The 72089-nt window shown below is 39.4% G+C and overlaps 2 protein-coding genes across 2 annotated transcripts; both read left to right on the top strand.

The window, feature by feature from the left end:
* Window positions 1–11284: 11284 nt before the first annotated feature.
* On the top strand, window positions 11285–42779 carry LOC139730960 (monocarboxylate transporter 2-like). Its single transcript, XM_071641841.1, has 6 exons — window positions 11285–11321; window positions 19217–19357; window positions 23332–24204; window positions 25264–25325; window positions 41875–41976; window positions 42711–42779. Exons 1-6 carry the CDS (start codon window positions 11285–11287, stop codon window positions 42777–42779), a joined length of 1284 nt encoding a protein of 427 aa, XP_071497942.1.
* Window positions 42780–55777: 12998 nt separating this feature from the next.
* On the top strand, window positions 55778–58265 carry LOC139730961 (monocarboxylate transporter 12-like). The gene is made up of 4 exons (XM_071641842.1): window positions 55778–55811; window positions 56322–56462; window positions 56735–57613; window positions 58108–58265. The coding sequence occupies exons 1-4, from the start codon at window positions 55778–55780 to the stop codon at window positions 58263–58265; spliced, it is 1212 nt and encodes a 403-aa protein (XP_071497943.1).
* Window positions 58266–72089: the final 13824 nt, after the last annotated feature.

The following is a 72089-nucleotide window of genomic DNA, read 5'->3' on the forward strand; positions in this document are numbered from 1 at the left end:
ATTCCAGATCGGATCGTTCCCTTTGCATGATTTGTGGGATTCGAAACTTTATTTGTAAGCGAAATTTGCTAAAAATACAAAGTGAATCTTAAGGTTATATTTCATTTCAGCAAAAAGCATATTTCAACCTACCACACAGAAATAATTTCTACCAATTAGCAAGGGATGACAACATCTTTACCTCTTGAAAAACCCCAATATCTTTAGGGGGGACAGATGTCTTTTCCTGAACAGAAATTAGATCAAAACAATAAATTTAATTCAGAGTTAGGAGTCCATTACAACATGTAAATTTGCGGTAACGTATCTGATTGGTGATCAAAAATCATATATGATGCTCTATTTCAATTCATTTTTACTCAATGAATGGCCATCATTTAGAATGTTCCACTTTTTGTTTCGTATTTGACCGGTTTTGAAGTTTCCGAAAACACATCTTTGTATGTATTACTTTGTGGTTGATTTTTTGGTTTTACTCACATGGAATTGAACACTTAATCTGAGAATGGCCCTTATGATAGTTTGCATCCTGCGAAGTGCTAGATCCGCGAGTCTCTTTTTAATCTTCTCGTACTCAACTGGTCTTGGGTTTGATATCTATTTTCTCCGTTTTACTATAGGCTTTATATCTATCATACTCTTACGCGCAAAGATATCCAGGCAGTTGGCCCACTGATTCTTCATAATGACTCTTGTATGTATACAAAGAAAGACTCATTTGCGCCCTGAATAAATGCTTTGATACTCTGCATTCTGGAAAAAGATAGTAGAAATAAGATAAAACATGACCTTGAGAATAAAGTACGTTTATCGACTGGTTAAAGTCAATTGAAACTGAAGTTATAATAATTACAATAATTTTCATCCCACACACATACACAGTCGCACACACACACACACACACAAAATGAACACAAAATCATTACCACAATATAAGGAGAAAAACTTTATAAATATGGGCGAACTTCCTTATGTCATTGTATAATAAGATTGATGAATCACGGAAAGAAAACACCAAACATAAAAACAAAAGAGGGGTCATGGGAAATAAAATTGAAATGGAAAAACGTGAATTTCTGTTGGTTTGTTTTGAATCATATAGTACAGACTGAAAATCTCGTCCTTTTGATAAAATCATGCATGTGGTGTAGGCATGAATAATTTCCCTAACGCAACGGAATCCTCTATACAGATGCATCTTGTCATTGAATGACAGAGTCTACAAAAATCGATTGAATTAAATTGCTAAACCATATCCATTCAAAGGATTTGCTATCCTATCATTCAATACACTGATATAGTTTGTGACAATTGTGGAGAAGAGCCATGTGCAATCCCTTTTCAAACTTTACAATAAATTACTGTCTCTTCTTTTTCCATTTCGATAATTTTCAGGCGCAATTGATGCATGAATTTGTACAATATTGACAGACTATGACAATAATGTAATGCAGTAATTTCGTCGGTGGTTTCACGAACCGACGTTTCGTTTTTGAGCGAAAATGCAATTCTGAGAAAATCGCGTTTAAAGATCTCACAAGTTTTAGACAACGTTTTCAATGACTTTTCCTGTCTTGTGTGTGAAAATTTTGACAGGGTGATGAGAGTGGAAGTTGTTCTTCCTATCCATAGTGTAATTTTAGTGTGAATTTAAAAAAATTACGATATTTCTGTCTTCAAACTCACTGCGTCGGTTCGTAAATCCATCGTTTCTTGCGCGCACCATAGGTTATGTACTTAAGCGCGGGTCTCACGAACCGACGTAAGTTGTATTACGCCGGTTCGCCGGAGACCCGCGCTGTAGGGCCTGTGCAATAGGTAACGTGCAATACGCGTGTATTTACGAACCGTCGCTATTTCATTTTCGTATGTGTTTACATGCAAATACTGTTAGGGCTATACCTGCTTATCAACAATAACCTTATTAATTGAAATTAATTGTCATGCAATGATTGTTGTGATGATTATAATACATTCAGTGATAATTAAGATGATAATACAAGCCAGTTTCTCTTAATTGTTCTAAAAAGCGTGTTGTCATTGTTTTCATCTTCATTTAGTATTGTTATTAGAGCTGTCGTTGATTGTTCCAAAGATTTCTTTACCCCCTTTTTTTGTGGATATATTATTTAACACTTTTGCATGTGAACATCTATCATTTGGTAATATATGTACTCGGTATACTGTGTTTCATATTTTTTACTTTTTACTGTTTTTTAATAACTTTTTTAACTTACTTTTTTATTTTTTCACATTATTTTTAATTTAAATTCAGTTCACTTCTTTCATGATAATTATGAATGTTTGTTCTAAGATGAAGGATACCGCTAAATATTGGGAAAAAGACGTGCCAGTCAGTGATAATTACTTGCATTTACTCATCTTTCCTACTCATGCACTCTGTTATTTCTTTCTCTGAAATAATCTATTAATTTCTTTATTTCTTATTATTCCACATATTTGTGACTTTTACTTTGTCACAATTTTTATCGGTGTCATTATTGTCATTTGGCTCGCATGCGAATTCACTCATAATTCCTCATTTTCCATCTTTCTCATTCCTGCTCAACAGATTCTATGATAGCTGCACTTGATCATATAAAAACATAAAACTCATCCTGCATGCACTCTTCGAAACTGATAAACTCCTAAAAATACATGAATATCAACACTATCAGAATTTCAAGCTTCATTTTAAATATATAATAATGGTCATGTTTTATTATGCCTTTTGCAGCAATATATTGAGGAGGTACATTATGTAATCGAAGAAACATAGGTCCTCAATAAAATATCAAATTTGAATTATTCAAAGATGAGCAATGACAATGGGAAGGATAACATGCACTTGTGGAAGAGCTCCATAAATCAATAAATATCTAATGGCAAATGGAGATGGAATCAAGATTCAAGAATATGTGTAATTCAAGTTCATTATTATATCAGTTCTTGTGTGTTCACAAAAAGAGGAACACAGTTCGAACATGCACACCAAATCTTACAATGTACATTTACATCTATAGAGTGCGGATGGAACATATACAAGAGAAAGAATAACATTCTCAAATTGATATATCAAGCATAACTATGTATATGAACACACAAAGATGTTGCTGCATATGCATGAAGCTTGAGAGTGCTGCAACATCCATATGCTCAGATGGAAACTTGATGTATATCATACAAAAAAGAAGAGGTACTGCATGTACATGTAGTTACACTATTCACAGGACAGTATAGAAAAAGCAAGAGAGAGAGAAGGAAATGGGTGTCTAAAATAGGTCGATGTAAGGAGTGTCAAGCCAATTAAGTCTCTAATAGAAGTCATACATATATGAAAAGGAAACAAATTAATCACATGAATGATCGTGCTCATGTTAACCAATAATTAGCATCTAAAAATGTGTGTAGAAAGCCCATAATAATATCAGCCTTTCGCCTCGTAGGCTTGTTACATATGAGAAAAGAGAAATTTTGGCCGACCCCCCCCCCCCCCTGAATCCTTTAATCCATCAGTACTATAAATACATTCTGAGAATGTGTTTTAGTACATGTACTAGCAAATTCACAAGAGGGGTGGGGAAATTCGGCCAAAATTGTGTGTGGCTAAAATAATTAAAAAGAAAGGTCATCAGCAAAACTACGGGGTGGATGCAGACGAAGTTTCATGTGATGACTAAAAAAATGCAGCTAAAGGGGGAAAAAAAGGACAGTGGAGAGGGGCCAAGGCTAATTTGACTCCCCCCCCCCCCCCAAAAAAAAAAAAAAAAAAAAGAAGAACCGCCACTGTTTTACAGCACATTTAAAGTTAAAAGTTGTTTAAAACAAACATCTCGACGTAAAGAATTCCATATTGTAGGCGAAATGTAGAGCGATACAGTGTATAAAGTGTACATACCAAGCTATTAAAGAAAAAAAAAACAAATTATGAATATTAAAGTAAGAATTTCAGTGTGTTTAATCATCTTTAGTTGAGTTGCAAATGACATGTACATATCTAATAAGAGCAGTAAACTTTGAAGCGCCCCCAAGCCCTTTTATATTTAATTATTCATGTGTAAAGGTAGTGCTACGGCACTCCGGTGGTCTAGTGATTATGACGCTGGTCTAGTAATCCAGAGGTCGTGGGTTCGAATCCCGCTTGGGCTGCCTGTGATTTTTTTTTTTTCACAGCAGCCCACAAACTGCACACTGCAGTTGCATGTGTGACTACGGATGGAGACAAATGAATAATGTTGTCGCCCTTCATCCCAATTTCTCCCTTCTATCCTATCTGTAGATTGTCTTCTTTCCTAAGCCATTGTATTCACATTCCTTGATGATAAGCACGATGCTGTACTTTTTTTTCTTCTCTGAAACAGTCCAGCTCTTCGCTACTGCATGGCATCAGTCATCTGAAAGAAAAGACAGAAATTAAGAACTTTCGATTAAAATCAAACATCATGGTACAAGATACAACTTTCATTTTGAGAAAAAGAAATCAGCCAACTAAACTGTAGTTGAAATTATTTTGCTCTATTTATATTAAACATAAACAAAATGGTATACAGGATCACAGAATGTCAAAAAATACTGCGGTTCGTCTGTGATGCATATTCAAATTGTCTCGCCTTTTACATATTTTAATGATGCAAGATCTTATGTCTAGCACTTAGTAAGTCTCATGTAGAAATTGAACTATTATTCACATGAATAAATATACATGTCCTTGTAAACAAGGCATTGCTTTGAAAAAGCTAAATATTACTAACTGCATTTGGGAAACAGTCTACGACAATCAAACTTGTTTATTATCAGAGACTTTAACATCTTAATTAGACCTAGACTCTACATTACCATTGTATTCACATCCGTTGATGATGTACACGACCCTGTACTTTTCCTTTTCTTATCTGAGACAGTCCAGCTCTTCGCTACTACATCACAACTTACAACTTTAATTTTGAGAAGAAAAAAAAAATCAGCCAACAAAACTGAAGTTGAAATTATTTTGCTCTATTTATATTAAACATAAAACAAAATGGTAGGCCTATGCAGGATCAAAGAATGTCAAAATATACTGCTGTTCGTCTTTGATGCATATTCAAATTGTCTCGTCATTTACACATTTTAATGATGCAAGATATTATGTTTAGCACTTAGTAAGTCTCATGTAGAAATTGAATTATCATTCACATGAATATAAATCTACATGTACTTGTAAACAAGGCATTGCATTGAAATAGCTGAATATTACTACCTGTATTTGGGAAACAGTCTACGACAATCAAACCTGTTTCTTATCAGAGACTGTAACATCTTAATTAGACCTAGACTCTACATTATCATTCAGCTTTTAAATGTAAAACCATTCACCTATAAAACAGTGGCATTGTCATATGCATCATATTTCTTTGATACCGGTACTGCACATATTTTCATGAAGTCTGTGCAAGAATGCAAATGAAACACGTCTGCTGTTTGGTATTTCTGAAAAAAAAATCACTAACCCGGAAGTCCTTGGCCTTAGGAATAACACGTGGCGAGTTAGCAGGAATTGACGTTAAAATAGAATAAGAATAGATCTATTAAATAGGCCTTTGCCTCATGAATGTCTGGTCTAATTATAGACTAAGTGAAGTCTAGACCTTTGACTTTTAAGTTACACAGATTTTATATTACTTAGATCTAGACTGCATCTAGATCTAGACATCTAATACTATTAGATCTTGGCAACTTTTGTCTTTGTGACCCGAAATTAACACATCACGGATGATATTTCGGCGATGTCGAACAGGATGACAGTACCACTATTACTAAATCAGTAAGTTGACATAGATCTACTAACATCAACTTGTTAAAGTACTTTAGAGATGGCACCATATACAATAACCGGTGACACTGACACTGACAGATCTAACGACTACGTTTAGACTAACGTTAAAGAGTTAGACTCGCCATCTCAGTAAGTGGGTCAAAGACAAAGTCAATACAGGGCTAAGTCAGTGTTACTGTTGTTTATAGTCCTATCAAACGTTAACGGTTACTTGGTTAGGTTAGGTTTACCAGGACTCAAGAGTCCTGGTTAAATCAGTCGAGGGACATTTCTTAGGAAGTCCTTCGATTCCAAGAATAAAAAGGGTGAAAGAACAAAGGGAAAAAAGGAAAGAAGAAAGGACAAAAGATTATGTATGGCTGCTGTGGAAATCGACAGCGCCACTGTATCACTATCAATCACGCGTACATTATGTAAACGCCATTTGGTTGGGCCGCATTCACAAGTTTTAATTAGGGGAAAAAAAGCCCCACCGCTGTGCTTATACATTGTAGGTACTCCACTCGAACTAACGTTACACATATCTACACACAGTACGGTACTAGGGCTGAATTCACAAGTATACTATAACACTGCACTGTACAGGAAAGCCACCTAGTAGTAACCTGTAGAGTACTCGTAGTGTTTAGGTAGTATCACTAGACCACATACTGTCATAGATGACATCTACACCAACGCTGCACACTGGCACTGGTCCGACGGTCCCTGACCAGGAAAAATCACTTTTGGACACTGACCAGTAACTTTTTCAGGAATGGACCAGTAAAAATTGGGGGGAAAAATGGGTGGACTCTACCTACTATTACCACTAGTCTAGATGTAGATCTAGAGCTAGACTATAACAGTTAGACTCTGACTGTGTTAATTTGACTTGGTCTTAGACTTCAGCTGATCTTAGACTTAGTTTTAGTAACTGGTATTACAAGTAAATTCTTAACTTAGACTTAATAGTTAGACTTGAAAGTTAAAGTCTAACATGTCTAACTTTATTCTTTACTCTTCTTTTGAGTTTTACTTTAAGACTTTTTATTTTATTTTTTTTTTAGTTTAGTAGGCCTACTTTGTCAATCTCATGATTTCATTTTCAACTCAAATCAAGGCTTAGCCATGAGTGTCTTCGAGACTTTGACATCTTGCATGTCTTGCACACAGACGTTTCGACTACAGTACTCAATAGTCTCAGAAGTAACGACATAAGTTGAAAAAAAAAACTATGAATAACATGATTTGGGATGTAATTTGAAATTGGAAGGCGTTTACAGACTAGGCTTCATAAGCATCACGCGATTGGATACATGGGACTACACTCTACCGCAATTAATGGTTATGGTAATCCAACTGAAACTGTTATTTTGAGCGTGATTTTAATAGGATTATAGCTTACCATTCACTTCACTCGTGGACAGTGGGCTGGCTTAGGCCGTCATTCATCTTTCAGAAGGTTTGGTTCTCACTCTGAGATCTGGATTAGGGCCAAATCCTAATTCTAGGCCAGTAAGTTGAACAAAGCTCAAAATAATGCAACTGCGACGGTTCGTAAAACCCGCATTGCTCTTCACCCTAGCAATTCGGGTTCTACGAACCGGCGTATCTTTATTGCGTCGGGTCGTGAAACCCCTTTTTCTCAATTTCTCGATATTTCGGGTACCGTCGTTTTTTTCTTTCTTTGATAAAATTAAGAATAATTAATTTTGTGATCAAAAATTTTGGGATATGGTAGAGTTTTGAAAGCACTTTCATTTGGTACCAATATCTCGATTTTGAAAATTTTGACCAAAATCGAAATAGCGTCGGTTCGTGAAACCACCGACGATTTGTACCATTGTTGTAAATATTGTGAAAAAGATTGCGTCTACAAAATTAACCTAAGTTCATTTTTTCATGCTGCTATCTTTGGAGAGAAATACATTTGTGGTGCAAAGTCACTTTCTTCCATCAGAGAGTTTTCTTTGAAAGCTATACAGGAAATTAAGTGTTTCCGGACTATAACGACCTCCTTTCTCATAAACAGATATTAACGCTCTTTATTCTGTTGTTTAAGAAATTTCAAAGGTCGGAACCGACTTAGCAAAAAATTTGCAATTTGCTGATAACAATGTACTTATCAATTTCCCCTCGATTCAGAGATGTGTGTCGCAGGTAATTTCACTTTGTCCTGCATTGTTTCCTTCGTTTTATCTTGCATAAATGATCACTGCTGTTCCTTCGTACCTCATTACATTTAAGGTCTAAAACGAGACATTTTGTTTAATATCCAAGACCGACAGAAGGTACTCTTTAACGTGACATTTATTTTGTTGATAACCAAAACCGCATTGTTTAATTGAGTATGAAACAACAACTGCTTTACATGACGTTGTGAAGTAGAATGATACTGAGGATAAAAAACTACTAAATAAATATTCATCAATTAAAAACAAAATAAAGAGGAAACAAAAAAGATCCATTTTTATGAAAAGAATCATTACTTTTGTATATTGAACATATGCCACAAACTTGAAGGTAAATATTGTCATTGAATTCTGGAGGAGCTATATATATGTAAAAGGTTCAGTGTCATTGAGAGTTCATCTCCTTTGCATTATTGTAGAGGGAGAGAAAAGAGAGATAGAAAAAAATGTCGCATCATCTACAAAATTTTGCATCAGTTTTTGCTTTCGGTACAATTATGAAAGTCACAGTTTATTTCTATCGTATATTTCATTTATTACACGGTTCTTCCCGATAGGGCCTATGAATTTTGCATAAGTATGTAGGCCTATGTTTAGCTGGAATTGCATTTAGTTGGAAGGAAAATGCACGAAATGAAATGAATACAAAAAAGCGTAATAGAGCATTTATGAAATAACAAATTAAAACTGTGAACATTCATATGAACTAAAATAGTCCTGGTCGGATCCTCAAACTCTTAGTGAGTGTTAGTGAGTGAGTCTTAGTTAGTGAGTCATTGATCTTGTATGTCTGCATTCGCTGAATTCCCATAATTAGGCCTATGATTGAATTTTGTAATAAAAGTGGTTACCCTTATATTGTATCCCACAAGCATCATTTCATTGTTAGCACTGGGCTTTTCCAGAAGGTCCTGATACATGTATTACAAAGAGACATGGTTTAACTTTAGGCCCTAATAGTATCTCATACCGAGCACAAAATTTAATTTCCTGCCTGGTGCGGAATCAGCTATGGCGACCAGCTGAAACCTATTTAGCTCTAAAACATTGGTTAACTTATTAAGTCTTCTAGAAACTTTGCAGATACGAAATCATCATCTCACGTGCTCGGAGCCCAGTTTATATTTCTGATGCCACTTCCGGGTTTCATCTAGAGCTATATACCTGTAAAAGTGGAAATTTTCGCGGTGTTGAAGTTTTTGCGCATTTCGCGCAACCAGAAACTAGCGCGAAAATAAAAGCACGCGAATATTTTTGCTTGCCATGTTTTCCAGTAGCTGATGGCTTGATTCCGCGGAATTAAAAACACGCGAAACTCTTCTTACTCGGCCGAGCGCGAAAAATTAGTCTCGCGAAAATATCCACTTTTACAGTAACAATAAAAATAAGGGGTAGGCTTATAGTACCCGCACTTCTTCTACCACGGTTTCTTATCGACACTGAATTACAAGCAAAACAAAAAGCCAATTATTTTAGATTATTCGACCTTTGTCGCATATGATTATAGGCCTATAGGTGGCCCTTTTTTTATCTTTTTTAATTGTCATTATATTCCTTTTGTCTCACACTACCAGCATGGTTATCATGCGGCAGCTAGGCATTATCTGGGGCATTTTGTTCCGCCAATTTCGTCCTCAACCAGACAGGCCTACTACCGGTATACCATCTCCATCGAGGACGCGGAATTCGGTCTCTCCAGCCTGGGAATTGGGACTCACCTTCTTGGGGGGCATTTCATGAAGGAACTTGTCGGATAAAATGTCCGACAAGTCAATTATATCCCACAAGTTCAGAGAAATCAGCCAATCAGACTAAAGAATTTCTCAAAACTTGTCGGATATAATTGACTTGTCAGATATTTTATCCGACAAGTTCCTTCATGAAATGCCCCCCTGGGGTGGTATTCTGAAGTCGTAATTAAGTCTGTAATTAACTTCGTAATTAAGTCGAGAAGTTAATAGGCCCTTAATCATGGGCAAAATCGGTATTCTGAGGACGTAATTACGGTATGATTAAGTCCCCTATAGACCGATTCGGTTTCGTTGAGGGCAGCAGACAATTTGTGGCACAGGGCGCAGCCATTAGCTCATTTTGCGGTGTCCCAGCCGACCCCCCTCCTCTCCCCCACCCCACGGGCAACATTATCGCGCACCTGTAACAAAGGTTCGCGCACTAAGCAAGCATTCGCGCACTCAGTACGAGACGCCTATTGGCTAAAGCAACCATGCATCAGTTTTTCATTCCGTGCGCATGCTAATGTAGGGAGAGGGGTGGGGGAGTGGGGGGGGGGTTCGGCTGAGACACCGCAGTAATGGCGCTGCCCATGCCAAAAATACACATAGCGCGTCACAGAATCGGTCTATAGACCGATTCGGGTTCGTTGAGGGCAGCAGACAATTTGTGGCACTGGGCGCAGCCATGAGCTCATTTTGAGGTGTCTTAGCCGACCCCCCCCCCCTCCCCTCCTCTCCCCCACCCCCGGGCAACATGTTTATCACGCACTTGTAACAAGGGTTCGCGCACTAAGCAAGCATTCGCGCACTCAGTACGAGACGCCTATTGGCTAAAACGACCATGCATCAGTTTTTTCATTCCGTGCGCGGAAGGGGGTGGGGAAGAGGGGAGGGGGGGGGGGGTCGGCTAAGACACCGCGTTAATGGCGCTGCCCATGCCAAAAATACACATAGCGCGTCACAAAATCGGTCAATAGGGAGCTTTAGATTTTGACGCTCGGACGTTTGAGCAGACGCTTGCGCTGGACGTTCTCCTCTCCCTGCGTCGTGTGGAAAAGTAGCTTTAGATTACGCTTGGAAGCAACGTATAAAAAATAAAATCGCGCCCCCATATGATCAGTGCATGAAGAAGCTCTCTGCGTCGCAAACTGTGCGGACGTGAAAATAGCCCAGTACGCGTAGTAAACAACTCAGGCGACGCAAGCTAAAAATAGATTGACTTTACGCGCGCTACTGCGCAAGCTCAGATCATGTTTTTCTTCCTTTGAACGTCCGCGCGTCTAAAATCTAAAGCTCCCTAATATCTTAGGTTCCTCCCATCTAATTGTTATTCCATCGAATCAGACACGTTGTTAGAAGCCAAAATGATGATCACGCGCGCAAATATGCCCTGAATGCGCGCTCCTCCACACACCCCCTGTAATATAACGCAAGAGCTCCGTGCGCACACTATGCGGTCTTTGATTACAACCCTTCATCTACGCACGCGAAGAGCTCACATAAAATGACAAAATTCCCCGAAGATCGCCTTTATTTCTTTTTTTTCTCTGAATTCTACGGATACCATGACAAGACTCAACCGCTTCTCGGTTACCAAAGACGGTAAGCATCGTTACGCGTTGTGGCCGAGAAAAAAACTCTCTAATGCGTGATATATGGCATTAAAGCCTAAACAAAGTTCTGGTACGCCTGCAAAAGTTGTCAAATTTCGCTCCCAAATGTGAACGTATGCTTAGGAAATGTGCAGGATAACGGTGTTATAACAAGATATTCGATGGGTAACGACGAAAGTGCGAAATATTAACCAAAAAGGTTCAGTCTCAGTACCAAAGAGATTGCTCAGTATGGTAGGTGTGCAATCCACCGACCGGGTGCATAACGACCGACCGCGCATTATAATGGCATTGCGCGTACAGAAAGAAAATGTACGCATGGGTCTACGCGCAACGGTGTTCGATTCTTCACTGGGCTACGCTACCGAGTAAAATGAGGCGAAAACAAATAAGTATTCCCTCTAAATTAACGAAATTTAGCAAAATCGAATAAGATTTATCGTGTAACTACATATAACTAGGCCGGCAGTGGCCTACCTTTGCTGACTCGTTGTTAGATGTAGAGTATCCTTCCGTAATAAATTTGACGATTTTGACCGCAAAATTGTCACCGCCGCTTGTACGATCGTGCACACACGTTACACATACACATTGACATAATTATTTTGTCGCCCGCTACGACCGTACGAGTTGAAGCAGAAACGAGAAATGAACGTGAAAAAACAAACCGACTCATCTAATTTATTTCAATTACGATGAAAAGTTTCCTAATGAAAATCAATTCAAATTCATCAAACAGTCCTTCAAAAGTAATATCGAAGGATTCAAAATATATTCAAATATTATTGGGAAAAAAATGACGGCTAGAAAAAAACAGCGGCCTGTCGAAAAAAAAACGCATTTAAGTGCCCTTTATACGTATTGTCAGGGTGGTCGGTTGAAATGAGCAGGGCAACTGAGTGCGGAAAAAATGAGACCCCACGCGTTCGAAGCCGCCATCTAGAGCGCGTACCTCAGATCGCATTTTCAGTGCGCACTTGTGAATCCGGAGTATTTCTCCACACGTGAGTAAAATTTCAGGCAAATTGTGAGATTTTTCACTTTTCTATTGATAGAAAAACGTTAGGTGGCCGGTATTATGAACACCCAACCATACTTACCCGAACGGAGTCAGGCTAAACTCGGACTCGGGGATAACTCGGCTTCGCTTTGACGGCGGGATGAGTTGTAATGGTTGTCCCTCTGATTGTACAGTGTTGTCCTCTTATGGGAGCGGCCTGTATAAACTAGCGCTTCGTGTTCTGGCTACTCGCAGTAATGGTCCGAGTTGTTACAACGCGCGCATCAAAAACCTCTTTTGCGCGCATGCAAAATTAGTGTGCGCCTATCAAGCACCTCTAAAACAATAGCCATGTCTACACCTATCCAAAAACTTGTAGTTATACTAACTACGAGCGCAAAAATGCGTTCCCCTAACCACGACAAAACTTCGATGCCGTTCACACCTACATGCAGTTAGCAAAACCTCGAGGTAAAGATAAAAACTACGATAGAAAATAAAGGGCGCCTAGTTTGCACATAGGGTTGCGCACTATTGTGGAAAAAACTGAGCGTCGTGGTTAACAAAACTCCGTTCACATCTGTCATAGTTTAAGCGCGCTGCCACAGTGCGCTTAAACTACGCGCTTAAACCACGACAACACCCTAAGAAATCTTGTGGTGTTGTCGTGGTGTCTTCGCCTTAAGGTTTTGTCGTGGTTTTCTAAACTACATGCGTCTACATCTACGCTAACTTGGAGTTTAGTGCCTCGTGGTTTACAAAACCTCGAGGTTTAGAAAACCTTAAGGTAAAGGGACCTAGGTGTGAACCTCACTAATCAAAGGCGCTTGATAAACAACAACAAAAACTCCAAAGACCGCGCGTCTCAGCAACTGAGGACCGCGCGCTGTCATTTTTGTTTTGTTTGTACAGGATTACGTTAGCACGCACTTTCCTGTCCATTCAGTTAGGCCTCATTTGGTATTATGCAGTGGCCAGTAGAATCTGGCGATCACGAACTGCGTGTGATTTGTCTGAAGTAGGGTCGAATTTTTCCCGAGACCGAGTTAGTCTGGAGCCTTCTGGAATAAAAGTCGGTTTTCCTACTATTATTATTTTTCTCAAAATACTCCAAACCGACTCATCATTCCGGCAAACCGCGTCAGCCAGGTAAGTTTCTTAGTGGACTCTTTCGATATATTGCAAGAAAAAATGAAATGGTGTTAGACGGGTTCTCAAGCACTTACTGAAACTTAGTTTTCACTTTAAACAATTTGTATGTTATAATGACTGCATATCTTCAAATAAATTGATCTCGTGTGGTGTTCCTCAAGGATCTGTTTTGGGTCCAACACTTTTTCTCATCTATATTAATGATTTGCCCAATTCAACTTCATATTTCAATTTTAGATTATTTGCCGATGATTCTAATCTTTTTCATACTTTCAATGCAAATGAGCACAATATAAACTTAGCCGATGTTAGTAAGAGTATAAAAGATGTGGTTGCATGGTGTAATTCAAACAAGCTAACAGTTAATATTGATAAATCTAAGTATATGATTTTCAAAAGCAGGCGTAGAAAAATTGAAATATTTGGTCAATTGTCAATTAACGAATCTGTTTTAGAGTCAGCTGATTCAATATCTTTTCTCGGAATCTGTATTGATGAAAACATAAATTGGAAGAAACACATCAATAATGTATGCACTGTTTTAAGCAAAAAAAAATAGGACTTTTGTACAGAATACGACACTTCGTCTCTAAACAAATACTGCTACTGTTATACAATGCTTTTATTCTACCTCACATAACCTACGGATTGGAGGTCTGGGGCGGAACAAACAAAACTTTCTTAAATCCTTTTCTAATTCTAGAAAAGAGAATGTCGAGAGTGATAACATTCCAAAGTTTCAGGCATCACTCAGCACCTTTATTGTATGAACTAAAATTATTGGATGTATTTAAGGAATATAGATACCTAATTGGAATATTTATCTAGGATCTAGTGCATGATAACCTACCTCATAAAGCATCGTATTATTTTTCACATATTGACCATACATACGAAATAAGAAACAAAGAAATGTGCAATTTTAAACTAAAAAGTGTCAGAACAGAATTAGGGAAGCGATCAATAGCATATTCTGGTGTTAAAATATGGAACAATCTTTCAACTGAGTTACGTTATACATTCTCTCGTAAATTTTTTTGTAAAGTCTTCAAAAAGAATTTATTGCAAGAATACACATAATTGGATTAGATCTGTTTATTTTGTAATCCACAAAGCAAAAACTTCAATTCTAGTAATATAAGTAATGTATAAGTACACTTATCAAATTCAAAATGTTAATCTTGTACATAGTGTAAATATACTTATTTATAATGTAAATAATTTTCTTGTTGAATTTATATGTTCTTCTGTATTCAAGGGCCAACGTCCACTAGCGTTTCTATTTGTTGGACCCTTTTACCAAATTTGTAAATATGTTTGTACTTTCATATTCATATTGTTGATAAGTTTGATTCTATACTTTCATGTCTTGTATTCCTGTTAATTGTATTATTAATATTGTATCCTCAATGATTGTATAAATCATCTGTGATTGTAAACTTGAACTTAAATTTGGTAATAAATCATTCATTCATTCATATCGGAGTAGTTAATGACACTCTTTTGGTATCATTAAGTTTTCCATTAACTTTCATACTTAATTACAGGCTCAGAATACCGATTTGTAATTAACTCTGTGATTAAGTCCCCTCAGAGGTGTACGCGCATTGATACGCGCAAGCGCGTAAGACTTTCCCGCCAAAACGCTTGTTGTCATGGTAGTTAATAAACCCCTACTTAATTAAGCTCTCAGAATACCGATTCGCTAATTAAGTGCTAATCAGACACTTAATAAGCCCTCAGAATACGGCCCCAGCTGTTCTCAGCTCCAGCATGCAAGAAGAAAGATAATGTACCTCCTTGCCCTTGGTCTCTCCTCAATCCAAATGGAGCTCCTCTGTGGAAAAGAGAACAATGCATGTACAGTGTACATGTACCATAAATATGCATGCGTACTCGAAACTGCTGGATTTCCATTCGCCCATGGACAGTGCTATGGTGCAAAGCCAAAAATGACCATCCAAAGTTTGTTCTTTACCGGTTTTCCATAGACGGCTTACCAGGGTGACCTTTATCACATGGCTACCCATACTTTAATACTGTATGTTACGCAATTGCAGTACAGCTCAGTATGTTGTGTAGTCTGGGCTCCGTCCCCTTTTCCTTGGTGCGACCAAGAGAGGGCGCAAATTTTCTGATTGCGATAATCGAGAGACTGCGCGCCCAACGATTTTTCTCGGGTATCGCAATCCTCGGGTGTCACGCCCTCATACGGCTTGTCGCGTACAATCACGGCTACGAGTAAAAAGAGTCCAGAAGCTAGACTATATGTTGTGTACTGCGTTCGCTACCACCGGTATGTATACGTAAGAACAAACGGAAAGCTGAAGCGAAATCATCACTGGAAAATGGTGCTTAGGGCAATATTACGGTGAGTTCACTAATCATTTAGTTAGCATTTGGTTGTCATTACCATCAGTCAGATTTCAAAATCTTCATTTCAGTACTAGAATACACCAAAAAGAATGATAATCTTCTTCTACACTTGCTATTACTGATATACTGCCACTGCCAGTGCACTGAAGGGACAGTTTGAAGTCGGTGCGGCTCCGTGCGCGGACGGACACGCAGCGGCCATGGAATCGAATGCAAACTGAATATCGAGCACGTACGTACGCACGCAGTGATCACACGTGATCACTATGTACAGTATGCGAGTCCATTCATCCTGTACAAATTGGCCAAGCTATCGAATTTTAGCGAAGTCCACGCGCTTGCGCACTTCAAAATTCCAGCTAAACTTATGAATAATTCCTGTCCCATAGCGTTTCCATGTACGAAAAAAATATTCGCCACCCGGGGAGGAAGTCTATTAAGACGGGCCTTAAAATTCGCCGCAGGGCAGCAGAGTTAACACAGGACACGTGACTGAAGTTAGAGCATTCAGTTTTGCGAAAGGGTATTCTTGATCTTTACCATCTACAGTACATTCAATGTCGCACTGTATTTTATACATTACTGTTTAAAATGATACACACATACCACAACGTGATGTTACGTATGTTGTACTAGGTGTTACAAAAAGCATTTCCCACTTTTGATCCTTCATAGTTCAAAAACTATACATTAGATAACACTGTCATTGATATGAGTAATAGCTGAATAGTGTACAATTTAGTTGAAGGTGAATTGAATATGAGAGCACGAATCAGTTTCGCTGAATCCATGATTAATTTTAAGTTAGGTTCCAGATTTTGGTCAAATTTGAAACCTCTGTACAAAATTGAACTTTACACACGCGTTTATCAACATGACATCAATGATGTGTATGTGAGCGTGGGCTTACAATGACTCTGAACAAGAGACATGAATACCTTGAATACCACCTTTTCAGAGCTCTGCTGACGAGGCTTCTGGATTCTTACTCCAAGACACATGAATGCTTTATTAATGATTCATGATGGATTGCCCTGGGCACTGCTAGTCTGAATTCATGGTAAAGGGTGAAATGCATGCACATGAAAAGACAAGCACATTTTATTTCATATGCTTGCATACACTACATTTCAGGATGAATAAAGACTAGCTGTGATAGTGGAATTTCTCATGAATATGTGATAGAGCATTCAAACCTTGCCCATTGTTCAGGACAAGAGCACCGGAAGCGGGGGGGGGGGGGACTCGTTTTGCCCCCCCCCCCCGTGTCCCCTGTAAAAAATAATTTTATTAATCAATTATTTAAAGACCAAAATGAATAATAAAGGCATTTTTCTTGTCTAAAAGTTGTCAATTTCATAACTGAAAATGCGAAATTTTCGCCCCGAACGGGGCGAAAATTATAATACATTATAAAATGGGTTCAAGAATGTAGCCAATTGGAAGCGCTGAAATGAGTCACGTGTGCGTGCATCAATTTCTCACTAACATGCTCGGCCTGACGTCACAATATTTACACTAGCAGTGCGCACTCAATCAGTTGTTACAAGTGCGTCGCGCGCTACTATACGCGCTGTCAATCCTGTAAACAACTTCTAGTTCGGGATACCAAATATGTATGTAATGAAATATGAAAATTTCGGCGCAGAACTAGACGTATTCGACGAAAATCGAGGCTTTTCCTGCTTGCGTAATGAATATTTATAAGATAATTTCTCGCATGGCTACGAAAAAAAAAAAAAGATACGTGCGGACCAGAGCTAGCTGCTCCACATCAACCACGGAATACCAGTCTGGAGTGTAAGTGGAGGCAGCGAAACAGCAGCAGCGAGGGGCGGAAGCAGCAAATATAGAGGTATTGTACGTGAAACTCGAAATGGAAGCAGCGAACAAGCAGGGGCGCATTGACAGAAGCAGCGAAAAGAAGAAACCACAGTGAGAAGCAACGATATTAACGATACCTGCACTTCAGAACAGTATCCGCCAGTGTTAGGACACGATCTGCCGGCGGATACTGTTTTAGAACAAAAAACGCCGCGGAACGCTATCTGCCGCTACACCGGCCGGCCTTTCTTGTGTGCATAACAAGTGTGGCGTACGTATACTCTTACACGTACAGTACTTATGTGCGGGATTTCCGAGTGCGACGTGCGTAAATGTTTGGGACGAACATCGACGAGTGCTACATGTAGCTGACTGGTATTGACCCACAAAGGTACGTGAAAAATGCTGTTTTCGACCCATTTTATAAAACAAATGATGCACAGGATTATTTCGTGGCGTTAGTGGAGATGCAACTCACTCTCGGGTATACTAACGCACTCTATCCTGTGCATCATTTGTATATTAACAATATACATTATTATATCTATACACTAATGATAACTTATGAGTAAATTTAGTGTATGCATGGCAGCCTCGCGTCCTCGAGTGTGCCCGCTGAAACATACCTTTAGTAAACCTTATATTTTTCCTTTTCTTCTCTGTTTCTAGCAGTATAACAATATTTTTTATTGCTCGAACAATTTCGACAAATGGCAAAGTGAAAGTGGCTCGCTCGCTCTGCCCGTATATACTTATAGTAAAATGAATAGTTTTCGTAAGTTATGATCATAATCCTTCGCAGTGATTTCTTTTACTATTCAATTCCCTAGAAATTTAATTCAAAATGCTCTGTAAGGGCGACTTTTATACTCTGTTTTTACAAAAAGTTCCCCCACACCCTCCCCCGCTGGGTCGCTTCGCTCCCTCGCTGAGGATCTCACACCGTCACATAATGTACGCCCGTATGTTATAATCATTGTCCTTCGTACTGACTTTTTTCCCTCTGTTTAATTCCCTAGAAATTTGCTTTTAAATGCTCTATAAACGCGACTTTTATACTCTGTTTTTACAAAAAGTCCCTACCGTGGGAGGGGGGATCCCACTCTCACACCCTCCCCGGCTCGGTCGCTTCGCTCCCTCGCCGAAGAGCTCACACCGTCACATAATGTACCCCCGTATGTTATGATCATAGTCCTTCCAACTGATTTTTTCAATATGTTAATTCCCCAGAAAATTGCTTTTAAATGCTCTATAAACGCGACTTTTGTACTCTGTTTTTACAAAAAGTCCCTATTATAATATGTATTACATTATAATAATGAAAAAAAATTGTAGGTATTATCGATGAAAAAAAAAAAGAATATTAACATAAAATAATGTTTAATACAGCACTCACCACCTGTAGTCGGTAGGTCGTGACGATGATGAGAGTTATGAGACGTGAAAATATCACACATTTGTTTATTTTGTTCTTTATGATGAAAACAACAACTTCGAATCGCTTTTCTCCCCTATTTCATACCTCCCCTCAGCGCCATTTGCGTCATACCTCGTCAAGCGGACTTCCCCTCGAAAGGCGGCGTTCCTTGGTGCCATCTCCTGCAGCGTCGGACTGGTCTCGGCATCTTTTTCAAAGAGTGAGATGGCTCTAGGTTTCTCCATGGCCTTCCTAGGTGAGTATATACTTTAGGTTCTGAAAAGGTTGTTTTGTAGGGTCTGCTTGGTTGCCCGGTCTTTACCCAAACTTAACTGAACTGAGCACATAAATCTCAAAGAGCCCCCGCAGGGCTTGACCAATATGAAGACAGTGGCGTATCTAGGGAAAACGGCGCCCGGGGCAAGCGCGAAAATTGCGGCCCTAATTTCTGAAAAAGTGTTCAACCCCAACCCCATCCCGGTTGGGTCTTTTAAAAAGTCCACATGATATGCATTTTCAAGGTGTCTTTTGAGGGTGATTTAAATGTAATAAATTTTGATAAATTTTGGCGAGCGAGCGCAGCGAGCGACCAGAAAATTTTTGTGTTTCAGCTTAGAAAACATGGAATTCTTGTCATTTTTGGTTATCAAATCTTACAATTCTAATCAGGATATAGTGATGGCCTTATAGATAACGATTTATACCATCAAACTGAGGACTTGAAAAAATATTCTAAATTAGTACGAGCGAGTGAGCCGAAATTTGTATATTTCTGTGTAGGAAACATTGCACTTATCTCATCTCGTAGTTCGTTGTACTTGTAAATCATACAATGCTGGCACACTGTTATATGGTGGCTTGCCCTGTATATAAAATAACAGATCATGCGACAATACGTATTGAATCCAAAAGCTTGCTAAAACTTACCAATCAGTGTGAGCACTTTCTGAAGATGTTCGTGTATGGGAAGTACGGGATTTTCTTCAACATATGATTGATAATTCAAGTGATTATTAACATTATGATATAATGGCTGGTCCTGCTGGATTTATGAATGGTGATATACAGTTGGCAGCAAAATTATTCAACCCTTCTCTTGCATTTTGGACACTCTGGCATAATGAATTACATTATAACTGCAGATTATTACTAAATCATACAAGTGGTGATCACATAGTTTGTTACAAGTAAATAACAGATCAGTAGCCTTTGATTTGCATATAGTTACAAACTTTGATCATTCATGCATAAAGAGATATGGTCCAGTGAGCACATTCATGGTCATTTTCAGTCCTTTCGGTGATCAATGAAGCGTAACGTGACATGCTTCGTTGAACATGGTTTGTTCACTCAATGTTTTGACAGGTGACACAATATGACTGAATTTGATCTAGGATTCTTAATATTTCAATTGGTATTTTTCATTGTACAAAAATATTTAAATGAACTAATTTCTAGTGAAAGTTGCCACTATAGAGTTTGTACAGAGGTTTAGCCATGATATTAACTAGAAGCACTCGCAATCGAACACATGTATCACCCGAACCCGTCTCCCATACTCCAACTGGATTACTTTTTAGGCCAGAATTTTGTATGATATGGCAACTGTTGCAGGATACAATAAAATCCAAATAGGTGTAGGTGTATAGATTTGACTATGATACATTTACATACCAAGTTTGAAAAATATCGGTCAAGAAACAAGGCAGGGTCGCACAAACAAGCAGACCCTGTAAAATTTACCTTTTCATGTATAAAGACGGAACAAGCAAGGGTGCCACCACCAAAAACAATATGGGCATCTTCATTTCACTATAATGCACCTTTTTTGCCAAATTTTAAGAAAATCTTATAAGAAATGTGGCTGATAGAGCACACACAAGAAATGAGCATTGGCATCCAAAGTCGGAACACTGAGGGCGCCGTCACCACAAACTGTTGTGTCCTTCATGTAGAATGATCACCCATACTCCTCCCTATAGCAAGTCTGAATAAATCTGTTGGGTAAGTAACAATCAAGTTATTGCATTTAATAAGCACTTTTAATTTTGACATGATCAAAATGACCTTTGACCCTGTAAAAGGTGGAACAGTGAGGGCAGCATTATCAATAGGTATAGATGTATAGATTTGACTATCATATTTACATACCATATTTGAAAAAAAAAATTGGTCAAGAAACAAGGCCAGCGTCACACACACAAGCAGACCCTTTAAAAGTTACCTTTTCATGTATAAAGACGGAACAAGCGAGGGCGCCATCACCAAAAACAATAGGCATCTTCGTCTTACCATAATACGCCTTCATGCCAAATTTGAAGATGATCGAAGAAAAACTGCAGCCAGTAGAGTGCTCAAAAGCAGACCCTATTGAATTTACCTTTTCATGAATAAAGACGGAACAAGCTAGGGCGCCATCACCAAAAACAATAGGCGTCTTCGTCTAACCATAATACACCTTCATACCAAATGTGAAGATGATCGGAGAAGAAACGCAGCCAGTAGAGCGCTCACAAGTAGACCCTATTGAATTTACCTTTTCATGTATAAAGACGGAACAAGCGAGGGCGCCATCACCAAAAACAATAGGCGTCTTCGTCTAACCATACACCTTCATGCCAAATTTGAAGATGATCGGAGAAGAAACGCAGCTGGTAGAGCGCTCACAAGGACATCTCTGCGCCGGCGGCGGCGGCGGCGGACGCGGCGCGACGAGGCCAAATCCATAGTATCCTCCGAACTCTGTTCGGGGGATACAATAATTCAAAGTTTAAGTCATGTCAAAATGAATATAACCCATTGAAATGCTAAGAGTTGTGCATAGAATGGCAAGATATTATTTAAAATTCCATAAAAACAAAACAAATTAATCGTGATCATCAGACCATAACGAGTCATGATTTAGTGATCACAGAAAGGTCTGAAATGACCATAATGTGCTCACTGGACCGTATCTCTTCATGCATGAATGATCAAAGTTTTAACTAGGCCTATATGCAAATCAAAGACTATTGATCGGGTAAGCATTTGTAATAAACTATCTGTTCACCACTTGTATGATTTAGTAAAATGTTATTCAAGTCCCTCGGATAGGACATAAAATGGAGGTCCCGTGTATGAGAGAGTAACAACTCATGCACGTAAAAGATCCCGCTTCATTCATTCATCGTAAAGAGCAGGGTGTTTAACCCGGTGAAGTGGTCCCACCTCAAATCCAAATGGACCCCATAGAAGACCAGCTTAACGTAGCTGAATATGGGCGATCCAGCCATTTTCTCAGATGGAAAATGAACAAACAAACAATTTGCCAGAGTGTCCATAATGCAAGGGGGTTGAATAATTCTGCTGCCAACTGTATACTGACAAACTGGGGAAAAAAAATCACAAAGCATAAGAGTTAGTTCAAGCGAGCGCAGCGAGTGAGCTCCTTTTATTTTTCACTTAGGTTGGCAAATAATTATATCGTATAATTCTCAATAATGATATGGTGGCTAATTGATAAAAGGCATATATAAGTTGAAGAGAGGCATATACAAGTTGTAGAGAGTCAAAATTCTTGTATTATTGCAAAAGAAACGCTGGAGTTTTCTTCAGTACATGTATTTGGTTGTGAATCACGTTTTTCCTCGATACGCCACTGCTAAAACTGCGCCCTTATATAGACCTTTTTTTGTGATCGCCGCAAGGCAACATTACGTACCTTAAATTTGGCAGAATTGCAGAAAAAAAGTGGAATAATTAAGCACCCTAAGTCGTCAAACATGAAACTTGTACTTTAGATTTCTCATAATTACATGTGTCGCCCCCTTGTGTCCAAAAATGTGTATTCAGCTATAAACATTGTGTATACTGATTTGTTGTTGTTCTTGTTGTTTTTAATGAGAAAATGTCTGTGATGACTTATGCATGATTTGGAGGTAGTATATTGAATTGCTAATGAAGTAAATTGAAAACCTTTTTTTTTTTCGTTTTTGGCGCCCCCAAGGAGTGGCGCCCGGGGCACGTTCCCTCCTTGCCCCCCCCCCCCCCCCCCCTAGAAACGCCACTGTATGAAGATCATGACAGCGGCGATTAAACGCCCTGGTATCTTTGACATAGGCCTAATCATTTTTTACCAAAGACTTTCCTCTATATGTTGTGTAATGGAGCTTGTGCAAGAAATCTGCACTGTATCATAAAAAAAAAAATGATTTGTGCTAATGATCCCTGCCTTCATTTCTCGCTTCTCAGGTGTAGGAAACAACGTACTTGTGATTTGTACAACACTCGGCATCAACGAACACTTCTCGATCAGGTTCGGAATGATCAACACACTTGCAATCATGGGTTCACCAGTCGGTGCTTTCTTGCTACCAGTCGTGTCCGAGAAGTTGTTCGAATACTACGGACTGTGTGGCACCATCTTTATCCTGGCTTCCCTCTTCATGAACACCTTTGCCTGCGCCGCGACGCTCAGGCCCCTGACAAAATCTTCAGCTCCTGAGAAACGTGCCGATTTCAAGCAATTGCCCACTTCGGAATCCAACCACGGAGAAGTTAAAAACTATCCTGCAGAGGACATCGGATGTAACGGTGTACCACCCAAGAAATATCGACGGCGCAACTTCTTAGCTAGTACCTACCTCTGCCAAGCAACAAACTTGTCAGTCTTGTATCGATCACCGCTCTTCTCGCTGTTTATCATAGCAAACTTCTTCCTGCTGGCTGTATGGGTTGGATGGACGCTATTTCTCGTTCCTCATGCAGAGTACTTAGGAATGTCTCAGTCCAACGGATCGTATCTAGCGATGATCGGCGGAATTGGTGGGTGTTTCGGACTTGCCATTTCCTCATTGATGCTTTTCTTCAAGCCGTACATCGGGGTCGATGCCGGTGCTGTCTCTAGTGTTATTTGCGCCGTGGTGTTCTTCCTTGATTACATTGACAGCAGTTTCCCCTTTCAGGCCGTCCATGCTTTCATCATCGGTTTCATCCTCTACAGCCAGTGTGCCTTAATCGTCGTCGGTGTCAAGTATGCTGTTCCTCCAGAAGACTTCAACATGGGACTTGGCCTCTCATTTGTCGCATATGGAGCCGGGTCCCTTGCACGAAGCTTTATCACAGGTGAATAGTTACTCATTCTGCTTCTGACACAGTGTTGATGTGGATAGTATCTGTATACGTTTACAGAGATTGGTCCTCTCACAGTCGGGTATACCTTTATTTTAGAGTACACGTTTCGCTATATAGACATTCGACAAATTGAGTTATTTGACAAAATTTAGTAACTAGATACGAGGCCTTTATTCTTTGAAACCAAGCTTACAGAAAAAAAGAATAATTTGTAGGAAACTAAGCAATTCGCCTGTGATTTGAAAGCATGAGAGCAATGGCTTCCAAACGCACTCACAACAAATTTAAAGGCGAATTCCGGTGCAATTGAAAGTTAGTCTGAAAAAAAGAGTAATAGTTTCTCGGCACAAAAATGAATACTTGATCAAAACCGGATGAAAAATAAAGTATTTATGACATTTTGAAGTTTCGCTAATTTCTTCAGGAAACATTTCACGAACAGTCAAAATGAAATGCACAGGGATGATGTCATCCCCTCATAGCTTGCCATATACTGTATGTACGATTCATTCACGCTCAATTACGCCCCAGTTTCAAATCCTGATATATCTAACTGATCATTATTCTGAAGTTACTCGACCAGGAATATCACTTTTACAATTGAATAACAGATACATTGGATTTTCACCATTTCTTTATTGTGTGTACGTGTGTGTGTACGTGTGTGTGTACGATCAATGCAAAATAGTGAGGTGATGACATCATCAGCTCACTCATTTGCATATTCATATCAACTGCATGAACTGTTCTGCAGAAATTAGCGAAACTTCATAAAATCATTACTTCGCCGATTATGCAATTTGGATCAAATTTTCGCCGTTGTACTCGTAGGATTTTACTCGTTCTTATCAGACTAACTTATAACTAGAATGAGATTCCTCTTTAATCTAAATTCCACAGCCCTTAGCATCATGCGTTACTCATGCAGACGTAATAATTGCATTCGAGTTCGGAACAAGAGCATGTCAGTCAGTATGATTCTTTCCTCACTCGTCTGGCCAGATGGAAACTCAGCACTCTGTTTATATTACTCTTTCCGTTTCATCTCAGGTCTCCTCTTCGATGTTACGTCTGACTATCGTCTGGCCTTCGTCGTGTTTGGCATAGCAGAGGTGTTGATGTTCTTCTGCTACTTAACCTATTCCCTCCTCACCAGATTCTCTACTAAATACAAAATTTATAATCACATCGTCCCAAAAATGCAATAGCGCAGCTAAGAAATATTATTTTAAGGCCGTGTCACACCGTTCCGGGCAAGCTACGCGGGCTTGTGGCGAGGAGGTAGTTTCCAGCAGGTAGAAGATTTTCAGCGGGCGATCAAGAATGTTTGCAATTTTCATTTATGCCTTGTCATACCGTACTGAGGAAGTTTTGCGGCTTGACTTGCGGGGAAACAAATTTACTCCCCGGAGCTCTCCGTAGTTGGTCCGCACCTGACAGTATCTAGCGCGTATAGTTGCCCGGAGGTGCTCACGCAAGTCCGATTTAACCGCAGCCAAGTTTTGAGCATGACCAAAACTTTTGAGTCGCGGGAATGCCCGTAGAGGTCCACGCAGAACGCCAGTAGGAGGCCCTTATCGGCAGCACTTCCCAGGCAACTCCCACGCAGGTACTTCGCAGTCCCGTATGCAGCCAAGATAATGAAATTCTGTGGGATTTCAGCCATTCCATTAGAGGAATTCCTTCACTGAGTTGTCAGCCCCCACGCGACTGGTACAAAGGTCACACAGTATACTCGCAAGTGTAATTTAAGTAGAACGCGTCCAGCAAGTAAGACACATGCGCTGACTCGCTCAAATCCTTTTCCGCCCTCAGGAATGTCTGGTATGCTAGAAAATCCCTACACGTAACAAGCCCGAGTAGCTTGCCCGGAAAGGTGTGACAGAGCCTAAACACGGTTGCGGGTAAAAAAAAAAAATATGCGTGCGCACCTCCGGGCGACTACGGTTGAGATTCATGCTAGGTAAGCCCGGCCTTTTCTCAGTGTAAACGCGAACTGGTCCAATTTAATGCGCGGCCAATTTTAGTCTGGCTTCCAAACCCTCTGCCGTACTATTTCGCTATTCAGGATATTAACCCCATCAACGTCGAAATTAGTATAGTTTAAGGTGGTTTTGTCCTGCAAAGGATTTTTCCTTCGGCAAAGGCCTTTGCCCGAACGGCGACTTCGTCGCCACGGAATCCAGTTGGCAAATTGTCTGAAAACCAGACTATACCAAATTGCATTTGTACAAGCAGAGCGCCACTACGACAAAATATTGAAAGGTTTGAATTAAAAGCGCGGCCGTATGGCAAGCCATATTACTTTTTAAAAAGATTTTCTGATATCACGAATTCCCTTTCGTGATATCAAAAATTCGAATTTCTGATATCACAAATTCAATTTTTGATATCACAAATACCCATTGGTTTATCACGTAAAACCAATTTTTGATATCACGAAATCGAATTAGTGATATCACAAATTCAATTCGTGATATCACGAATTCAATTCGAGATATCACGAATTCACATTCTTGATATCAAGAAATACATTTTGTGATATCACTAATTCCAATTTGTGATATCATTAATTTACATGGAATTTCAGCACATATCTTTCGCAAAGAAATAATTTGATTTCGAGCATTAGTTTTGCGCTGAAATTCAACCGTAAATTCTAGCGTTTGTTGAGCGCAGAAATACACAGGGAATTCGAGCTTTAGTTCAGTGCAGAAAACCAACGGGAATTTGAGCGTTAGTTGAGCGCAGAAATACATACGGAATTCGAGCATTCGTTTTGCGCTGAAATGCAGCTGTGAATTCGAGCGTTAGTTGAGAGCAGAGATACACAATGAATTCGAGCATTAGTTTTGCGCTGAAATTCAACTGTCAATTCGAGCGTTAGTTGAGCGCAGAAATACACAGGGAATTCGAGCATTAGTTTTGCGCTGAAATTCAGTTGTGAATTCGAGCGTTAGTTCAGCGCAGAAATACACAGGGAATTCGAGCATTAGTTTTGCGCTGAAATTCAACTGTGAATTCGAGCGTTAGTTGAGCGCAGAAATACACAGGGAATTCGAGCATTAGTTTTGCGCTGAAATCCAACTGTGAATTCGAGCGTTAGTTGAGCGCAGAGATACACAGGGAATTCGAGCATTAGTTTTGCGCTGAAATTCAACAATGAATTCGAGCGTTAGTTGAGCGCAGAAATACACAGGGAATTCGAGCATTAGTTTTGCGCTGAAATCCAACTGTGAATTCGAGCGTTAGTTGAGCGCAGAAATACGCTGTGAATTCGAGCATTAGTTTAGCGCAGATATTCCTATGGAATTTCAGGTGTTATCTTTACATAGTGTATAACGATAGTTACAAAAAAAAACCTAAATGAAGAGTTTTGGCAACTCGTCTTCATTTAAAGTGATTAGGAATTGGTTTTAAAAGAATCGATGAAAATAAATCGTTTAGCAACATATCTAAAATGCCATTATTTATATGTTGTCAATTACTTCAAAGTCATTATTATATTCTTTTTTTCCTCCATTTCTCGCCACTGATTTGGCAGAGACTGGTTGACTTACAACTTTTGTTTGCGTTTCTCTTAATACTCTGTCATGTGAAAGATACTCTCTCCCGACCTCCCCCTGTTACTCCTCCGAGTTAATAAGAGAAGTTTCTCATTGCGCAGATTAACAAAATTGAAGTCCTTCGTACCACTGCTTTTTTCTTACTACAAATTCTAACTGTTTGTTTGCCATGCATACTGCTGCATAAACTCCTCATAAGATCTGGATATCTTCACTCTTCTTGATCTGGTCTGAAGACTTTTGGGCTTGTGCGTTCCAGTTTTGTTCTCCCCGGTTTTGGTTCTTGAAATAACTTGCCTATATAATTACACTTTAAATTATTTTACAAAATCATAAACATACTGGGGCAGGCAAACTGTACACCCAACACAATTGGTTTTAATGGATACACCCCTTTGTTCTGGAGGACTGATTTTGAGGAGTGAGAAAATGTCTTTAGGAGAAACACGTTGCTTTATGTGACCGCCAGCCGACACCAGTGGTGGACATTAAATTGGCAAGTTTACGACTCCCTCTCGCACCCCGCATGACTCACAGTCTCTCTCTCTCTTATTCTCCGCTGCTGACATACACAGACCAGAGGGTTGATTGCCCTCGGTCGGTCCTCCGCAATACAAACACATGGTATATGCTTTTATAACACACATACACATACAACCACACATAATTATCATCGATTTGGTGGAAGAGTCTACTGTAAAGGGGATTACCACATGAAAAATGTATCATAATTAACAATAATGTAGTAATAGATGACAATTTGAGGACCAAAACGATGAATTAAATGTAAGCCCTAAGTGAACATAGTATCATTGAATTCATGATAACATGTTGCAAAACAATTGATTTGTATCAATAATTCATCGAATATACCTTGACGATCATTTAGGGAATGATGGATGTGTAAATCTCTCATATATAGTTATTGGTATTTTGAACATTGTTCTAAAAAAAGTTAGCAGTAGTATACCTTCCATCTGAATATCAGCTCAAAAGTAATATTCCAATTCCCTGTGTATTTCTGCGCTAAAAAAAAAACAACGAACAAAACCGCTCGAATTCACAGTTGAATTCAAGGGCAAAACTAACGCTCGAATTCCCTTTCTATTTCTGCGCTAAACTAATGCTCGAATTCACAGCGATTTTCTGCACTAAACTGACGCTCGAACTCCCTGTGTATTTCAGCGCTCAACTAACGCTCGAATTCACTTTGTATTTCTGCGCTAAACTAATGCTCGAATTCACAGCGATTTTCTGCACTGAACTAACGCTCGAAATCCCTGTGTATTTCTGCGCTCAACTAACGCTCGAATTCACAGTTGAATTTCAGCGCAAAACTAACGCTCGAATTCACTTCGTATTTCTGCGCTCAACTAACGCTCGAATTCACAGGGATTTACTGCACTGAACTGATGCTCGAATTCTCTGTGTATTTCTGCGCTCAACTAACGCTCGAATTCACAGTTGATTTTCAGCGCAAAACTAACGCTCGAATTAACTTTGTATTTCTGCGCTCAACTAACGCTCGAATTCACAGGGATTTACTGCACTGAACTGATGCTCGAATTCCCCGTGTATTTCTGCTCTCAACTAACGCTCGAATTCACAGTTGAATTTCAGCGCAAAACTAACGCTCGAATTCCCTGTGAATTACTGATGTCACAAATTCGATTTTGTGATATCAATAATTCAATTCGTGATATCACAAAATGGAATTTGTGATATCAGAAATTCGCATTTGTGATATCACAAATAAGAATTCTTGATATCACAAATTGAAATTAGTGATATCACAAATTTATTTCGTGATATCACAAATTCGAAATTGTGATATCAAAAAATAATTTTGTGATATCACGAATTACCATTGGTTTTTCACGTGAAACCTATTTTTGATATCAAAAATTCGAATTTCTGATATCACAAATTCATTTAGTGATATCTCAAATTGAATTTTAGATATCACAAATTCGAATTTCTGATATCACAAATTGAATTTGTGATATCAAAAATGGATTTTGTGATATCACAAATTCGATATCTTGATATCACAAATTAAGTTCATGTGCTACACTTACGGGAATTTGTGATATCACAAATTTAATTCTTGATATCACAAATTGAATTCTTGATATCAAAAATTTCATTTTTTGATATCACAAAATGGAATTTGTGATATCAGAAATTAACTTTAAATGTAAAAACGGCTTGCCATACGGCCGAGCCCGGCAGTGTAAACGGACAAAATTGCGGAGCCTGGCCTCGCAATTGAGGCTGGGCTCGGCCGCGGCTCGGCCCAGCCCCGCACTGTAAACGGGGTCACGTCTCCATATGTCAGTGGTATCATCTAATTCATGGGGTAGTGTCTTCAGTGTTAACTCTGTCATTCCGGATGGCCCTGTCATCAATGTACTGCGGCATTTACTAGGTGCTCATTAGTACGGTACGCTTCTTGTGTATACGCTATGATAATTATGTCCACAGCTGTGTCAGCACATTATCACAGGATTCGAACTCTGTATGTTATATTGTAAAGGGGTGCATAGAGATGAATTTACTCTTTACACTTGTTATAAATTGTCAATATTATGTTGCATGTAAGTACACTGTTTGTGTGCCATCGTGTGTAAGATGTGTATAAGATTGTGTGTGTGTGTGTGTGTGTGTGTGTGTGTGTGTGTGTGTGTGATGCGCCTTGACATGCACTGCGTGGTGAATTTTTATTATATAGCTGTTTCTGACTTTTCTGAATCCTGCAGTCAACGGGAGTGTGGCGGATATTCATATTATTGGAGGGGGGGGGGGGGTCTTCGTCTCTCTCTATACAGTTTACCAGCAACGATGAAATTACTGATTGTAAGTAGCACTGCGGTTACTGAACTGGTTACTGAACAGTAGAGATTTTATGGGTCAAGTGAACCGACCAAGCCAACGTGCTGAGATCATTAAAGACGTTATACATAATATCGGTCGCACCAAAACATTTTCATTTCGTTTTTGGTTTTGTTTGTCTATATTATAATGCTTGCATTTTGTGCTTTTAAAAATTTATAATGCATTTTTTTTTTCAAGTACATAACGCACAATGTGCCTTTTTGTCGACGTCTCAGTCAATGTATGTAATATAATACCGCTACCTTGTCGATAGATCTGTTGCCGTGTCGATGCTTCTTACGGTAGGTCCTAATCTTTTTTATCATTATTATTCCAACGCTATATCGATTTTATTGTGTTCGTTGGACATTGAGAAACGAAGAGGAGACAAAACAAAAATAAAAAAAATTACAAAATACATTTACATTTTGAAAGTACCCAAATTTGTGTTGGGCCTTTGCGTTGAAGATTAGTTTCACCTGAGAGCGTGGAAAATGCAGTGTATCTACAGCGATACTACCAGTAGTTTTGATCTATTTTCATGTGGAATTATCTCGGCCTGTGGAAGCATTAATTTGCCTTTCTGCTTATTCAAAGGTTGTTCTTCATGGAGAAAAGGAAAGATATGAAAACTCATTTGATTTTGAAGAGTTTATGATATCATCGCAGTCACTTTCTTGTAAGATCCTGCAACTTCAATGCTTCAATACGATCCTGCAACTTCAATACCATACCATCCTCCTTTGGGGATGGTATGGTATAACTCACGTGTTAAAGTGATAGATTATCTCCTGTACCGTGACTTACCCGATGTTTTGCTGAATGTAAATGAAACAACTTCAATTTTTCATCGATGTCCTCAATGTATATTCAGTGATTACTCAAATTATTCAGGCATATAATGATACAGGACTCTATAACGTTTTGTAACAGTGGACCGACATACTGCATTTTCTCGTAGTAGAATTTACCTGTTATATTAATACACTATGCAATGAGTTTTGTGCCAAAATCCAACACCTTTTTTCTATTTCGTAGTGCAACTAGATTTCTCCAGTTAGTGTTTGGGATCTTTTTGATTTAATGACATTTCAGTCAGACTCACGGCAATCACATCACGCGGACTCAACACCATTAAATCACGGGAATCCCGATTGAAGTGCGTGAATAAAGGAGAGACTTTCATTACCGTAGGATCCCGTCTCACCAACTCGGCTATCACGAGTCAGGACGGTTCGTCTGATTCGATACACCAACTGTGATCGGCGCACAGGAGCGCTGCAAACACGGAGAGACCACGTTCGCATCTTTGAGGAGTTCTGATCTCATACTGTCTGATCGAGAGCACACACCTGCAACTGATGATCACCCACCGAGTCTCTTACAGTCATGAGGTCACCTTCGACTTCGTACTAGACGCACACAAGACATCATGGCACTCTGAACTCATTTCATTACAAATTCAGCGCGTATAGAATGATTAAATTTTCCCGTTATGTATTTATATTTTGGACAAAACCTAATAACAGAAAGATTCTCATCGCACAAAACATTGATTATGTCAGATAGGACAATATTGTGCGTTGGTAATCGTTAAAAAAATAAATGATAAGAATTAAAAGAAAATTCTTACTTCCTCTCGCAATTATCTTTGTCCGTGGTTTCTTGTCATCAAAGGTCTTTCCATATCTTGTGCATGGCTTTTATTTTCATTGTCGAACAGGGATGTAAGCACGTTATGAATATTCAGATTTGTGTAGGCGAGAATCTACATCTGGTTACTCACCTTCGTGCCTCTCATTTTCCGTGATTTCTTTTCATAACATGAGCCACATGACATCTCTTTTTACTGTACATTTTTTGTTTTCTGTAAAATGATCTGTTACATGTTCGTTCCCGCTTGATCAACGCATATATAATGTGCAAATTGCTACAGATAATTTCAGCTTGAACTAATCCAAACAATAGAGTCAAATATTTTCCTCGGATTTCGTTTATGCTTCAATATTTCTTTTTACTTCCTTTTTAAGCTCGCATGAACCAAAAGGTTCTTTACGTGGTTTTCGTTTTGCTCAAATAGAGGAATGTTTTACCACAAAAATACACGATGTTGCGATTAAAGTTTTCATTTGCCTGATCATATTGGCGTCCTTTTCTTGGTAAACATCGAGCCATTGCTCCTGCTCAAAATCAAAATGTTAGTACATGTAGTTTTTTTTTTTTTTTTACAGAGCAGTCGATGTTCAGCCTGTTAGTCATGGGCAAAATGGTGCATTTTCCTAACAACAAAAATGGGGAGATGATCCTATAATATCACAACAAAATATACCGTTTATAAAGATATTCTCCATGTGAGAAAAATTAAAGACGATTATCTTGCGTTATGAAAGTAAACAAGTGACTATTCAATTTGGGGGTAATTATGTCAAAGGTCATAGAGGTCATACAGGGAATGAAATAAGCTTAATTTCCCAATAACTCAAGAACGAATGATTTTCACCAAACTTGCAAGGTGTGTTATGATGAAGTGATAAAGATATCATTTAAGTTGTGGGTCATGAGGTTTAAGATCAAAGGTCTTGGGATCATGCATAAGGACAAAAGTATGCTTAATCTCCTAATAACTCCAGAACTGATGATCAAATTTTTCACTAAACTTGCAGGGTGTGTTCATAATGGAGTATTGACGTAAGAAAGAAACAATTAGATTTTGTGTCATACGGTAAGAGGAAAGAAATATATTGTGTAGGTGTCACTATACCTCTGTGTCAAAAGGTTTCTCGGAGGACGACCGCAATGATAAACTGAACACAGCAAATTATCGTTTCAATTATCGAATCGAAGATGAGTGCAATATTGACCTAACGAGTGCAATATTCCCTGGTATTTCATGAATCAAGGCCATCCAATATAATTATTATCATCTATTCAATCAAATATAGCAAGCATAAACTGCACAATTACCCGGCTTTTACTCGTCTTTGAAGTTGACTCGGCAGTCACATCCCAGCGCTGAAAAGGGGAAGCCCCTAAAACTGCGTATGAAACAAAACAGCCGGGTTCACACGTACACCAATTAGCGGGATACAAATCTCGAGATTTGCATCGCGATCGTCATCCCGAGTTTTTTTGCACGTGTGGACAGAAAAAACCCGAAAATTAGCGGGATAAGCATCGCGATGCTAATCCCAAGAAATCTTGCGCTGGTTCGCCAATTAGCGGGATAATTGGCCCCGCGCTGGTACGTGTGAACGGTCGGGATTACAATCTCGAGTTTTTACATCCCATCATGCAATGCGCATATCACAACAGCGAGGCCTCTGCGAAGAGGTCCTTCACCTCTTTGGAGCACAACAACAACAGCGCGCGAACCACACCACTGACGCGTAAAAGACAATGGACAAAGGTAAGTGCGCGCAGGCAGTGATAGAGAAGGGCGCTGTATGACCCAGTTTGCAGGCTTTGCTGTTATCTCTATCGGCAATTAGCGGGATAATTCGGTACGTGTGGACGCTCGCCAAATTAGCGGGATACCGATCGCGATCGCTATCCCGCTAATTTGGTACGTGTAGACGCTCGCAAAAAAAACTCGGGATGAGCATCGCGATCGTCATCCCGCTAATTTGTACGTGTGAGGTATTCCCAACTGATCAGTATCATATTAGCCGGGTTCACACGTACAAATTAGCGGGATGACGATCGCGATGCTCATCCCGAGTTTTTTTGCGAGCGTCCACACGTACCAAATTAGCGGGATGGCGATCGCGATCGGTATCCCGCTAATTTGGCGAGCGTCCACACGTACCGAATTATCTCGCTAATTGCCGATAGAGACAACAACAAAGCCTGCAAACTGGGTCACACAGCGCCCTTCTCTATCACTGCTTGCGCGCACTTACCTTTGTCCATTGTCTTTTACGCGTCAGTGATGTGGTTCGCGCGCTGTTGTTGTTGTGCTCCAAAGAGGTGAAGGACCTCTTCGCAGAGGCCTCGCTGTTGTGATGTGCGCATTGCATGATGGGATGTAAAAACTCGAGATTGTAATCCCGACCGTTCACACGTGCCAGCGCGCGGCCAATTATCCCGCTAATTGACGAACCAGCGCAAGATTTCTTGGGATTAGCATCGCGATGCTCATCCCGCTAATTTTCGGGTTTTTTCTGTCCACACGTGCAAAAAACTCGGGATGACGATCGCGATGCAAATCTCGAGATTTGTATCCCGCTAATTGGTGTACGTGTGAACCCGGCTATTGAGAGAAGAGATAGACCTAATGACCCTCATGGTGGAGTATTTATTGCTACTAAGAGAGAACTTCTAGCTACAAGAGAAATTGAACTTGAAACAGATTGTGAAATTCTCTGGTGTAAATTAAATATGGCGGGATCTAAGACTCTACATATAGCTGCGTACTACAGGCCTCATGAAAATGACGAAGAGAGTCTTGCAGAGCTTCATCGATCCCTTTGTAAATTGAATCGCGATCATATGGTAGTCATAGGAGGTGATTTTAACCTACCTGGATGGGATTGGGAAACAAGACAGGTGAAAGCATGTCATCACCCAGCGCTTCATCATGCTTTTGGTTCTATGCTTGATGACCATGGGTTAACGCAGGTAGTTACGGAAACAACCAGGAAAGAGAACGTCCTTGATCTATTCCTAGTAAATAATCCAACGTTAGTCACTGATGTCTCAGTTGTACCAGGCATTTCAGATCATGATTGCCCAATTCTCACGATTGCTGGTTGTCCAACTCGCCAGAAGCTAGTAAGAAGGAAAATTAACATCTACAGCAAAGCGGATTGGGAGAAATTTGCTGATTTCATGCAAGGTGTAGGCAAGGAAATTGAAGATAAGCTTGACTTTTGCTCAGTGAATGAGGCTTGGGTTATGTTCAAGAATGGAATAGAGAAGGGAATGACAGAGTTTGTTCCACATAAGATGACATCCAAAAAGAATGAAATACCTTGGATTACAAACAAGATTAAAAGGTTGATCAAAAGGAGAGATAGGTTGAACAAAAAAAGTCGGAACATGAAATTGAGAAACCACGGGGTAGTCCCTTTTCAATTGGAGGAAGAGTTGAAAGCAGTTAAGAAAGTACCTTAAGAAATCACTGCAACAGGAGCTAAGGAGGGCTTATTGGAATTATGTGGAATCTCTTTTTTCTATCGATGAAGATACCACAGAATTTGAGAGTATGAAGAGATTTTGGGGCTTCATCAAACACAACAGAACTGATAATACAGGAATAAGAGAACTGAAAAGTGATGGTGTTACGATCACTGATCCAATTGCAAAAGCTGAAGCATTGAACCAACAGTTCAAAAGTGTTTTCACCAAGGAAACTCCCATACCGAATGACTTACTACCGGAAATCTCAGACTTTGAAGAAATGGAGGATATTTTGTTTACATCAAAGGGTGTAGAGAAGTTGCTTTGTGGTTTGAAGACATGTAAGGCCCCTGGACCGGATGGTATAACTCCACGAGTCTTGAAGCAGCTGGCAAAAATTCTGGCTCCAATTCTTTGCAATATATTCCGGTTGTCATATGAATTAAGTGAAATACCAAATGATTGGCGTGAAGCAAATGTTGTACCAGTCTACAAGAAAGGTAATCGATCTACTCCTGTAAACTACCGCCCCATTTCGCTGACATGTATTTGCTGTAAACTAATGGAGCACGTTTTAGCTAGCAAAATTATGAAGCACGGGGACGAAAATAACATCATTTTTCCCCTGCAATATGGCTTCCGTAAGAACATGTCATGTGAACAACAATTACTTGGTTTCACAAGCGATTTACATAAGAACTTGGATGCAGGACGTCAAACGGATGTTATAGTCATGGATTTTTCAAAAGCTTTTGACAAGGTTGGGCATGAGCGGCTTTTACGTAAACTGGACTACTACGGTATCAGGGGGAAAAATCTGAAATGGATTCAAAGTTTTCTCAATGGAAGAAGTCAGAGGGTCGTTTTGAATGGTATTAAATCTTCTTCAGTAGCGGTAGGATCTGGAGTGCCTCAGGGGTCGGTTCTTGGGCCTTGCCTCTTTCTACTTTACATCAATGACTTGCCTGATGGTCTCGCGTCAAAGGTTCGCCTTTTTGCCGATGATGCAATTTCTTACATGACCATCGACAATCAACATCCAGAGACTCCAACTCTCCCGTTTTCGACGGGAGATCTCCCGCCGAAAGCCCATTTTTGCAAAATCTCCCGTTCTCCCGTTTGAGATTTGATTTCTCCCGCCCTGGCTCTGTGTCTCCCGGGGGAAAGGATTTCTTACTTATTGCTATCAGATGTTGAAAAAATAAGCCTTAGATAGCACCAAAGAACATCTAGAACCCTAGGAACTTCGCGCTTCGCACACATCAACTTGGAGTCTCCCGTTTGCTAGGGGTTTCGGGCGGGAGAATCTCCAGATCAGAAGGTGGCTGGGGTTGGAGTCCCTGAACATCATACGCAAAATCTTCAAGAGGACCTAAACAAAATTGGTGACTGGGCGAAAAAATGGATGATGGATTTGAACACAGATAAGTGTAAGGTTTTGACAATATCCAGGAAAAGAAGTAAGGTGCAACACGTGTATCATCTAAATAACGCCCCTCTTGAATCTGTTGAATCCGTGAAGTACTTGGGTGTAACCATAACTTCTGATTTGAAGTGGACCCAACACATCAACAATACTGTCAATAAAGCCAATAACGTGCTTGCATTTCTAAAACGCAATCTTCGCATAAAATCTTCTGATGTTAAAGCCACAGCTTACAAAACGTTGGTTCGACCAATTGTTGAGTATGCTTCCACAGTTTGGGACCCATCTACCAAGAACCTAATCCACCAAGTGGAAATGGTCCAGAGAAGAGCTGCGCGATTCACTTTAAATCGCTACCATAACACCTCGAGTGTCACCAAAATGCTACAAGAACTTAATTGGACCACTCTGGAACAGCGCAGAGAAAATGACAGGCTAATTATGATGTACAAAATAGACAATAATCTCACTCCTCTTTCAGCACAGGACTATATCATCAAACAGGCTACTCAGTTAACGAGAGCCTCGCAACCACACTCCTATCAGGTACCATATTCGAGAACTGAATCGCATCGCCATTCGTTCTTCCCAAGAACTGTAAGGAACTGGAATTCCCTGTCGTCAGAAATTGTTTCAGCGCCATCTGTGGGATCATTTCGAAACCGTCTAACGGTTGATCACAGTGGCTAGTATTTTCGTCAAATTTTCTATGTGCTTGTAAATATCTGTAAATAAATTGCATTATAATGTAAATAGAACCAGTCTGCAAGAATCTTCAGTCTATTGGAGGAGGCAGACTTAATCAGAAGAAGAAGAAGAACCCGGCTAACAACTAGCAAGATGTTTGCGCGCTTGTGAATTAGGGAGCTTTAGATTTTAGACGCGCGGACGTTCAAAGGAAAAAAACATGTTCTGAGCTTGCGCAGTAGCGCGCGTAAAGTCAATCTATTTTTAGCTTGCGTCGCCTGAGTTGTTTACTACGCGTACTGGGCTATTTTCACGTCCGCACAGTTTGCGACGTAGAGAGCTTCTTCATGCACTGATCATATGGGGGCGCGATTTTATTTTTTATACGTTGCGTCCCAGCGTAATCTAAAGCTACTTTTCCACACGACGCAGGGAGAGGAGAACGTCCAGCGCAAGCGTCGGCTCAAACGTCCGCGCGTCAAAATCTAAAGCTCCCTATTAGCCATGTCTACACCTATCCAAAAACTTGTAGTTATACTAACCACGAGCGCAAAAATGCGTTCCCCTAACCACGACAAAACTTCGATGCCGTTCACACCTACATGCAGTTAGCAAAACCTCGAGGTAAAGATAACTACGATAGAAAATAAAGGGCGCCTAGTTTGCACATAGGGTTGCGCACTATTGTGGAAAAAACTGAGCGTCGTGGTTAACAAAACTCCGTTCACATCTGTCATAAGCCATGTCTACACCTATCCAAAAACTTGTAGTTATACTAACTACGAGCGCAAAAATGCGTTCCCCTAACCACGACAAAACTTCGATGCCGTTCACACCTACATGCAGTTAGCAAAACCTCGAGGTAAACATAACTACGATAGAAAATAAAGGGGGCCTAGTTTGCCATAGGGTTGCGCACTATTGTGGAAAAAACTGAGCGTCGTGGTTAACAAAACTCCGTTCACATCTGTCATAGTTTAAGCGCGCTGCCACAGCGCGCTTAAACTACGCGCTTAAACCACGACAACACCCTAAGAAATCTTGTGGTGTTGTCGTGGTGTCTTCGCCTTAAGGTTTTGTCGTGGTTTTCTAAACTACATGCGTCTACATCTACGCTAACTTGTAGTTTAGTGCCTCGTGGTTTACAAAACCTCGAGGTTTAGAAAACCTTAAGGTAAAGGGACTTAGGTGTGAACCTCACTAATAGTTTAAGCGCGCTGCCACAGCGCGCTTAAACTACGCGCTTAAACCACGACAACACCCTAAGAAATCTTGTGGTGTTGTCGTGGTGTCTTCGCCTTAAGGTTTTGTCGTGGTTTTCTAAACTACATGCGTCTACATCTACGCTAACTCGGAGTTTAGTGCCTCGTAGTTTACAAAACCTCGAGGTTTAGAAAACCTTAAGGTAAAGGGACCTAGGTGTGAACCTCACTACAGTTACAATATGACGCGCACGAGTAGCAAGCGTTTGTGCATTAAGCAAGCGCTTGTGCAATAAACGAGACAGAATTGAATATGATGTGTTATACAACACCTCAGAATGATGTCGAATTGTGATTGGCCAAGAACATGTCACATGACATTCAATAGAAAATACCTATCAAACTCATTGAGAGTGACAGCCATACAATAGGCTCCTGGCATGGGCCTATTGCACGGCTCGAAGGTACTATAGCACGGCTTCGCGGGGGGCTACTAATGCATGGCCGCTCACAGAGTTCTGTGGCTCACAGCAGCAAAGAGCCAGCAATCTACATTGTACGTGCTGGCCGGCTGCGCTGCGCTGCCGGTAAGTCTCACAGACCAGGCGCCGCGGAGTACTGCAACGTTAACGTGTACGCGCGCACAGCTGCTTTACCTAGCTAGTTGCATGTATTGCGCGGCCTTTATACCTACTGCTGTGTTTTTACTTTTGACTCTGATCTGCTACGTGGACCACAGTGATCCCAAAATCAAGTTGAGAAACCGTGATTTGATTATTTTTCTGTGTTTTTACACAAAATCATTTTCGGAAATAGACAAAGTCTAGACCTACTACTAGACCTACCGACATCTCAGATCGGCCTAACAGTCAGGCCTAACTCGATCTAACGTTAGCGTAGAATGGGTATAGACCCTGCGGAGTTTGTGATTACTGTGACTGTTGTGGTCGAATCATGACGAGTGTTTGAAAGCAGTACACAGGGTGGTTTACAATTCTCGGCCTAATTGTTACATTTATTTTTGGGCCTTCCTGAGTTGGCGGTCACTAATTTAGTACTGTGATTGTGGATATTATTAAGGTGTTGTATAAAACGAATAATTTATGATTTTGTTCGTGCATTTGGGCACGTAATACCGCACTCGGCGCGAGATTCGCTACTGGTCTATTCAACGCGGCGCTACGCGCCTTGTTGAATAGACCAGTGGCTTATCTCGCGCCTCGTGCGGTATTCGTGCCCTATGCACTCACAACTCATAAATTATTCGTATAATCTTGAATGGCAAGTAACAACGGTGGCCTATGGGGAATTGATACGTTGGCCTATGCGTTTCATTCAATATGCTCTGATATTGAACGGTAAAAACTGAGTGGACTACAATACGCGTTTTTACTGCGCCGCTAATACGTCCTATATAATATACGAATAATTTATGAGTTGTGAGTGCATCAGGGCACGAATATCGCACGAGGCGCGAGATAAGCCACTGGTCTATTTAACAAGGCGCGTAGCACCGCGTTGAATAGACCAGTGGCGAATCTCGCGCCGAGTGCGATATTACGTGCCCCAATGAACGAACAAAATCATAAATTATTCGTTTTATACAACACCTTGTCCACAATCACAGTACTTAGTGACCGCCAACTCATGAAGGCCCAAAAATAAATGTAACAATTAGGCCGAGAATTGTAAACCACCCTGTGTACTGCTTTCAAACACTCGTCATAATTCGACCACACAGTCACAGGAATCACAAACTCTGCAGAGTCTAGCTATACCCATTCTACCTAACGTTAGATCGAGTTAGACCTGTTAGGCCGATCTGAGATGTTGGTAGATCTAATGTTAGTAGTAGGTCTAGACTTTGTCTATTTCCGAAAATGATTTTGTATAAAAACACAGAAAAATAATCAAATTATGGTTTCTCAACTTGAAATGAAGTCTTGATTTTTGGATCACTGTGGTCCATGTAGCAGATCAGAGTCAAAAGTAAAAACACAGCAGTAGGTAAGGCCGCAATACATGCAACTAGCTAGGTAAGGTAGCTGCGCGTACACGTTAACGTTGCAGTACTCCGCCGCGCCTGGTCTGTGAGACTTACCGGCAGCGCAGCGCAGCCGGCCAGCACGTAGTTTGCTGGCGCTTTGCTAGTGTGAGCCACAGAACTTTACAGTGAGCAGCCGTGCAATAGTAGCCCCCTGCGAAGCAGTGCTATAGTACCTTCGAGCCGTGCAATAGGCCCATGCCAGTGGCCTATTGCATGGCTGTCACTCTCAATGAGTTTGATAGGTATTTTCTATTGAATGTCATGTGACATGTTCTTGGCCAATCACAATTCGACATCATTCTGAGGTGTTGTATAAATGATAATGTGGGATGTTGTCTCCCGAATGTCAATACAAAGTCACCGAAAGAAAAATGTTTTCGGGAAGAAAAATGCAAGACAAAAACTATATGTATATAAATAAATAGTTTTATGGTATCCTCATTTCTAATAAGCCCCTATATGAGCACGTGCATTTCTACGTATGAAAAAAAAAACCCTTATGAATAAAGTAAGGCACTTCCACGTTGTCGATAACCGCGAGATGACTGTACAGTGTTGCTCAGGCGAAGCCGGATCCTGGCGTCGGATACGCGGTTCACGCGAGGTGGCGGACGCCTGTTCCTGCAGTCCGTCGCGGCGTGAAGTGCATACGGGTGTGGCAGCACGGCGTGGCCGGATACACACGGTCGAGTGGCGTGGGTATTGTCCGGTTCGCGGATGTCTGCCTGTGTCTGTCCACAGCTGGGCGTGGGATTACTCGAAGACTCAAAGACTGGGCGGTATCAGACTCCGGATACGTCCTCGGACAAGTCCGGATATATACTCAGTGCCTGGATACGGACGGTGAGAAATATAACAAATCCCTTGTCAAAATACATTTCTACGCAACTATTAATCCTCAACTCCTATAATATAACATTTTGTGCTCACCCTTGCATTAATGTGTTAAGGCAGAAATATATTTAAACATCCTCAGCTTATTATCACATCAACTTTCTCCTTTCATGTTCATTTCAACTTTTATTTCAAAAGAATATAAAAGCTTATGGCACATTTCGGTTCTGTTGCAATAAATAATTGTCATACAATGAAATGCATGAGCGTAGCAGTGACTTGTCATGAAACCTGCGATGAATCCTTAACATAGATATGTGTATCAATCCAGATCGATATTATTAATACTATCATAATTCTTACAATTATTATCTAAAAAAAAAATATCGTAGCAATTACACCAGCACCAAAACTCATCGTTTAGGATTAGAATCTCATTGCTATTTCTTTTACTCAAACGATCTCACTTTTGGCATAATACAAACAACCTAACCCTCTCACTGTCAGACCAGTTCTCTCTCTGGTTTAAATATTTTGGCTCATTACGTACACAAAAACAAGCATCATTTCAAGCTATACAGTATTTCAAAAACCTCCCGTGATGCATTTACTTTATACTCTTTAACATTAACATTTCTCTACTACTATTCTAATCAATTCAACAACAACAACAACAACAACAAAACTTCTTACCTACCGGGTGCTAAATTGAGTAATAATACCAAATTCTGCAAAACTTACAGCTTCTCGGTCCCTTTTCCTTTTTGAGTGACGGCCAGCGGTGTCTACGGGGAATGCACCAGGCGACGTAGCCGAATCAAATGCAATGATGCTCAGGCCCTGCTCTTGGCTTGTCAACCTGTCTGCGCACCTTCTCGCCAGCAAGCCTCAAATGCAACTGTTCACTCTCGCTGCTCACTCACTTCGCACCCGCACCCTAATCACACATTCCTGTCACATATACCAGTCAAATCATATTTAGATTATTATTCCAAAATATTTGTCTACATATCACCAGCTCCTTCTATTGACACCAAAACAAAATATACTCTATCACCAATGTCAGATTCATTTTGACACTCTGTTTGTGTTGAAGATTATACCGTCGTCGAAATGGTGTAGTATCTGTTGAGATGGGGTTAAGCTTTTAACTTCTTGCAAGATATCATAGGCCTATATTATACTTAGAGGCCACTACTATAAGAGGAATTCAAAGTTTATTTGATGAAAATCGGTTTTGAAATGGCTGACACATCCCAAAAACAATGTAAAACGAAGCGAACCTAATAGAAGGTGGGTTCCACCTATTAGGAAATCTTCGTTTTGGATATCTCAGCCATTTCATAACCAATTTTTACAAAACAAACTTTTGACTTCCTCTTAGAATAACATGTTTTATTCATATTTCGTACAAGATATTCTCATTATCTCAAAAATCTTCATAAAAGATATTGGAAACCTGAAGCCCCATCTCAACTGACACTGTAACAACCCTTAAAGGCATTATTTGAAGATGAGACAAAAACCCAGCTTTAGTGCTTCTAAACAATTCTAAAATGTGAGTCAGGGATTACGACCAACGTGAAACAATAGTAATAGTTAACAATAGTTATAATAACACTGTTTCTGCAGACTAAAAAAGTTACGGGTTATTGAGAAAAATAGTGATATCTCTTTATTCTATATAGGCTGTATTGAGAAATCTTTATATGGTATAGAATGTTTTGTGATACAACTGACCTATACATATTTATGCATTAAATGTGATATCTCGACAAATTTTTGTATTATGTGGCAAAAACAAGCATTAAAAACGAATGTATATCACTCAATGTGCTCAGTAACTTCAATCGTGCTGTAATATCGTGCGTCGGCCAAAAGGGCAGAGGGTGCGCAGGTTTTATACTCTGTTGGTGGAATACCGTATTTGTGTATACTGAGTATATCTCTGTTTGTGTGTGTATGCGTGTGTTTTGTGTGTGCGAGAGTGGTATCAATTTTGTTCAAACATATACTATTATAGTCATGTAGTAAGATAACCAGCAAACTGGTGCCGATAAGATAAAAGCAGGAAGAAAGGATTGACTGTATATTGGTCTAGGTTCTAGACATCAAGTTGGAACGTGACAAATGGAGGGGGGAGTATCCCGTCTTACACCGTTACCCTTCACCTCTCCCTCCATGTTGACTTTAGAATACTTTTTACATTGTCAGATTTCAAGATATTTTGCTAAAGTGTGCTCCAGACCGTTGAAATCCAATTCTTTCACAAAAGATCTCTGATGTGTGCGTGTGTGTGTGTGTGTGTGGAGCGGGTGTATCCATCTCCAAGATCCTCCCCTTGCTTGGTCCTCCTCCATAGACAAAGTATACTCTTAATATCAGGGACTGACAATCATTTTTCGAACATTCCATAAAAGTTGTGCTTTAGATCTTTTCATAATTCAAGAAATGGAAAGGTTCCTTAGTGAGTGTGTGTATGTGTGTGTGTGGGGGGGGGGTGGGGTGGGGGGTGGGAGGGGGGTAGCCCTCCAAAACTTTCCCCCGTTCGGTACACCTTCATAGACGTACGTAGAACACATTGACGACGCACACGCGGAACAGAAGGTGACAGATACCTACAGATATTTTAAATTTCTGACATTATAGATGGAAACAATTTCCAAATATTCTATTCAAAGTGTGCATCAGATAGTTGGATTTCAATTCTGAACATCCAAAATCTCCCTTTTTGGGATAGGGGTGGGAGATTCTCCTGCACCCCCATCGGTCGCTCCGCTCCCACAGTGCTCGCACATTATCTTTTCAGTCCCTCCACTCCAGTCCCCCCCCCCCCCCCCAACCCCGGCGATCCTGAAACGCATCCGCGCCCGTGATAATAAATGCAATATGGACCTTCCTATAATAGCCGTCGTGCACGCTAAACTGCATCGTATTGTCGGTGATTGTTCTTCCTGTTTTCTATACGCATGATAACATCATGCCCATCGGTCTTGTTTCGAAGGGAGAGCTGGATCCCAGCCCGTGCAAAGGGACTTCACCTGGAAGATCCAATCTACTGTAGTTTATCTCACTTTGAAGCTCAAGCACTTCCCTCAAGTCTGTTTGACCCGACACTATCGGGTAAGATGAAGAACTGTAAGACGTTTCTGAAGTGGGGCTATGCCTGTATGATCGCTAAATTTGTGTGCGTAATGTTGAGCACGGGCGTCATAAAGTCTTTCGGCATATTCATTCCGCACCTTGTCGCACAACTCGGGTCTACCAATGCCGTGGTTGGACTGATTTGCGGTCTCCCAGAATCACTCGGAAGTCTCCTAGGTAATTCAGTTCAATTTTATATGACTTTATCTTCGTGCATATTAAACTTGGGCAAGTTTTCAGGTAACTCTATCATGTGAACGAACAAACTAACTAAACATAATAGATGTAAACAAATGTTTGCGTATAGATAATGTTACCTGTATACAGATAGATACTACGTATGTGGGCCTAAGAGGGAATGCGTTTGCAAAGTTTTGTTTTTGTTCTTGTTTGTTTTTGTTTGTTTTCTTCTTTTTTTTGGGGGGGGGGGAGGGGGTCATAGTTTTATATATGTGCGTGTGAAAAAAGATATTTCCAGGAATTAGAGATTGTCAATAGTCGATGATCTACAATTACTTTTAATCTTAAAAATTCCTTGAGCATAATTTAATACAACAGTTTTCAATGATAACTCTGCACACAGTAAAGTCTATTCATCATCGTATGACATATGCATTTTCTTTTCCGTTAATGTTTCTTTGGTTTTGCATTGTCCCAATCTTATCATTTTTATCCGGGTTTTTTTTTTAGTATAAATAGCACTAATGCGCTTAGAAACACTTTCATAAAGTGCCATATAAATGTAATTATCATTATTAGTATGTCATTATTGAGAGATGAACCTTAAACAAAAATTGAATAATAATTAGAATGGCCTAAAAAGGATGGTATGCTTTTGGTTGAGACGGATATTCTTTCAAGTGATGATTATAAACCATTTATGAAATTAAACAGCATAATTCAAAGAGGAATTCATAGTTTACTTTATGAAAATTGGTTTTGGAAAGGCTGAGATATCCAGAAACAAAGTAAAACAAGGTAGCCCTTATAAATGGTGAGGTGATCTTTAATTAGGATCTCTTAATTTTTGGATAGCTTAGCCATTTCAAAACCAATTTTCATAAACTAAACCTTGAATTCGTCTTAGAATATTGCATGCTATCTAATGTTTCATGAGAGGTTTCCATTATCTCACAAAAACGTTGGAGAAATGAAACCCCATCTCAACTAAATCTATAGGGCCTACCATCCCTTTAGTCAATTTTATAGCATAAAATATGGATTCATACCACAGTATATTTAGATGGTTGTTCATATATTCTTCTTCATCTATTTGTATATGGCATTGTATGACAAAGGGGAGGTCGTTGGTTGTTCATATTGACTGTGAGTTATATTGCGAGATATCACTGCTCACAGTGCATTATACAGTTTCACCAATCAACCGTAAATAATCAAACAGGCGGTGAAAACATATACTGTACTCTCTGTCAATGGAGCATCCATCTCGCCCTATATACTAGTATAAAAACTGCGAATCGATGACTTCACAGCCTATACTGTGTCTTGTACAATATTACACACGTTATATACAGGGCCTCCTCACACTTTCCTCACACGCACATGCTTGTACGTGTGCAAGCATTGAATCAAATTGAATTCAATTCAGATCAGTGTATTATTTTCATTAAATTCGCGAGTGGGCTGGGCCTAGAACATCAAGTAAAACTACAGGGCTCGTGGACACATTTCGTCGGCATTTTCACGAACCGACGCTATTTCGTTTTTGAGCGAAAATGCAGTTCTGAGAAAATCGCGTTTAAAGATCTCACAAGTTTTAGACAACGTTTTCAATGACTTTTCCTGTCTTGTGTGTGAAAATTTTGACAGGGTGATGAGAGTGGAAGTTGTTCTTCCTATCCATAGTGTAATTTTAGTGTGAATTCAAAAAATTTACGATATTTCTGTCTTCAAACTCACTGCGCCGGTTCGTAAATCCATCGTTTCTTGCGCGCACCATAGGTTATGTACTTAAGCGCGGGTCTCACGAACCGACGTAAGTTGTATTACGCCGGTTCGTGAGACCCGCGCTGTAGGGCCTGTACAATAGGTAACGTGCAATACGCGTGTATTTACGAACCGTCGCTATTTCATTTTCGTATGTGTTTACATACAAATACTATTAGGGCTATACCTGCTTATCAACAATAACCTTATTAATTGAAATTAATTGTCATTATACCTGCTTATCAACAATAACCTTATTAATTGAAATTAATTGTCATGTAATGATTGTTGTGATGATTACAATACATTTAGTGATAATTAAGATGATAATACAAGTTAGCCAGTTTCTCTTAATTGTTCTAAAAAGAGTGTTGTCATTGTTTTCATCTTCATTTAGTACACGCATGTATTGTTATTATAGCTGTGGTTGATCGTTCCAAAGATTTCTTTGCCCCCCCTTTTTTTGTGGATATATTATTATTTAACACTTTTGCATTTGGACATCTATCATTTGGTAATACATGTATTCGGTATACTGTGTTTCATATTTTTTACTTTTTACTGTTTTTTTTTTTTACTTAATTAACTTACTTTTTCATTTTTTCACATTATTTTTAATTCAAATTCAGTTCACTTCTTTCATAATAATTATGAATGTTTGTTCTAAGATGAAGGATACCGCTAAATCTTGGGAAAAAGACGTGCCAGTCAATAATAATTACTTGTATTTACTCATCTTTCATACTCATGCACGCACTCTGTTATTTCTTTCTCTGAAATAATATATTAATTTCTTTATTTCTTATTATTCCACATATTTGTGACATTTACTTTGTCACAATTTTTATCAGTGTCATTATTGTCATTTGGCTCGCATGCAAATTCACTCATAATTCCTCATTTTCCATCTTTCTCTTTCCTGCTCAACAGATTCTATGATAGCTGCACCTGATCATATAAAAACATAAACTCATCCTGCATGCACTCTTCGAAACTGATAAACTCCTAAAAATACATGAATATCGACACTATCAGAATTTCAAGCTTCATTTTAAATATATAATAATGGTCATGTTTTATTATGCCTTTTGCAGCAATATATTGAAGAGGTACATTATGTAATCGAAGAAACATAGGTCCTCAATAGAATATCAAATTTGAATTATTCAGAGATGAGTAATGACAATGGGAAGGATAACAATTGTGGAAGAGCTCCATAAATCAATACATATCTAATGGCAAATGGAGATGGAATCAAGATTCAAGAATATGTGTAATTCAAGTTCATTATCATATCAGTTCTTGTGTGTTCACAAAAAGAGGAACACAGTTCGAACATGCACACCAAATCTTACATCGTACATTTACATCTATAGAGTGCGGACGGAACATATACAAGAGAAAGAATAACATTCTCAAATTAATATATCAAGCATAACTACATGTATGTATATGACCACACAAAGATGTTGCTGCATATGCATGAAGCTTGAGAGTGCTGCAACACCCATATGCTCAGATAAAAACTTGTATACTACATACAAAAGAGAAGAGGTACTGCATGTACATGTAGTTACACTATTCACAGGACAGTAGAGAAAAAGCATGAGAGAGAGAGGGAAATGGGTGTCTAAAATAGGTCGATGTAAGGAGTGCCAAGCCAATTAAGTCTCTAATAGAAGTCATACATATATAAGGAAACAAATTAATCACAACATAAATGATCATGCTCATGTTAACCAATAATTAGCATCTAAAAATGTGTGTAGAAAGCCCATAATATCAGCCTTTCGCCCCGAAGGCTTGTTACATATGAGAAAAGAGAAATTTTGGCCGACCCCCCCCCCCCTCCCTGTGAATCCTTAATCCACCAGTACTATAAACACATTCTGAGGATGTGTTTTAGTACATGTACTAGCAAATTCACAAGAGGGTTGGGGAAATTCAGCCAAAATTGTGTGTGGCTAAAATAATTAAAAAGAAAGGTCATCAGCAAAACTACGGGGTGGATGCAGACGAATTTTCATGTGATGACTAAAAAATATGCAGCTAAAGGAAAAAAAAAAAGACGGCGGAGAGGGGCCAAGGCTAATTTGACTCCCCCCACCAAAAAAACAAACAAACAAACACCACTGTTTTACAGCACCTTTAAAGGACTCTTAATTTTTTGTTTGTTAAAAACAAACGTCTCGAAGTAAAGAATTCCATATTGTAGGCGAAATGTAGACCGATACAGTGTATAAAGTGTACATCCCAAGCTATTAAAGAAAAAAAAAACAGATTATGAATATCATTTAAAGTAAGAATTTCAGTGTGCTTAATCATCTTTAGTTGAGTTGCAAATGACATGTACATATTTAATAAGAGCAGTAAACTTCGAAGCGCCCCCAAGCCCTTCTATACTTAATTATTCATGTGTAAAGGTAGCGCCAGGGCACTCCGGTGGTCTAGTGGTTATGACGCTGGTCTAGTAATCCAGAGGTCGTGGTTCGAATCCTGCTTGGGCTGCCTGTGATTTTTTTTTTTCACAGCAGCCTACAAACTGCACACTGCAGTTGCGTGCGTTACTACAGATGGAGACAAATGAATAATCTATTATTTTAATATACAATGTTTGACATCCTTATTGCAATCACTTTCTTTAATTGTAAATTTAGAGACATAATGAATTATTATTAAAAGAAATCAAATTTCTGTATTCTGTTATGAGTTTGCATGGGAACATACACGTATCATAATTTACAATTTTAGTTAGATAAAGAACATCTTATAACAGAACTGTCTAGTGATGGTTGAATAATTATGTCAATTTGTTATAAGTCCTATCATTTACATGGAGTGCATGTTCCCATGTTTATAAGAATCATACGTGACACATTCAAAGTGGGTTGAAGACAACAAAATAATAAATAAAAGAATAAAGGAGAATAGAACTTAATCTGATTACAGCATCATCTAAATATTGCCAATGTGCACTTAGAAATCTATCAAGATTTATCACAAGGTTATGATTACCACACAAAACCTTCAAGATTTATTATCATGAAATACATACCAATGAACACTTAAAAAAATCTAACATTCCATATCCACATGAAGCTTTCCTTGATATAAATGTCTCTCTGTAGTGTTATTAAAGTGTAGCAAAATTGTAATTACGACATCACAGAATGGAATGCCTTGTTTTCACCTTCAATCTTAGGATCTCCTTTCATGTTTCCACTTTACAATCACATTTCACTGTAGATATACCGTCCTTATGTTGTCGCCCTTCATCCCAATTTCTCCCTTCTATCCTATCTGTAGATTGTCTTCTTTCCTAAGCCATTGTATTCACATTCCTTGATGATCAGCACGATGCTGTACTTTTTTCTTCTTCTCTGAAACAGTCCAGCTCTTCGCTACTGCATGGCATCAGTCATCTGAAAGAAAAGACAGAAATTAAGAACTTTCAATTAAAATCAAACATCATGATACAAGATACAACTTTCATTTTGAGAAAAAGAAATCAGCCAACTAAACTGTAGTTGAAATTATTTTGCTCTATTTATATTAAACATAAAACAAAACGGTATACAGGATCAAAGAATGTCAAAAAATACTGCTGTTTTTGATGCATATTCAAATTGTCTCGCCTTTTACATATTTTAATGATGCAAGATCTTATGTCTAGCACTTAGTAAGTCTCATGTAGAATTTAAATTATTATTCACATGAATAAATCTGCATGTCCTTGTAAACAAGGCATTGCTTTGAAAAAGCTGAATATTACTAATTGCATTTGGGAAAGAGTCTACGACAATCAAACTTGTTTATTATCAGAGACTTTAACATCTTAATTAGACCTAGACTCTACATTACCATTGTATTCACATCCGTTGGTGATGTACACGACCCTGTACTTTTCCTTTTCTTTTCTGAGACAGTCCAGTTCTTCGCTACTACATGGCACCAGTCATCTGAAAGAAAAGAAAGAAATTAAGAACTTTTGATTAAAATCAAACATCATGGCACAAGATACAACTTTAATTTTGAGAAGAAGAAAAAAAATCAGCCAACAAAACTGAAGTTGAAATTATTTTGCTCTATTTATATTAAACATAAAACAAAATGGTAGGCCTATGCAGGATCAAAGAATGTCAAAAAATGCTGCTGTTCGTATTTGATGCATATTCAAATTGTCTCTTCATTTACACATTTTACTGATGCAAGATATTATGTTTAGCACTTGGTATGTCTCATGTAGAAATTGAATTATCATTCACATGAATATAAATCTACATGTATTTGTAAACAAGGCATTGTATTGAATTAGCTGAATGTACCTGCATTTGGGAAACAGTCTATGACAATCAAACCTGTTTCTTATCAGAGACTGTAACATCTTAATTAGACCTAGACTCTACATTATCATTCAGCTTTTAAAGGTATTAACCATTCACCTATAAAACACTGGCATTGTCATGTGCATCATATTTCTTTGATACTGCACATATTTTCATGAAGTCTGCACAAGAATGCAAATGAAACACGTCTGCCGTTTGGTATTTATGAGAAAAAAAAATCACTAACCCGGAAGTCCTTGGCCTTAGGAATAACACGTGGCGAGTTAGTAGGAATTGACGTTAAAATAGAATAAGAATAGATCTACTAAATAGGCCTTTGCCTCATGAATGTCTGGTCTAATTATAGACTAAGTGAAGTCTAGACCTTTCACTTTTAAGTTACCAGTGGTTCACAAAATTTATATTATAGATCTAGACTACATCTAGATCTAGACATCTAATACTATTAGATCTTGGCAACTTTTGTCTTTGTGACACGAAATTAACACGTCACGGATGATATTGCGGCGATATCCAACAGGATGACAGTACCACTATTACTGACTCAGAAAGTTGACATAGATAACTAACATCAACTTGTTAACGTACGTTAGAGATGGCACCATATACAATAACCGGTGACACTGACACTGACAGATCTAACGACTACGTTTAGACTAACGTTAAAGAGTTAGACTCGCCATCTCAGTAAGTCGGCCAAAGACAAAGTCAATACAGGGCTAAGTCAGTGTTACTGTTATGTTAGGCCTAACAAATGTTAACGGTTACTCGGTTAGGTTAGGTTTACCAGGACTCAAGAGTCCTGGTTAAATCAGTCGAGGGACATTTCTTAGAAGTCCTTCGATTCCAAGAATAAAAAGGGTGAAAGAACAAAGGGAAAAAAGGAAAGAAGAAAGGACAAAAGATTATGTATGGATGCTGTGGAAATCGACAGCGCTACTGTATCACTATCAATCACGCGTGAATATGTAAACGCCATTTGGTTGGGCCGCATTCACAAGTTTTAGGGGAAAAAAGCCCCACCGCTGTGCTTCAAAGGTACTCCACTCGAACTAACGTTAGACATAATGTCACATATCTACACACAGTACGGTACTAGGGCTGAATTCACAAGTATACTATAACACTGCACTGTACAGGAAAGCCACCTAACCTGTAGAGTACTACTCGTAGTGTTTAGGTAGTATCACTAGACCACATACTGTCATAGATGACATCTACACCAACGCTGCACACTGGCACTGGTCCGATGGTCCCTGACCAGGAAAAATCACTGTTGGACACTGACCAGTAACTTTTTCAGGAATGGACAAGTAAAAATTGGGGGAAAAAATGGGTGGACTCTACCTACTATTACCACTAGTCTAGATGTAGATCTAGAGCTAGACTATAGACTCTGTGTTAATTTGACTTGGTCTTAGACTTCAGCTGATCTTAGTTTTGGTAACTGGCATTACAAGTAAAGTCTTAACTTAGACTTAATAGTTAAACTTGAAAGTTAAAGTCTAACATGTCTAACTTTATTCTTTACTCTTCCTTTGAGTTTTACTTTTAGACTTTTTACTTTTTTTTTTAGTTTAGTAGGCCTACTTTGTCAATCTCATGATTTCATTTTCAACTCAAGTCAAGGCATAGCCATGAGTGTCTTCGAGACTTTGACATCTTGCATGTCTTGCACACAGACGTTACGACTACAGTACTCAGTAGTCTCAGAAGTAACGACATAAGTTGAAAAGAAACTATAAATAATATGATTTGGGATCTAATTTGAAATTGGATGGCGTTTACAGACTAGGCTTCAATAAGCATCACGCGATTGAATACATGGGACTACACGCTACCGCAATTAATGGTTATGGTAGTCCAACTGAAACTGTTATTTTGAGCATGATTTTAATAGGATTATAGCTTACCATTCACTTCACTCGTGGACAGTGGGCTGGCTTAGGTCGTCATTCATCTTTCAGATGGTTTGGTTCTCACTCTGAGATCTGGATTAGGGCCAAAACCTAATTCTAGGCCAGTAAGTTGAACAAAGCTCAAAATAATGCAACTGCGACGGTTCGTAAAACCCGCATTGCTCTTCACCCTAGCAATTCGGGTTTCACGAACCGGCGTATATCTTTACTGCGTCGGTTCGTGAAACCCCTTTTTCTCAATTTCTCGATATTTCGAGTACCGTCGTTTTCTTCTTTCTTTGATAAAATTAAGAATAATTGATTTTGTGATCTAAAATTTTGGGATTTGGTAGAGTTTTGAAAGCACTTTCATTTGGTACCAATATCTCGATTTTGAAAATTTTGACCAAAATCGAAATAGCGTCGGTTCGTGAAAACGCCGACGATTTCTTCTTGTCCAGCACAATTGACAAAATGTATAGAATTTCATAAAATCCTCACTTTGTTCTAACGCACAAAATATAATGTCCAATTTCACCCATTGCTTTGTAAATTGTGTTAAAAAGAAAAGATATAGTTTGCATTATATTTGATTTAGTAAAATAAACAAGCCTTCAGTGTTCTTCAAAAGTGAAGAAGCACACATTGCATGCATGTCCGACACAGGTTTGTGAATGTGTGTTTGTGTGTGCATTCCTATACAATCACTTCATTCTGTATGGTATATGTCATAAAATGCCCTTTTACCAGACCAGTGTCGTGCAATTTTATAGCTCAACTAATGTTTAAAAAAAAAATCATGAAACAAATGCTTGTTTCTAACTATCAGTGACCTAACCTACAATATTCCACCAAATGTATTGTTTTATTTGGAGCATTTTGAATGTTGTTGCTCTTTCTTATAGTGTATTCAGACTAACCTGCAAATAGAAGGTTTTTACCTTTACCATGGGCGTCTGGTTGCTTCACACAGCCGTTACCTGGCGCACCTTTCGGTGCAGATGCATATGAACGTGGAGTTTCCCTATGTCTTACTCCCTCTCATGCAATTATCTTCTGTTTTTGCCATTCCCCTTTTTCATTGTCTTTATTGTTTTGTTTTCTGAAATAGTTTGTTGTTTTCTTGTAGCTATGTATAATGATACCCACCCACCTGGCTTCTGTGCTCACTCGAATCAGTTAAAGACATTATGTCATTCATTACTATAAAATATTCACTCATTATTATGTATTTTTTCTGAGACAAACTAATATAACTGATCTGCTAGATGGCGGTATATGCATACGTTCAAAGTAGCATTGATCTATTTAGGTGATCTATTTATTAAAAAAAAAATGCGGACTGAAGTGCAAAATGCATCATTCAGCATTTGCAGCCCACTTAACTTGCACAGTTCTAACGCAAGGTACTCGTCAGTCATTTGACCTTGCAAGGAGTCACACCTAATCATCGTCTTCGGTTCGGTTCACCCTGCTGACTTGCAGGTCGGTGACCTGATCACCGCTTTTCATCAGGCACAGAAAGTACCTTGTTCAAGTCAACGAACCGATCTTGAACAAGATGAATCCTCTCATCCTGCTCAATATCAATGATCAAAAGCTCTCCTCCAAGTGAGACAATCACTTTTCACTGTAGATATTTAGTGATTAATTTCAGAAAATTCCTGAAAAATTTAGTACTCATTCAAACAAGTTGTAGGCAGGGAATCTGACTCCGACTTTTGAAGGTTAAAAAAGGAGTGCCCTTTAAAAAAGGAGTGTCCTTGGGTTATCAATTTGGCAGAGATTAATGTCATTATCCCCAGCTTCGCAGGTGCCGCGTTATGCACTTTTATGCGGTGAAAACCCTATCTCTCAGGATATCCGCTTGTTCGTCATGTTGAACGACAGAAGTACATGTATTAACCATGTCATGACTCTTTCTTGTCTATAGGGTTCATTACTATAGTGTTATTCCAATGTGAAATAACCCTACAGTCTGCTGTTGACGACAGCACTCTCTCACGACTCGAGGACAGGTCATTCTATTGCTTTCATTTGTGTAATAAGAGTGCAGGGTGAAAAGGGGCAAGGGTGGTGGCGAAATAGCTTTATATTTAAGGTTTATCACGGCTGGCGCCAAGTTTTCAAGAGCGGAGGGGGGCAGTTTATATTTCTGGTGCCACTTCCGGGTTTCATCAGTTAACAAGCAAAACATTTCCCGGGTTTCTTCAGCTGACAAGCAAAAAAAAACAAAACAAAACAAAACAAAACACACACACATACACACACAACAACAACAACAACAACAACAAAACCTTTCTGATATCACTCCCGGCTTTCTTCAGAAAAGGAAAACAAACGAATCGCTCTGGGTCCCACTTCCGGAGTAAAAAAAAGGGGGCGGGGTGCCTTCCGGTTCCGCCAGCCCAGTTTACTATATGGCCGAGGTAATTATTACGTTCCATGCTTCGTGTATCATACTGAGATGTTCCAATGACGATTGTCTTCAGGATTGCAAACAAGTGGAGTGAGCGAGCTGGAAAAAGGCAGGAAAAGAAAAAATGCCCACGGCCTTTAAACATATTCCATATAAAACATGGTAAATGTATTATATGAAACGATCAACACGTTGAGTCAACGATGATTAAAAATTACTGTTTTGAATGTATGAAATTAGTACAGTGTACTATACTATTTTATTGGTGCTTGTACTTTCATTCAACAAAGACACTCAGAATATACATCTGGGAACATTTTGGAGAATGCTATGAGGAAAATCTCAAATACAATGTTTATTCTAAAGAAATATAGGCATTTTCTATGTAAAACGAATTTGAAATATACGTAAGGTATTGCTGGATTTTACACACCCATCATCGGTAGTTTGTGGATTATGATGATAATCAGAGAAGGGGGAAATAATCATTACACATTTTGTTTAGTTCTTTGGGGAAGTTATGAGGAAAGGTTATGGGTCACCATGATATACTGGTAAAAGGAATGTCCTTGTTGTCTTCGATTTTGTTCTTCCCGACAGCGCCCTTTCTATCATACCTCGTCAAGCGGACTTCCCCTCGAAAGGCGGCGTTCCTTGGTGCCATCTCCTGCAGCGTCGGACTGGTCTCGGCATCTTTTTCAAAGAGCGCGGTGGCTCTAGGTTTCTCCATGTCCTTCCTCGGTGAGCATGTACTGATTCTAAGCTACTGCATCATCTTTAAGGATTTGATCATACCACGTTAACTAGAGCACTCATGGAACTGCACAATCATACTGCAACGCAGATCATGACTGTGGTAATTGAACGCCCAGTTTGTTTTGTTTCTTTTTATCTAGATTATTTCTATCTACGACTTTCTTCATTATGTAGTAGAGAGGAATTTGTGCACGATATCCAACAAACGAGATCATGGCATTGTTAACGGGTCCCTGCTTTCATTTCTCGATTCCCAGGTATAGGAAACAACATTTTGATTATATGCACCATACTCGGCATCAACGAACACTTTCCGGTCAGGTTCGGAGTGATCAACACACTTGCAATCATGGGTTCACCAGTCGGTGCTTTCTTGCTACCAGTCGTGTCCGAGAAGTTGTTCGAATACTACGGACTGTGGGGAACCATCTTTATCCTGGCTTCCCTCTACATGAACACCTTTGCCTGCGCCGCGACTCTCAGGCCCCTGACAAAATCTTCAGCTCCTGAGAAACTTGTCGATTTCAAGCAATTGCCCACTTCGGAATCCAACCACAGAGAAGTTCAAAACTGTCCCACAGAGGACATCGGATATAACGGTGTACCACCCAAGAAAGATCGACGGCGCAACTTCTTAGCTAGGTATAGTACCTACCTCTGCCAAGCAACAAACCTGTCAGTCTTGCATCGATCACCGCTCTTCTCGCTGTTTGTCATATCAAACTTCTTCCTGATGGCTGTTTGGGCTGGATGGACGCTATTTCTTGTTCCTCATGCAGAGTACTTAGGAATATCTCAATCCAACGGATCGTATCTAGCGATGATCGGCGGAATGGGTGGGTTTTTCGGACTTGCCATATCTTCGTCCCTGCTCTATTTCAAGCCGAACAGTGGGGTCGATGCTGCCGCTGTCTCCGGCCTCGTTGGTTCCGTGGTGTTCTTTTTTGATTACATTAACAGCAGTTTCCCCTTTCAGGCCGTGCATGCTTTCATCATCGGCTTCATCCTCTACAGCCAGTGTGCCTTAATCGTCGTAGGTGTCAAGTATGCTGTTCCACCAGAAGACTTCAACATGGGGCTTGGTCTCACATTAGTCGCATATGGAGCCGGGACCCTGACAGGAAGTTTTGTCACAGGTGAATTACTCATTCTATACACTACTGACACATCGCTAATGTTGATAGTACGTTATGGAGTTTGTTCGTTTATTGAAGTCGGACGCTTATTTTGTTTACTTTTCATTATTTTTTGAGAGAATGTATACTGTACACTTTCGCTTGAAAAAGTTTTGAATATTTGACAAAATTAAGTTACTACGTACACACAGTCACAGTCTCCATCCTGTAAAGTAGATGGTAAGACGTTAAGCTTGCAAACAAAGAATTATTAGCGGGCAATTTGCATGTAAGTTGAAAGGATGACAGAGTTTCGGCCAATCAGCGACTTCCAGAAACAAATTTTATCTAAATTCCACAGCCCTTTACATCACACGTTACTCATCGAGTCCTAATTGTTACCTCCATATTTCAAACAAGTCAAGAAAAGCTAGCTTGCCAGTTATGATTCTTTCTTAACTCGTCTGGCCAGATGGAAACTCATTACTCTGTTTACTCTTTCCATTTCACCTCAGGTCTCCTCTTCGATGTTACGTCTGACTATCGTCTGGCATTCGTCGTGTTTGGCATAGCAGAGCTGCTGATGTTCTTCTGCTACTTCACCTATGCCCTCCTCACCAGATTCTCCGCTAAATACAAAATTTATAATCACATCGTCCTACAAACTTCCTAAGATATACCATTCTGCCTAAAGTGCCGTATAGGGCCGCAAAGAAATTTATCGCTCTTAGAATATTTCAATTCCAATTCAATAATTATTGTACTCTCCATCCAACAAAGCAAAAACATAATACAAAGTATCCATTCGGGAAATTACAGGTACATTGTTTAACAATTTCAATGAAGTATAAGCCACAGACTATAATGCAAAGTATGATATATGGATATGCAAAATGAGAGAAACATTGCATACTTTTTAATGGTGACACAAAGTAAAATAGCCGTGGAAAGGAGTGATCTACTGATAAGCGAAACGTGTGAGAATCCGTGGTATGAAATATTAGAGTCGGGGGTATCCTAATCATGTCTCTGATCTACCCAGGGTATATCATCAATGTTCGTTGCTGTTCACTTTGCCATTCCGGATGGCTTTGTCATTATTATTGATGCAGCACTGCTCGATGACCACTTTATTACCTGGATGAGAAGGTGCATGTGTATTAGTCTATACTAATTGGGGCATTTTAAAGACCCCCTGACTCTGATGTAGATTATTTCAACAAACTCGATGATGCAATATCTTTAGCCACTCAAACTGGCTTTGAATGTTTTATTCTGGGGGATTTCAATTATGATGTGTTAAGTGGTAGAGAATCCCGCTTTGTTAACCAATTATGTAATCATAACAGTTTGCATCAAATGATCAAAATCCCGACTAGAGTAACTGATAGGAGTACTACATTAATTCTCGCTATCGCCAATGACGTAAAAAGTACCCGGATGTGGCTTTTTCGTCAAGATGTAGTGCACTTGGTAGCAAGGACACTTCCGGCGTGGAGCATAATTTGCACAACGCTAGCGTGCGCGTACGTGTACCTTACCTATAGCGCAGCGCCGACCACGGATACTAGTACAGTAGGCCCACAGAGTTCTGTGAGTAGGCCCCTGTACCGCCGCCCGAGCCAGCGAGTGGCCAGGCCTGTCATACTCGTACACTGTAGTCCCCTCCGGCGGCCGGCCTTGCATATGTAGCATGCACCACCACTGCACGCAGCACATAAGCTAACACATATTATAAAATGGGTTCAAGAATGTAGCCAATAGGAAGCGCTGAAATGAGACACACCTCCTTCCTTTACTTCAGTACAACTGCACTGCCTGTAATCCTATGGTAGATTGCCGATCGTCTGTGCGCGCGGCGGCTCCTTTGATGAATTGCATGCATACGCGTACGCGCTGTCAATCCTGTAAACAACTTCTAGTTCGGGCTGCCGGCCGGCCGGCCTGTCTTCCCTTGTGCATAACATATGTTGGCGTACGTACGTGGACGTATACTGTACTGTACGTACACTTTGTACAGTATTCTCATGGTCGGACATCCGGGTATTTTGCGTGTCACGGGGTCATGGATAGCGTTGGAGTGAAAACAAACCACTCGCGTGAGCCTGGAGTGAACGCTGTACGTGTTTTCTGCCGGGGCGCCCCGCGAGCATAGCGCTAGCACAAGCTGTACTACTGTAGCTGTGCGGGCAGCAGGATTAGGCCCTAGGCCTACCCTAAATTGGGCCCTACCCTAAGCCTACTACAGTACTAACGTTAGGCCTATAGACCTACCTGAAGTTTCTATGAGGTAGGCCTACTAAGTAAACGTAGATATCGGGGTAGGGCCTACTCAATGAGGTTCTACTGCACATCTGGCCATTTTCGGGTCGTTGATCCAGAGTCCTGCCGCGATTTCATACGGGCACAGGTCCAGTCCGGCTGCCTTCAACTTGGCAAAATACCGGGATCCGACCGATCGATCGACGGGATCCAGATTTTTAGAATATTGCTGGCAAGACATGATGCATGTATCTCATGAATGATGGCACAAATGACAAAATGAATAATGAAAAACAGTCCCCATGTCTGAGCTGCGTAGAGTTGCACATAAATTATACGCGTCGCACATGCACAGCATGCAGTATGCGCATAATTATGCAGGCTTAGCGCTTGCAAGCTGTTTGTTTTCACTCCAGTCGACCGGAAGTGACGTGTAGCCGACCGCAAGAATAGTAGACCAAGCGTTATGGGACCGGACGCGTACATGGAGTCACTTTGAAGAGCAAATCCAACGATTTAGCAGGTTAATTCTCACGCCGTTTTCAGAGTATGTTGTCTAGTAGGCCTATATGAGGAGTCTATATCAAGTCTTTAAGGTAAAGGGTGCATATTCTATGTAAAATAAGTAAGTTTTCATGCGGGTGTCCGGAAACCCAACCCGGCCCCCATTATACTTATACACACTGTACTGTATGTGCGGGACTTCCGCGAGTGCGACGTGCGTAAAAGTTTGGGACGAACATCTTCGGACGTCTTGACCCACAAAGGTACGTGAAAAACGCTGAAAAATGATGTTAGTTTTCGAATTTTCGACCCATTTTATAAAACAAATGATGCACAGGATTATTTCGTGGCGTTAGTGTAGGCGTAGTGCACTCGAGGGTATTTACAATTGTGAAACATGCACGAGGCGAACGCACTCTATCCTGTGCATCATTTGTATACCGGTACAGCGTACTGCTTGATCATGCGATCGATGTGCACATCACAAATCAGTCATCTCTGCATACGCAGAAAATATGCTGATAAATATTCACCCACCTGGATATACAGTACTGATCGTCATGGAATGCCCATCATTTTTTTTTTTTTTATTTGTTCTCTGTCGAAATGTCGCGAACACAATCGGGAACGAACAGTGATCTCGAACTTATCCTGTCTCCGAAGCAATTTCTTCCAAGTAAGTACGTGCAATGTACGTAGGCACTGTGCTACTATAATACTACCACTACTAGTACTGTAAGTCGCGCGTGCACGTACTGCGCTGTGGAGTCACCCGCAAACTTCACCCACGCGGCCACGTCACGTCTCGCATGCCAGTAAGGGTCCTATTTCTGCAGATTTTTTTCATTTATTGTCCGTGCGAACAACACATGGAAGCTTCGCAGCAACAACCAATAGTCATATTAACAGCAATTTCTTAAGAATGGAGAAATTTCAAATCATATTTAAGCTGTAATTCAAGTCGAGAAAACCGGAAGTACACGTAGAATACAGTCGGTCGTGTGTGTAAATAGCATTAGTCACGTATCACGCGCGTACGAACGGAAGTGACTTTGCTACCGGACTATCCCATAATGCACCGTAAATGACGCTTAAATCAACATCCGGGTACTTTTTACGTCATTGGCGATAGCGAGAATTGATCTTGTTCTGTCAAACACTCCCCAAAATGTATGTGAATCAAATGTTCCACTTGGTTTAAGTGACCACCGCCTTGTGTATGTTGTGCGTAGACTCTTTCGACCTTATGTACCACCAAGAATGATTACCGCACGAAATATCAAACAACTTAATGAGAATATGTTTCTTACAGACCTAGAAGAATGTTTGAAAGATATTGTCTGGTCGCAAGATATTCATGGAATATGGGATATGTGGAAAGATATATTTGTTCAGTCATGTGACAGACATGCTCCACTAGTCACAAAGAGAGTTAGAGGGAATAAGACACCTTGGGTTTCACCTGAGTCCATATCTCTGTCAAGTGAAAGGGATCGATTACGAGAGAAGGCCGAAAAGTCAAAGACCAAACTTGACAGGCAGTTGTACAGAAATTGTCGTAATTATGCTAATAACCTCCGCTTCAGACTTAAGAGAGATTTCTGTAAAACTCAAATAATTTCAAATAAAAACAATCCAAGGCAATTTTGGAAAAATTTGAAAGAAATAGCGCCCACCAGTGTGGGGTTCACCCCCATTGAGTCTGTCACTTGGTGATGAAGTAGAATGTGATCCCCTCAAAATTGCAACTATGTTCAGTTCAACAAGTATTTTGTATCAATTGGGAGAGAACTTGTTTCAAAGTTCCATTTGTAAAATCAGTCACCTGTTTTATTGTCAGATAGAGGGCATGCTATGAACACATTTACTTTGACTGACATTGATAAAGAATTTGTTGAAAAGGAACTAAAATCCATTGAAGCATCCAAATCCTCTGGTCTAGATGGTTTTAGTAGTCATTTGCTCAGGTTGGCAGCACCTGTCATAGCACAATCAGTTACAGAGATGTATTATTGTTCCATTCGAGCAGGTGTTATCCCCCTTGTTGGATACGGGCAAAAGTAACCCCAATTCACAAAGGAGGAGACAAGACTAACATTGACAATTATCGACCAATTTCAGTACTACCTGTTATTGTCAAGATACTTGAAAAAAGTGTACACAACCAACTCCATGATTACTTTGTTGACAATGGTCTACTTACCCCCCATCAGTCGGGTTTCAGAAAGGGCCATTCCACTCATACTGTTTTGACTTTTGTTACTGACCTCTTATTGAGGAATATGGATAGAGGCAGTTTTACTGGTCTTGTCTTCCTTGATATAAGGAAGGTATTTGACACAGTAGATCATGCGATATTACTTAGGAAGTTACAAATGTACGGTATTGAGGGAACATCTCTTAAGTGGTTTACTTCCTACTTAAATGAGCGAACTCAGCATACTGTTGTTCAAAAAAAAAAAAGAAATCTGCCATTCATGAAACAAAGGTTGGAGTCGGGCAGGGGTCCATATTAGGAGCTCTGTTGTTTACTATTTTCATGAATGACCTGCCAAGAGTAGTTGATGTGTATGATGTATGCAGATGATACTGTTATGATGTTCAGTGATCCAATCCTGAAAGAATAGAAATGGTTTTAAACCGAGAACTCAAGAAAGTGAAGTCTTGGTTAGATGAGAATCACCTCACACTCAATGTAGATAAAACACAGGTACTTGTTATTGGCGCACAACAGAAGTTTGTTCAGTCCACTCTGAATATGGTCTTAAGGTGAATGATGTAATTATCAAACAGGTCCAAAGTGTGAAGTATTTAGGGGTCTGGATGGACCAGCATCTTAGCTGGCAAGAACAAAGCCTAAAAAATGATAGCAACCAGATTAGCATTACTCAGACGAGTTAGAAATATCTAACTCTTGACAGCGCTAGATTGCGTGGTAATGCATTGGTCTTACCTTACTTTGACTATTGCTGTAATGCCTGGACGAATTGCAATCAGCGCAACAGGTCGATACTGACCAAACAACATAAACAATGGCAAGGATAATACTGAAAGCAAATCCTTTAACACCCTCCTCTCAAATGTTCAAAACTTTGCATTGGATTCCCATGGAGGAACGTTGGCGGTTCCATCGGGCTAAGCTCTTATATGATGTAATTAATGGTTCTGCCCCATCCTATTCTTGATTGATCGCTTCACGCTATATGCAGTAGTACACATCGGTACAGGACAAGAAGGGCGGGCCCCCATGGTCTTATTTTGCCCAGAGTCACCTCTGAGAGTGGGAAAAGGGCTTTTTCTTTCTCTGGAGCTATGCTTTGGAATGCACTTCCTGCAATTATACGCAGTTCTCCTTCAAAAGCTACCTTTTGCTGTAATTATTTGAAACATTTCGCCTCATAACCTGGGTTATTTGTTATCTGATATTAGTGTAGATCTTGTTAGATCCATTTTCTGTAATCTCTGTTGTATATTTCTGTAGTGTTATTTGTCTGTTTCGTTTGACTTTTATGAATGAGTTTGTGACACAGGGCCTCTAGGGAGAACAGTGCATTGTCTACTGATAGGGCAACCTGTATGAATATGACTAAATAAATAAATAAATAACTAACTAAATAAATAAATAAATAAATAAATAAATAAATAAATAAATAAATAAATAAATAGGCATTTTGTCCAGCTATATAGTGTCGGCACAATTACACCGGATTCGAGCTTTGGATCAACTATATTGTGCAGTCCAACTGTGTATCATCCACTGTGTAACAATGTAGTCACAAAACAGATCATAATGACAAGAAGCATGGTGCTGAAATGATTGTTGAGATTATCTATGGTGTATTTTGGACGGAGATGGATGTGCAGGTATATATGCATTCTTTAGAAGCAGGCCTGGTACGTTTTACAATCGCCATAAAATCCATACAGTCCAGCCATCATACAATTGTCATGCAATTTCTACCCTCTCCTCCAGCACAACAGATTAGTTACGCTGATTTTATCAAAGAAAAAATAATTTCCTGACGTTTTCAACCCATCCTCTCCTTCTCTGCCCCTTCCCAATGTTAAGAAATGCGAGCCATGGTTTGACCGCAAAGCCACGTTCATCGAGCACTATTCTACTGGCGCAATTTTTGTCGAGCCCACCGGAGGTGCGGGGAGACTCAGTAAGGGATCACCTGCGGCGTCTGACCGTCCGTCGTCCGTCCGTAACGCGAGAACTTCAATTTCAATCAAACTTGGAGGGAAGAGTGGTTATGCAAAGTTACACATTTTACCAAACATGAAGCATACCTCACGGTCAAAGGTCACAGGCAGGGGTCAATGAACTTTAGGGCCTAATGTTAAGTTTTTACGGCGCGTTTCGATTATGGTCATAACTTTTTTTATGTATATGTCTATTTGTGATAAAACTTGGATGGTAGATGTCCCTTGGGGAGTTGAAGGTCTTCACAAGGTCAAAGGTCACAGACAGGGGTCAATGAACTTTTAGGGCCCAATGTTCAGTTTTTACGGCACATTTCAATTATGGCTCATAACTTTTGTTCCCTATGTCCGTTTGTGACCAAACTTGGATGGTAGATGTCCCTTGGGGAGTTGAAGGTCTTCACAAGGTCAAAGGTCACAGACAGGGGTCAATGAACTTTTAGGGCCCAATGTTCAGTTTTTACGGCGCATTTCGATTATGGCTCATAACTTTTGATCCCTATGTCTGTTTGTGACCAAACTTGGATAGTAGATGTCCCTTGGGGAGTTGAAGGTCTTCACAAGGTCAAAGGTCACAGACAGGGGTCAATGAACTTTTAGGGCCCAATGTTAAGTTTTTACGGCACGTTTTGATTATGGCTCATAACTTTTGTTCCCTATGTCCGTTTGTGACCAAACTTGGATGGTAGATGTCCCTTGGGGAGTTGAGGGTCACCACAAGGTCAAAGGTCATAGGCAGGGTCAATGAACTTCCGGGAGTTAGAAAATGTTAATTTCTTCTACGCGAATGGGCGAGACACATTTTGGCACTTGCCTTATTGTGTTATCATTGCGCACAAGGGGGTCCTTTTCAGCACGCACTTTGTAACAATCAGTTGCCAGTGGCGGATGGGGGGGGGGGGGGGGGGGGGGGACGTGCACCGGGCGCGCGCCTCCACTTTATTCTTTTAAACAAAAAATAATAAGAAGAAAGAATGGGGGCGCGGGCGCCCCCCCCCCCCCTTTAATTTTGTAAAGGCGCCTCCCCTTTACGGAATTCCTGGATCCGCACCTGGTTGCTGTTTTGAAGCAGTAAGAAGGCTTTGCTGTTCAGTGCACAAGATCGATGATTACCATGAAGAATGCATGTCCTAAGAGCACGAAGAAGTAATTGTTCATGACATAGGAACATGGCATGTACCATTATATCTGTACTCAGTCCTTCAATCATAAAATGATGATACAGTAAATCCCGCCTTGGTCGACATCGTGTAAGTCGATAAATCGCATAAGTTTATAAGATTATAATGATCCCGAACAGTACTGATCCCGAAAGTGCATGAAAATGTTAAAAGCTGTTACACTTTCAATGGTGGATTGACGAAGGTAAAATGGAGTTCCGGTCGGCTTGTATAACGTCTTAAGTTTCGGAGGAGAAAAAAAAAATCCTCTGGTTTGATCTCTTTTGAATATAGACATACAAGTCTTGGTATATATTATATCTAGGGAATTTAAGGGTCATGGGTCAAAGGTCATGGGTCAAAGGTCAAGGTCAACTCCTCAAAATTTCACCATTTTCCACTTATCTATGCAATGCCTGCAGGATTTTTCTTGAAATTTAGTATATGCATGTCTTACCCAATAGAGATTCTCTTGGAAGTTTCTTGCCAAAAGGTCAAAGGTCAAAAGTTAATAGATCAAGTTTAAGTGCTCAATTTCACTTCTTCTTTAAAGGGACTGTACAGTACTGGTTGAGGTAGGGACTCATGTTTATAACATTCCTAAGTGACATGATGAGAAACCTCTTATGAAATATGAAAGAGCATGTAATTTTAAGAACTTCGGGATTCAACGTTTATTTGATGAAAATTGGTTTTTAAATGGCTGAGATATCCAGAAAAAAGAGTGATAATAATGAAAGGCGACAGGCCACGCCTTTTATTAGGATCTCTTTGTTTCATCTTGTTTTTGGATATCTCAGCCATTTAAAAAACGATTTTCATCAAATAAACTTTTGATACCCCTTAGAATTGCATGCTCTTTGAAATCTCATAGAGTAGTTTCTGAATATCTCGCAAAACGTTAAAAGCTAAATCCTCACCTCAACCAGAACTGCACACACCCTTTAAACTTAAAAAAGGGTCAAAAGTCATGTAAAAAATCCTCAAATCCCCAAGGTTACCTGTACTCTTAGACAATAGGCCTACAGCCATTCATCCATAGCAATAAAACATAAGTTCAGGGACAAGTGAACATTTAACATAATCTGTGACAAACCTGTCATTTTAATATTTTGCCAATTTACGGTGAAACTGTCATCTATTGTATAGATAGTATTCGATAGACCTATTGGGAGAACCATGCATTATGCATATGGGGGAGGCATACCAGTCGCATAGCGACATTTCTACTTCAAGGCACTGATAGGCCTTTGGCCTTTGTTTTCCCCCGCATTCAGCTGGCATTTGATATTATACTGTTTCCTCGTAGCAGCTTTGGTGTTTTTATCTTTGTATATTAACTATGTAACTTCTTCTGAACCATTTTTGTATGTATGTTTCTTTCTTTCTTTTCATCAAAATGTGTAATAAATTAACCCACCATGACAAGACAGTGATAACCCACTGCATTATTACGCTCTAGTTCTGTTATGAGTCACTTCTTTCATGTGGTCCATAAATCGCCCTTAAGAGTGCAATCTTTATCAGGAATATCATTCGATGTAATGTATTTTTAATTATCACCTCGATCGTTTGGTCGTTCACATATTTTTTTGAAGCACTTTATTATTCTACCAGACATTGAAACAAGCAGTTGAGTTCATAATTCCATAGCGTGCTGACATCAACTCTATTCTCACAAACAGCCTAACTTATTTGAAATAATGTTAGACATTAATCTCGTTTGAGCAGCCCCTTCAAAAACTAAAGTGCAATAACCACTAGCTGTCCATACTAGTTTCGTACAGAACCATTTCTGTATAGCGTGAATATTGTGTGAACAGCATTTAGCGATATTTTTCAGTTTCGTTTCATGATACTACACTTCAATATTCATGGCATTCGCCCGTCGGCAGTAACCGAGATAGCATTTTCGTGTACCAATAATCATGGAATTTTCTCCAAGGAAGGGGGGGGGGGTGTTCAGCTATCCCTCAATCTTTTGATAGTTTGCCTCATGCGAAGTGCTAGATCCGTGAGTCTCTTTTTAATCTTCTCGTACTCAACTGGCCTAGATAGACAGGGCAGAGCCAGGCAAAAACTGCCTTTTTTTCCAGTCAAGGTTTTCTCATTTGATTCTGGTACTTTAGACCATACTTAACAAAATAAGCTTCTGCGCCATCTTGAAATCTGTCCCGAATCCAAGATGGCCGCCAAAAATCCAAAATGGCCGCCAGAGGACCTAAAAAGTGCCTTCTGTGGTTAACATTTGTCTGGGGATGGTTTGTTTTTTACTCTATTTGGTGATAAATGGTAAGAGAAATAAGATTCAGTGGATTTAGATTAGAATCAGTTTCTTTTTTATTGCGAAAATCCAACATGGCCGCCAGACGCAGCTCCCGAAATTAATAAATGTCATAATAACCGGAGGGCGAAACCCTAAAAACTCGCTTACTTAACAAGTGAGTTCCACTCTCTCTACAAACTAAGTAGACCATGCTTATTTTCAAATTTTTATTGTAACAAACAACATTCCACTGGTCTACCTCAAAAAATTTGTTGCAAAAGCCTCCAAATCCAAAATGGCGTCCAAGATGGCCGCCATATTTACTGAATTTGCTATTTGAAAGATAGAATTTGATAGAAACATCAGATTTCAACAAATGTGATATCATATGAAAGAAAATAGAATTTCCTAAGTTGATACCATTTTTGTGGGAGATTGTGATAAATGGATTGAGATTTTAAGGAAAAATACTAATTTTTTGATATTTTTCTTAAATAAGGAAAATCATGAAAATGCTTGATTCAGCATAAATCAGAAAAAGACTGAAGGATTATCTTGAAACATTTTTAAGAATTTTGATTAACATATAATTAATATTTGGAGAAAATTAGGGGTCAGTACCATAATTTTATGCGGTTCAGGAGTTATAATGTCTCAAACTTGAAAACTCACTATGTAAAAATTTCCACTTCAGCTGTGACAAGACCTTGTTGGTCGTAAAGAGAGTCTGCACGCGCCAAGACTACTACACGCACCACTGGCACTGACGATTGTAGCAGTGCCAGTGGTGCGTGTAGTAGTCTTGGTGCGCGCAGACTTTTTTTGACAAAAAAGAGTTTGTGCCTGCAAACTAACTTTTCATACCAAGTGGTAGCTCAGGTGACACCGATCGCTATCATTTCAAAGTAGATTGTTCTGGAGCAGATGAGATGAAGCAAAAAATGTCTTTCAAATAGAGGTAGAAGCTTGAAACAACCATGCTATAGAAAGTTTAAAACAAAATTTGGATCAATCACTCAAAAACTTCAAGATTGCAGGCCATCAAAGCTGACATAGTTTATTGCGCCAAATTAAATGTATTATTTTAATTTTGGTACAATTTTGGCTGTTGTGCTATAGTTTTTATATATTTTGAACATTGTAGTGCTATTTCAAACCGTTATGGGTTTTTATGGAGATATTTTTAAAACCAGTGATATTCTACTCCGAAAAAGAAAAAAATATCGAGTGGAAGTTTCATTTTTGGAGGAGTTAATAATGAAAATCAGCAGATTTAAAGTAAAATTGGAGTGAATTTTGAGTAAAAATTTTCATTTTCACTCATTTTAGAGTGACCTTAGGGATCACTCGTCACTCTTTGAGTGATCCCTGAGATCACTCTATAAAAGGAATGAAAATGAACATTTCCACTCTCGAGTGATCCTGATATCTAAAATGTGAAAGCATCTACCAATGGCATTAGTTCAATTCAATTTTGACACTATAACCCACATGAAATCAGCCTAAAACGATGTAAGAAAAATCTATTCCCAGTGAATACACTTTCAGCATGCTTATTTGTAAATTCAATTCAATTCAATTCAATTCAATGTTTTATTTCATTTTTCGGCAAGAACATATAAACATCACTTCTTTTTTTTTGGTAACAGAAAATCAGGTGCTCAAAACTATGTAGGATGAAAAGAATACAATAATTGTAGCACCTTACAATCATTACAGATTATCATAAAACTCGAGTGATTTGAAGTAAGTAAACATTGTGGATAATTCGAAAAATGGAGGGACCCACTAAAAAGACAAGTCTTGTAGAATGTGGGCCCCTCAGAAATGTGAATATACAGCATGAATAATCATTTTGGACAGTGTTATATGAACAATATACTGAGAAGTAATTTCGCACAACACATTTAAAAGCAACTTTGAGAAATTGCCGCCATGTCGGATTTTTCGGGGGGGGGGGGGTGCTCGGATCAGAAGGGCTTTCAAGGACATGTCCGGATCAGATATTATTACACATATGCCATCATTATTCACGTTTCTACAACAGCAGAGTAACATACAAGTACAAAAGCATATCTTTGATACAGAAGCATTTCTTTTTTTAAATCAAAGATCGGGCCTTACCCAAACACTAAAATGAGCTCCACCCCCCCCCCCAAAAAAAAAAAAGAAAAAGAAAAAAAAACCTCAATATGGTTTAAACAAGGACAATATATATGATAGACAGGAATACAAGAAATTCTAAAAATATATCAAATTGTTAATCAAGATTTGACTCTGACGCAACACACTAAAGGTATCGTTTACCATTGGAAGAGATATCACATTCGATTTATATGTGCAGGTTAGTTGTATCACAAAACATTCTACCATGTAAAAAAAAATATATATATATATATATATATATATATATATATATATATAATGAAGCATAAAACATGCGGAGATATCACCATTTCTTTTCAAGAAACCATAACATTGATAACTGTTGACAGCTTAGTATAAAAAACTAGAAATGTCGCTACGGCGACTGGTATGCCTCCGCCATAATGCATGGTTCTCCTAATAGGTCTATAGTACAATGTCTTGACAATGTGTGATGACAGTTTCACACAATTGGCAAAATATTAAAATAACAGGTTTGCCACAAATCAATGTCTTGACAATGTGTGATGACAGTTTCACACAATTGGCAAAATATTAAAATGACAGGTTTGCCACAGATGTGCTGAATGTTCACTTTCCTAGAACTAGGTTCAATTGGATGAATGATTAAAACGTCAGAGTGCAGGTATTTGGGGGAACTGATGATTTTTTACTTGATTTTTTACCCTTTTATAAGTTTATGCATTGAGTAATTTTCAAGGTATTGAGAAAAAGTATAATTTCAGTATCAAATGGTAAAATAGCATTATCTAAACCTGGCCTTTGACCTTTGACCTCACAGTTCCAAAGAGAATCACTGTCAGGTAGAACATGCATAAATATCTAAGTTTCATGATGATACCTTGAGTTACTTTCGAGATATGGAGGAAAAAGTGCAATTAAGCACTTTCACTTGACCTTTGACCTTTTGACTTTTGACCTTTTGGCAAAAACTTCCCACAGAATACATATTTGGTAATTCATGCATACATCAAGTTAAAAAAAACAAACCTTCAGGCATTGCATAAATATAAGTAGTGATATTTTGAGGAGTTGACCTTGACCTTTGACCCCCCTGACCTTTGACCCATGACCCCCAACTTTCTTAGATAATCAATGCCCATCGGTACAAGCATATATATACTAAGTTCCACGAAGATACCTTTAACCATTTGCGAGATATGGAGAAAAACATGGAATTTCAACCTTTTTTTCACAAAATAACCTGTGACCTTTGACCTTTGACCCCATGACCCTAAAATTCAAGCAAAGTATTATCCCCCAGGATATACCCTCATACCAAGTTTGATGTCAAACCACCACACGGTTCTTGAGATATCGACAAAAACAAAACGGGACGGACGTCCGGACGTACGTACGTACGGACGGACGGACGGACGACCCGAAAACATAATGCCTCCGGCCACTTCGTTGGCGGAGGCATAAAACATATCAGAACAATCTACTTTGAAATAATAACGATCAGCGTCACCTGAGCTACCACTTGGTATGAAAAGTTAGTTTGCAGGTACAAACTCTTGTTTGTCAAAAAAGTCTGCGCGCACCAAGACTACTACACGCACCACTGGCACTGCTGCAAGCGTCAGTGCCAGTGGTGCGTGTAGTAGTCTTGGCGCGTGCAGACTCTCTTTACGACCAACAAGGTCTTGTCACAGCTAAAGTGGAAATTTTTACATAGTGAGTTTTCAAGTTTGAGACATTATAACTCCTGAACCGCAAATGGTACTGACCCCTAATTTTCTCCAAATATTAATTATATGCTAAGCAAAATTCTTAAAAACGTTTCAAGATAATCCTTCAGTCTTTTTCTGACTTATGCTGAATCAAGCATTTTCATGATTTCCCTTTTTTCAGAAAAACATCAAAAAATGACTGTTTTTCCTTTATATCTCAATTCAGTTATCACAATCGCCCACAAAAATGGTATCAACTT

The sequence above is a fragment of the Diadema antillarum genome, unplaced genomic scaffold, assembly GCF_040938485.1.
Source record: "Diadema antillarum isolate AM-2024a unplaced genomic scaffold, OU_Dant_1.0 seq00000345_RagTag, whole genome shotgun sequence".
Classification (NCBI taxonomy): domain Eukaryota; kingdom Metazoa; phylum Echinodermata; class Echinoidea; order Diadematoida; family Diadematidae; genus Diadema; species Diadema antillarum.

Excerpts from the sequence above, each read along its gene's own strand:
- LOC139730960 (XM_071641841.1), top strand. The coding sequence starts at position 11,285 with ATGACAAGACTCAACCGCTTCTCGGTTACCAAAGACG. Across the intron at positions 11,322-19,216 it reads CTTCTCGGTTACCAAAGACG|CGCCATTTGCGTCATACCTC; the intron begins GTAAGCATCGTT and ends ACCTCCCCTCAG. Across the intron at positions 19,358-23,331 it reads TTTCTCCATGGCCTTCCTAG|GTGTAGGAAACAACGTACTT; the intron begins GTGAGTATATAC and ends CTCGCTTCTCAG.
- LOC139730961 (XM_071641842.1), top strand. The coding sequence starts at position 55,778 with ATGACGATTGTCTTCAGGATTGCAAACAAGTGGA. Across the intron at positions 55,812-56,321 it reads CAGGATTGCAAACAAGTGGA|CGCCCTTTCTATCATACCTC; the intron begins GTGAGCGAGCTG and ends TCTTCCCGACAG. Across the intron at positions 57,614-58,107 it reads GACAGGAAGTTTTGTCACAG|GTCTCCTCTTCGATGTTACG; the intron begins GTGAATTACTCA and ends ATTTCACCTCAG.